Consider the following 72,089-nt stretch of genomic DNA (forward strand, 5'->3'; position numbering starts at 1 on the left):
ATTCTTTCATGATGAGGCGCCTGGGTGGCTTGGTCGGTTAAGCGTCCAACTTCGGCTGAGGTCATGATCTAATGGTTCATGGGTTGGAGCCGTGCACTGGGCTCTGTGCTGACAGCTCAGAGCCTGGAGCCGGCTTTGGATTCTGTGTCTCCCCCTCTCTCTGCTCTTCCCCCACTCGCGCTCTCTCTATGTCTCTCAAATATAAAAAATTGCTAAAAATTTTTTTAATTATTTCGTGTCTAGCTATCTCATTTACTAATCTAAAATAGGAATTAAAATATGTAGAATGTGATGCATATAAAGCACTTAAACTCAATCTGACTGTTCTAAGATCTCAATAACATATTAGTTATATTAATTATTTTTAACACAATAATTGTTTATCATTAGTGATTCATATCTTTTAGACCATGTAACATAATTCATTAGACAGGAGTGTCTTTCAGTATTAAATATCTTTCTTGGCCAAGTTTTGTTCAATTTTATAAAAAGTCTTTGGATTGTTTACAGTTAAGTTTAAGTTAGCATTTTTACAGAAGGTACCTCATTTTGCATATTATAAAAAATCAAACTGCTTTCATTTATTGAAGTAAGTGTATGAGGAATTACATTTGACCTATATGATATAATGGATTCATTTTAAGAATCTATTTTTAAAGGCTGAGTAAATATCAAATAATATGTAATATATCATTGATGACAATTGATGACAAATCCAAATTAAGTGTCCTTCGTCATGATGCTTATTTGATCTCACCCGAAATTATATTGCTTTACAAACCCAATTATGCATATGAATATGCTCTTAATGACTTCTACACAGGCAAGAATTTGAATATTTTAAGATCTCCAACATATTTCATGCTCATTCTTGTTTGTTACCCTGAATTGTTGGAATGCAGATACCAATGTTCTCTGTGATTTCATTGTATATTAGCTGTGTCTCAGATGCATCCCACCAGCATTTATAATCTCCCACTCACTGAGGTGACTACTAGAAAGGCAGGACCGTGGTGACACATACCTTCTGTTGGCCAGTCACGCATCGTCCAGAGGGAACCAGGTTCCTCTTGTAAACAGAAAATATCTGTGGTCCTCACAGCCTGCCAGCCCTGTGAGAGCTCAGAGTGAGGCAATAATGGAAAAAGTAGATTTCTTATCAATGAGTCACTTCAAATTTGAACAGGAAATTCTTACTCTTGGGCTATTTTGAAGACACTTTATCTCTTCACACACCTCCAGAATGTAGACGCTTTGAGCTGGCAGTGTGTCATTTAGTTTGTCCCTCAGCAAATACCTCTGACAAATTTTATGTTCCACGAGCTACTGGGGTCAGAGACTTAACCACCCAGGCTGTTCACTTGCTTCCCTCTGAATGACAAACACTGAGGATTTAGGCCTTGTGTAAAATATCTTAGATGTTTAAGTTTTACTTTTAGACAATTTTGCTACATCTTGATATTATGTACTTTTTCTTCTGTCCTTATTGTGTCATTTCCACTATACCAAAAATATTCTAAAATCATCATCCTATCGACAGATATTTAATTATATTTGACACTAATAGAGAAGATTGACTACATTTTCCATTTATTGTAACTGTCATAAAGACATCAATTTCTGAATTTATCTCATCAATTTTCTACCTTAGTTTTTAATCTAGCTACATTCTATTTTTATTATTTGTAAACAAGTTTAAGTTACTGCTAAAAAAAAACAAATCATGTGGGAAAGATAAAATATTAGACAATATTGAATAATAGCACTGTATGAGATATTTGAATATTAAATAATTATTCATTTTATTTATTCATTCCTCCTCCAATGATAACTAGGTGTCTGTATTTTAATGGGAATATTTGTTGGAAATGAAAAAAAGCCTAAGTCTAACTATGTAGAGGATAATTAACAAATGTTTAAAAATTTCACTTAACTCAAAATATTGGAGTAGGACAGAGAAAGTACTTCTTTATTTTTTTAATGTTTATTTTTGAAAAGGCAGGGGTAGGGGTGGAGAGAGAGGGAGCCACAGAATCCGAAGCAGGCTCCAGGCTCTGAGCTGTCAGCAGAGCCCAATGCAGGGCTTGAACCCACCAACCAGGAGACCATGACCTGAAGTTGGCTGCATAACCAACTGAATCACCGAGGTGCACCTCTCGTTGTGGTTTTGATTTGCATTTTCTAGATCATTAGTAATGTTAAGCATCTTTTTATGTGTCTATTGCCTATCTGTTTATCTTCTTTCAAAGAATATCTATTCAGGTCCTCAGTCCATTTTTAATCACTTGTATAGGTTCCTTTGGTGTTGAGCTGTAGAAATTCTTCATATATTTTAGACTTTAACCTCTTGTCAGATATATCGTCTGCAAATATCATCTCTGATTCACTAGACTGCCTTTTTGTTTTGTAGGTAGTTTCCTTGGCTGGGCAAAATCTTTGTAGTTTGATGTATTATTTTTCATTTTGTCGCCATTTCTGTGAAGACAGACCCAAAAGAATAAAGATGACACCTACCTCCAACAGTTTATTACCTACACTTTCTTTAGGAGTTTTATGGTTTCAGGTCTTACATCTATGTCTTTAATTCATTTTACATTTATTTTTGTGTATGTTGTAAAGAAACAGTCCAGTTTTGTTCTTTAACACATAGTTTTCCAGGTTTTTTTAATTACCATTTACTGAAGACTCTCTTTCCCCCTTTGTCTCTTCTTGCTTTCTTTGTCATATATTAATTGACCATATGGACAAAGGCTTATTTCTGGGCTTTCTGTTCCATTCCTTTGTTCTATGTGTCCATTGTTGTGCTATACTGAATTGATTGCTAGAGCTTTGTAGTATAGTTTGAAATGTAAGGCCATGTTTCTTCCAGTTTTGTTCGTCTTTCTAATGATTGTTTTGAATATTCACAGTTTCTTGTAGTTCTATACAAACTTTTAGATAATTTATTCTAGTTCTGTGAAAATGTTATTGGTGTTTTCATAAAGGATTACATTGAATCTATAGGTCATTTTGCATAATATGGACATTTTCACAATATTGAATCTTCCACTCCATAAGCATAGTATATATTTTCCCATTTATTTATTTGTATGAATTCAAATTTCTTCTATCTATGGCCTATAGGTTTGGAGTATAGGAATTTTACCTCCTTGGTTAAATTTATTCTTAAATAATGTATTCTTATAAATGCAATGATAAATGCAATTGTTTTCTTAATTTCTCTTTCTCACAGTTTTTTTTTACTAGTGCATAGAAATCTAATGATTTCTGTATATTAATTTTGTACCCTACAACTTATCTGATTTACTTAATTAGTTCTAACAGGGTTTTTTTGGTGGAGTCTCAGTTTTTTATCTAGAGAATCATGTCATTTGCAAATAGTGGCTATTTTGCATTTTCCTTATCAATTTGGGTGTCTTTTATTTCTTTTTCTTTTCAGATTTCTGTGCCTAGGACCTCCAGTACTATGTTGAATAAAAGGGATATGAGTGGACTTCCTTGTCTTGATCCTGATCTGACAGGAAAAGCTTTTCGCTTTCCATTATTGAAAATGTTGTTAGTTGTGGGCTTGTAATATATGGCCTTTATTCTGTGGAGGTGTAGTCCCTCTCTACACTCTTTGTTGGGGTTTTTATCATAAATCAATGTTGAATTTAGTTGAATGCTTTCTCTGCATCTGTTGAGATTACCACATGATTTTGATCTTTCAGTCAGTTAATATGGTGTGTCAAGTTGTTTGATTTGCAGATACTGAACCATTCTTGCATATATGGAATAAACCCCACTTGATCATGCCGTATGATGTATGGTGGAATTCTGTTTGCTAATATTTTGGTGAGAATTTTTGAATGCGCATCAGCAATATTGGCCTAAAATATTCTTTGTGTGTGTGTGTTGTGTCCTTGCTTTGTTTAGATATCAAGGTAATGTTGTCCATGCAGAGGTAATTTGGAATTTTTCATTTGTCTTAAATTTTGGGACTAATTTGACAAGTGGTTTAAGTCTTGTTTAAAAGTTTGGTAGAAAAGGCCATATTTCATTCTTTCTCATTGCCAAGTAGTATTCCATTGTGTATATAAACCACAGTTGCTTTATCCATTCATCAGTTGGTGGACATTTAGGCTCTTTCCATTGGCTATTGTTGAAAGTGCTGCTATAAACATTGGGTACAAGTGCCCCTATGCATCAGCACTCCCGTATCCCTTGGGTAAATTCCTAGCAGTGCTATTGCTAGGTCATAGGGTAGATCTATTTTTAATTTTTTGAGGAACCTCCACACTGGTTTCCAGAGTGGCTACACCAGTTTGCATTCCCACCAACAGTGCAAAGGGGTTCCCGTTTCTCCACATCCTCTCCAGCATCTATAGTCTCCTGAGTTGTTCATTTTAGCCACTCTGACTGGCGTGAGGTGATATCTGAGTGTGGTTTTGATTTGTATTTCCCTGATGAGGAGCGATGTTGAGCATCTTTTCATGTGCCTGTTGGCCATCTGGATGTCTTCTTTAGAGAAGTGTCTATTCATGTTTTCTGCCCATTTCTTCACTGGATTATTTGTTTTTTTGGGTGTGGAGTTTGGCGAGTTCTTTATAGATTTTGGATACTAGCCCTTTATCTGATATGTCATTTGCAAATACCTTTTTCACATTCCGTTGGTTTCCTTTGCAGTGCGGAAGTTTTTATCTTCATGAGGTCCCAATAGTTCATTTTTGCTTTTAATTCCCTTGCCTTTGGGGATGTGGATAGAACTGAAGAGTGTTATGCTAAGTGGAATAAGTCATACAGAGAAAGGCAGATACCATATGTTTTCACTTTTATGTGGATCCTGAGAAACTTAACAGAAGACCATGGGGAGGGAAAGGAAAAAAAAAAGTTGGAGAGGGAGGGAGCCAAACCATAAGAGACTCTGAAAAACTGAGAATGAACTGAGGTTTGATGGAGGGTGGGAGGGAGGGAAAGTGGGTGATAGGCATTGAGGAGGGCACCTGTTGGGATGAGCACTGGGTGTTGTATGGAAACCAATTTGACAATAACTTTCATATTAAAAAAAATAAAATATTAAAAATAGACCTACCCTATGACCCAGCAATAGCACTGCTAGGAATTTATCCAAGGGATACAGGAGTACTGATGCATAGGGCCACTTGTACCCCAATGTTCATAGCAGCACTCTCAACAATAGCCAAATTATGGAAAGAGCCTAAATGTCCATCAACTGATGAATGGATAAAGAAACTGTGGTTTATATACACAATGGAATATTACGTGGCAATGAGAAAAAATGAAATATGGCCTTTTGTAGCAACGTGGATGGAACTGGAGAGTGTGATGCTAAGTGAAATAAGCCATACAGAGAAAGACAGATACCATATGGTTTCACTCTTATGTGGATCCTGAGAAACTTACCAGGAACCCATGGGGGAGGGTAGGAAAAAAAAAAAAAAAAAGAGGTTAGAGTGGGAGAGAGCCAAAGCATAAGAGACTGTTAAAAACCGAGAACTGAGGGTTGATGGAGGGTGGGAGGGAGGGGAGGGTGGGAGGGAGGGGAGGGTGGGTGATGGGTACTGAGGAGGGCACCTTTTGGGATGAGCACTGGGTGTTGTATGGAAACCAAGTTGTCAATAAATTTCATAAAAAAATAAAAAATAAAAAATAAATAAAAAAATAAATAAATAAATAAATAAATAATAAATAAATAAATAAATAAAAATAAATTTAAAAAAAAAAGGAAAAAAATAAAATAAAGAATAAAAGTTTGGTAGAATTCACCAATAAATCTTCATGTATGTGCCAAGCAGTTTTCTTTTTTTTTTCTTTTTTTTTTAACATTTATTTACTTTTGAGAGAGGGAGAGCACGAGCAGGGGAGATTCAGAGAGAGAGGGAGACACAGAATCTGGAGCAGGTTCCAGGCTCTGAGCTGTCAGCACAGAGCCTGACGTGGGATTCGAACTCACTGCGAGATCATGACCTGAGCTGAAGTCGGATGCTTAACTGACTGAGCCACCCAGGCACCCCTGTGCCAAGCCGTTTTCAAACTACTGCCTGTGAGCTGGGACTCAATGCAAGTGAATTTTTCATGGACCCTTTGAGAGCAAAGTTTTGCTTTCCTGTAATATTTTAGGGTAAACCCAGCTAAATTTCAAAGCCAGATGTGATGGGGGCTCACCATACCATCATTTACTAATGATGTTACATGTAAAACTATGGGCTCACATTTTTGGCATGTAACTTTAATAAAATCTATGCCAGGTAAACATTACTTCAAATAATAAAGGTAATTAGAATTTACTTTTTATCACATAAATGTATATAAACATTTAACCTATGATTTCTAATAATGGCAATTACCTAGTGACCTAAAAGGAATGGATAAATGGAAATCAATAAAATGTGAAAGTATCTTTATTATACCATAGCAAAGTGAATTCATTTCAAAGATTGTTTTCAAAAGGAAATATTTAATTGCTAACTCACTCTAACTAAAGAAAATATTTAGGGATATTCTAATGATAAAACATTTATTCTAAGTGAAACTTGCATACACCAAAAGGAAAGACAAGTTGAAGAAAATAAGTTATGTGGATATATCTAAATGGTTCTTGCGTGGATAAAATAAAGATGATAATGTTTGTAATTATAAATATATATCCATATTAGTATTCACTGAGCAAATACAGCATTTCAAGTAAATACAAGTGACGGTATATAGGTCTTTTCACTGTTTGAGAATGGATAAAGGTACTAATTTCTTAGACTCTACTGAATAAAAAAATGTATGCTGTAAAGTGTAGAGCAATGTAAAAGGATATTTAAAAGCATATTAAATTACCAAGTTCTTACAGAAGAAAGTTAAAATAAATTATTTATTGTGAAAGATAAGAAAATAAAGAAAAAGTAGAGTTCAAAGCAGCGGTAGTGTTTATCTCAAATTAAATGATAATCATCTAATACTTAACAATTACTTATGTCGATACAACTTACACAGAGATGAAATATATAAGTAAAACTTATGTAATTTCAATGTTAATATAAATAGAGTAATTTTAACTTCAATTCCAAGAGTGTTTGTATTTAAATAACTGTTTGTTGTTTTAATGAATTCTTCCTCAACAGAAGTAAACAGAACCATGAAAATATAAACATGTAAAAAAATCATGCCACATAAGCCAGCAGAAAACTACTCTCGCTAATGTACTGTCACAATACAAGACAAGAACCACTGTTACAAATACTGGGCATATTTCATAAGGATAGATCGAGTATCCAAAGCATTAGCAATGTTTCCTAAAACCTGTATATACTTAATAATACAAGTCTGGGACACCTGGATGATTCAGTTGGTTCAGTAGTGGAATCTTGATTTTGGCTCAGGTTATCATATCATCGTTCGTGAAACTGAGCCCCTTATTGGGCTGTGCTCTGACAGTGGGGAGCCTGCTTGGGATTCTCTCTACCCCTGGCTCTCTGCCCCTCCCTCATTTGGGCTTTCAAAGTGAATAAATAAACTTAAAAAAAAATACAAGTTCAACATATATTTGAAAAAAGGGAAGATAAACAATCATAAATAGAGATTTAGACAATTCTATCTCCCTGCTTATCAAACAAGCAGATATATCAGTAAGGCTATTGCAAGACATAAACTAGACAAGTAATACTTATGTGCACACATACAGAAATGCTATTTAGTAGTATAGAATACTCGTATTTTTAAAATCACATGGAACCTTTCCAAAAATTTTCCAAAATACAAAATAAACTCACATTTCCAAGTATATTAATGTAGAATATATTCATATATTAACTTGTGATGTTACCGCATTCGACACTAGACAATCTTGGCAACTAGGCACATGTGCCTGAATATTTACATTTAGTTTTTAATAATTAAAAATAAATAAAACTTTAATATTGGTTCCACAGTCACACTAGCCATGTCTAACACAAATATAGACCATTTCCAGTTTCATAGAGAATTCTCTAACTATGGTTCACCTAAAATAGAAGTCAATAACCAACAATTTGCTTTTTGCTTGTTTGTTGATTTGTTTAACTTTTTAATGTCTATTTATTATTTTTGAGAGGCAGAGAGACAAAGCGTGAGCAGGGAAGGGGCAGAGAGAGAGAGGGAGACCCAGAATCCGAAGCAGGCTCCAGGCTCCGAGCTGTTAGCACAGAGTCTGATGAAGGGCTTGAACTCACAAACCATGCGATCATGACCTGAGCCGAGGTCGGATGCCCAACCAACTGAGCCACCCAGGTGCCCCAAACAATTTGAAAATCCTTGTGTGGTTTAACTCATTAATATATTTCTAATTAACATATGAGCAAATATATGATCACAATAAATGTTTAAACTTTTTATATGAATTACAAGAGAAATATAACAGCAAAATTTTGTCTTATGAAATATTATCTCTAGTATGTATATTACAAAAAGAGACAGAGCAGAAATCTGAGCATATATCATAAGAAACTAAATCCATGAAAGCAAAAATTAGGTGAAATTAAATCCAAATGAAATAGATGAAAGAAAACAATAAAGAGTAGAAAATTATGAAAAAGAACAAAACTGCAGTAGTGAGCATCAGAAAAAGATATCCTCATGAAAAGATAAAACAGATAAGACCATCAAAGAAAAAATAAAGATCAAATATTTATGTCTTGATTAACCTTGGGAGTACATTATTGTTTTTACTGGTAGATTTTATCATTTATGTGAAATAGAAAATTCCTAGAAAAGGCAAATTGGCAAACTGAAATACAAATAAAGGAACCAGGGCAAACCCACCAGATATGAAAGAAATTGAGTGCATTATATAAAGCTTCATATAGGAAAATTATACTCAGAAGCTCAGATACCATCAATGACACTTAAAAATATATTGATCACCTCCCCGACCCATTGTAAACACTGGGAGACACTGTTGCAAACTTTGCTTTGAATAGGCAAGCTGCAGAGAAATTAACAGAAGATTGTCTTTCATATTTACTTAGATATTTACAACTTTTCATGCCTTTCTTACCTTTCCAAATACCCAGTTTTCCATCTGGTACTATAATCTTTAAGCCTGAAGAATTTCCCTCCTTTATCACTTCTTGCAATGCAGGCCTGCTGGTGGTGGATGTTCCGAGTTGTTTTTTAAGAATGTCTTAGGGGCGCCTGGGTGGCGCAGTCGGTTAAGCGTCCGACTTCAGCCGGGTCACGATCTCGCGGTCCGGGTGTTCGAGCCCCGCGTCAGGCTATGGGCTGATGGCTCGGAGCCTGGAGCCTGTTTCCGATTCTGTGTCTCCCTCTCTCTCTGCCCCTCCCCCGTTCATGCTCTGTCTCTCTCTGTCCCAAAAATAAATAAAAACGTTGAAAAAAAAAAAAAAGAATGTCTTAATCCATTTTCATTCTGGAAGATGATTAATGACATCGAGTTCTGGGTCAGCAGGTTTTCTTCTGGAGATGAATATTCTCTTATCTTATAAATGTCATTATTTCTAATGTCATACAAAGTGTTGTTATTACCTCATTTCTGTCAAGATTTTTTTCTTATCTCTTTCAGAAATGTGACTACAATGTACTCACTTGTGATTTCGTTTTTGTTTACCTTATTTCAATTTTGTTGGGCTTCCTGAATTTAACTTGGTGTTTTTCAACAAATTTGAAATCATTTCAGCCATTATTTCTTCACATGTTTGTCTGCCAAATGTTTCCCTCCCTTGTAAGATCCTAGTAGGCTGGGTCATAACTTTTGATATTATCACATTCATCTCTTTTAAAAATTAATTTAGTTCCCCTGTCAGATCAGATTATTGTTATTATCCAACCAGAGCACTTGGGGGAGCACAAGCTAGTTTTTTTAAACATTTTTCTTCAATGTTTACTTATTTCTGAGAGACAGAGACATGGTGTGAACAGAGGAGGAACAGAGAGAGGGGGAGATACAGAATCCGGAGCAGGCTCCAGGCTCTGAGCTGTCAGCACAGAGCCCAACGCCGGGCTCAAACTCACCAACCATGAGATCATGACCTGAGCCGAAGTCGGTCGCTTAGCGGACTGAGCCACCCAGATGCCTCCACAAGTTAAAGTTTTAAACGTTTCATTAGTAAGAGGCACAAAAAACAAACAAAAACAAAAACAAACAGTGCTTGTAATTATGGGAAGACCATCATGAAATGGAGGTCAGAGCAACAGTTTTTAGAGCCAATGTCTGTTATCTCCAACTTTACATTCTTTATTTACTAGAAGACAAAATTTTCATTACTAAATTTGATACATGAGATTTGGCAAACACAACTCAGTCCTTCCTGCCTTCTCCTTGGAACTGAGTGCCTGCAACAAAAACATTTTCTGCTCAGTACATTTTAAAAGGGTGCCATCTTCCTCTGAATTTAGTACTGCAATGAGTACTGTTTAACTCTGGGATCCAGAAAACAAGCTCACTGTGTTCATAACCTAATGTATATTCTCAGAAGGTTAGGCAGAGAAAACTGTCATTTGGATCTTTATATCCCTGACTTCTCTGTGACTCTGTCTTGAATTCACTTCTTATTAGCAGACCTGCATTATTATTTTATATAATGGAAAGATGTAAATATATATAAATAGATATCTCACCTCCCCAACCCATTGTAAATGCTGGAAGACACTTTTTCTAAAGCTACAAACATTTATAGTTTTGTTTTTATTGAAATAAATTAAGTTTGAATAATTGATTTACTTGAAGGTTTCCTATATATTTATAACAGCAATATAATTCTGAATCCCATGGTCTCATATCTGAAGGAGTTTACTATTGCTAGTTGTCAAATTTTAAATAAATTATTTAGATGAATACACTGAAATAATTTAGTTTGTTCCAAAATTGCTTTTTTTCCCATTATTTTTTTAATTTACATCCAAATTAGTTAGCATATAGTGCAACAATGATTTCAAGAGTAGATTCCTTAATGCGCCTTACCCATTTAGCCCGTCTCCCCTCCCACACCCCCTCCAGTAACCCTCTGTTTGTTCTCCATATTTAAGTCTCTTGTATTTTGTCCCTCTCTATGTTTTTATATTATTTTTGCTTCCCTTCCCTTATGTTCATCTGTTTTGTCTCCTAAAGTCCTCACAAGAGTGAAGTCATATGATACTTGTTTTTCTCTGACTAATTTCACTTAGCATAACGCCCTCCAGTTCCATCCACATAGTTGCAAATGGCAAGATTTCATTCCTTTTGATTGCCAGGTAATACTCCATTGTATATATATACCGCATCTTCTTTATCCATTCATCCATCAATGGACATTTGGGCTCTTTCCATACTTTGGCTATTGTTGATAGTGCTGCTATAAACATGGGGGTGCATGTGTCCCTTCGAAACAGCATACCTGTATGCCTTGGATAAATACCTAGTAACACAGTTGCTGGGTCATAGGGTAATTCTATTTTTCATTTTTGAAGAACCTCCACACTATTTTTCAGAGTGGCTACACCAGCTTGCATTCCCACCAACAATGCAAAAGAGATCCTCTTTCTCTGCATCCTCGCCAACATCTGTTGTTGACTGAGTTGTTAATGTTAGCCACTCTGACAGGTGTGAGGTGATATCTCATTGTGGTTTTGATCTGTATTTCCCTGATGATGAGTGATGTTGAGCATTTTTTCATGTGTCAGTTGGCCATCTGGATGTCTTCTTTGGAGAAGTGTCTATTCATGTCTTTTGCCCATTTCTTCACTGGATTATTTGGTTTTTTGGTTGTTGAGTTTGATACATTCTCTATAGATTTTGGATACTAACCCTTTATCTGATATGTTGTTTACAAATATCTTCTCCCATTCCATCAGTTGCCTTATAGTTTTGCTGATTGTTTCCTTCGCTAAAAAAAGTTTTAAAAAAAAAGAAAAAGGAAAGGACCCATATAAATAAAATCAAGAATGAAAGAGGAGAGGTCACAACCAACACAGCAGAAATAAAAACAATAATAAGAGAATATTGTGAGCAATTATAAGCCAATAAAATGGGCAATCTGGAAGAAATGGACAAATTCCTAGAAACATATACATTACCAAAACTGAAACAGGAAGAAATAGAAAATTTGAACAGACCCATAACCAACAAAGAAATTTAATTAGTAATCAAAAATATCCCAAAAAACAAGAGTCCAGGGCCAGATGGCTTTCCAGGGGAGTTCTACCAAACATTTAAGGAAGAGTTAACACCTATTCTCTTGAATCTGTTACAAAAAAATAGACATGGGAGGAAATTTTCCAAACTCTTTCTATGAAGCCAGCATTAGGTTGATTCCAAAACCAGACAGAGACCCCACTAAAAAGGAGAACTATACACCAATTTCCCTGATGAACATGGATGCAAAAAACCTCCACAAGATATTAGCCAACTGGATCCAACAATACGTTAAAAAAAATTATTCACCACGACCAAGTGGGATTTATACCTGGGGATGTAGAGCTGGTTTAATATCTGCAAAACAATTAATGTGATTCATCACATCAATAAAAAAAAGGACAAGAACCACATGATCCTCTCAATAGATGCAGAGAAAGCATTTGACAAAATACAGCATCCTTTCTTGATCAAAAACCCTCAAGAAAGTAGGGATAGAAGGATCATACCTTGAGATCATAAAAGCTATATATGAACGACCCAACGCTAATATCATCCTCAATGGGGAAAAACTGAGAGCATTCCCCCTAAGGTCAGGAACAAGACAGGGATGTCCACTCTCACCACTGTTATTCACCATAGTATTGGAAGTCTTAGCCTCTGCAATCAGACAACACAAAGAAATAAAAGGCATCCAAATCAGCCAGGAGGAAGTCAAGCTTTCACTCTTCTCAGATGACATGATACTATATATGGAAAACCCAAAAGATTCCACCAAAAAATTTGTATAACTGATTCATGAATTCAGCAAAGTTGCAGGATATGAAATCAAAGCACAGAAATCGGTTCCATGGAGGGTATTATGCTAAGCGAAATTAGTCAGAGTAAGACAAATATCATATGACTTCCCTCATGTGAGGACTTTAAGAGACAAAACAGATGAACATAAGGGAAGGTAAACAAAAATGTAAAAACAGAGAGGGGGACAAAACATAAGAGACTCTTAAATATGGAGAACAAACAGGGTTACTGGAGGGGTTGTGGGAGGCAGGATGGTCTAAACGGGTAAGGGGCATTAAGGAATCTACTCTTAAAATCATCATTGCACTATATGCTAACTAATTTGGATCTAAATTTTAAAAACTAAAATTCAAAAAAGAAGAAGAAATGAAGAGTTTCCCAGATAAACAAAAACTAAAGGATTTTGTGACCACTAAATCAGCCCAAGAAATATTAAAGGGGACTCTTTGAGCGGGAAAGAAAGACCAAAAGTGACAAAACTAGAAAGAAACAGAAAAAATGTCCAGACACAATGACTTAGCAGGTAATAAAATGGCATTAAATTCATATCTATCAATAATCACTCTGAATGTAAATGGACTAAATTCTCCAATCACAAGACACAGGGTAGAAGAATGGATACAAAAACCAAGACCCATCTCCATGCTGCCTACAAGAGAATTTTACTTTAGTTTTTATTTTATTTTATTTTATTTTATTTTATTTTATTTTATTTTATGTTTATTTATTTTGAGAGAGAGAGAGAGAGAAATGGCAGAGAGAGAGAGGGAATCCCAAGAAGGCTTCATGCTGTCAGTGCAGAGCCTGACATGAGGCTCAATCTAATGAACTGTGAGATTGCAACCTGAGCTGAAACCACGAATTGGATGCTGAACTGACTGAGCCACCTTGGAGCCTCCAAGAGACTCATTTTAGAGCTAAAGACATCTGCAGATGAAAAGTGCAGGGATGGAGAACCAATTACTATACCAATGGATGTCAAAAGACAGCTGAAGTAGCCATACTTGTACCAGATATATTAGATTTTAAACCAAAGACAAGAGAGAAGAGCACCATATCATAATAAACAGGTCTATCCAAAAAAGAAGATCTAACAATTGTAAATATTGATGCCCCACATAAACATGGAAGCACTCAAATATATAAAATAACTAGTAACAAACATGAAGGAACTCATTGCTAATGATACAAAAATAGTAGGGGACTTTAACACCTCATACAACAATGGACAGATCTAAGCAGTAAATCAACAAGGAAACAATGGCTTCGATGACACACTGGACCAGATTAACTTCATGGATATATTCTGAACATTTTATCCTAAAGTAACAGAATATGCATTCTATTCAAATGCACATGGAACATTCTCTAGAAGAGGTCACATACTGGATTACAGTATGGTTGTATTGTAATACGAGTACTGACTCAACCACTACAAAAAGATCAAGACCACACCATGCATATTTTCAGATCACAACCCTATGAAACTTGAAGCTAATCACAAGAAAAATTTAGAAAGATCACAAATATATGGAGGTGAAAAAATATCCTACTAAAGAATGAATGGGTCAACCCAGATATTAAAGAATAAATAAAAATATACATGGAAACGAATGACAATGAAAACATGGCAGTCCAAAGCCTTTGAGACACAACGAAAACAGGCATAATAGGGAAGTATAGAGCAATACAAGTCTACTTCAGGGGCAAGAAACATCGGGTCAAGAAAAATCTCAAATAACCTAACCTTAATCTAAATGAGCTAGAAAAAGAACAACAAATGAAGCCTAAAGCCAGCAGGAGAAGGGAAATAATAAAGATTAGAACAGAAACAAAGGATATAGAAAAAAACAAGCAAGCAAGCAAGCAAACAAACAAACAAACAAACTGTAGAACAGAACAATGAAACCAGGAGCTGGTTATAAGAAAGGATTAATAAAATTGATAAACCCCTAACCAGACTTATTAAAAAGAAAAGAGAAAGGGCCAAAGTAAACAAAATCATAAATGAGAGAGGAAAGATCGCAACCTGCTGGAGACAAGTTCCAGCAACCAGGGGTTCCCGAAGGAAGAACGGCGTCGGTGAAAAGAAAACAAAACTAAAATAAAATACTAGAAAATAAAAAACTAAAACTAAAATAAAAATGGACACAGACAACAGCAGCGTGTTGAACTGGCCAATTTATTGCAGCAAATGTGGCATTACATATGCTAGTGATTCCCTTGTAACATATGTCATCTATGTTTTTCTAACATTACCTAATTTTGAAAATGTTTCTATGTGTAAACAACCTTCAAGAAATAACATGGCGATTTTCCTCTAATGTTCCCGCATATCTTTGGATTATTGATTAATTTCTTACATTATCCCATGATGCATCTGCATGTATCTATAATCTACAAAGCATTTGCTTTGCTGTTCTCATGAAAGGCCCTCCATGTCTCAACACCTCAAGTGGAACAGTTACAGGGACATGACCTCCTAACCACATGAGGCCAAAAGAACAATGTGTTTGCCTCAGTCCGAGGTGCCAGGAAGGGGCCGAAAAAGCCTTAGAAACCCATGCCTCACACATTCTCAGAGGGACAATGCACCTAGGAACCAATGAACCATTCTGTACCTTAACCAACTAAGTTCAGTCATCATCTGGAATGCCTCTGGGGGGCCCGGTGGGCCTAGGGGTTGAAGTCACCTGTGTCCAGAGATACACTCCTTAGTCGCCGGAGTGAGGCTTTCAAATCCATGTGTCTCCTTACAGGCCATCTTTGCTGGCAAAGGTATGAGGCTATCCTTCCTGTAAGTAGAGGAGTCTCCATAGGGGATGGCGAGGGCTAAACGTAAGGCCGCACAATTTCTTGCGGAACCTTATTTTCTTCCCTAATGGTTCTTTTCCCAGGGGGCCTGTCGAGGGCAATTCCCCAACAGACAATACCCCAAGTACTTAAGGCCAAATTACCTAAAAATGGGAGTACAAGAAGCTTCACTGTTGGTGGCCAGCACTGCAGTCACCAATCCGTCCACAGCCGGGGCCCTGCCACTCAGGTTGGGATAGCTCGGCTTCCAGCAGCAACCATCACCACAGAAATACAAATAATTATAAAAGAATATTATGAAAAGCTATATGCCAACAAATTGGGCAATCTTAAAGAAATGGACACATTCCTAGAAATATAAACTACCAAAACTGAAACAGGAGGAAATAGAAAATTTGAACACATCCATAACCAGCAAAGATATTAAATTAGTATTTAAAAAAATGTCACAATAAACAGAAGTTCAGGGACAGATGGCTTCCCAAGGAAATTCCGCCAAACATTTAAAGAGTTAATACCTACCTAATCTTCTCAAGCTGTTCCAAAGAATATACATGGAAGGAGAGCTTCCAAAGTCATTCTACAAGGCCAAGATTACCATGATTCCAAAACCCGACAAAGACCGCGCTAAAAAAGCGAATTACAGGTAAATATCCCTGACGAACATGAATGCAAAAAATTCTCATCAAAATACTGGAAAATTGAATCCAACAGTACATTAAAAGAATCATTCACCACAATCAACATTTATTCCTGGGCTGTAAGGGTGGTTTCAAATCCATCACGTGATACACCACGTTAATAAAAGTAAGGATGAGAACCTTAGGATTCTCTCAATAGATGCAGAAAAAGCATTCGACAAAATATACTAGCCATTCTCAATAAAAGACCTCACAAAGAGCTGTAGAGGGAGCATACCTCAACATCATTAAGGCCGTATATGAAAGAACTGTAGCTAATATCATCCTCAATGGGAAAAACTGACAGCTTTTACTTTGTGACCAGGTGCAAGACAGGTATGTTCACTCTCACGATTGTCATTGAAAAGTCTTAACTCAGAATTCGGACAACAAAAAGAAATAGAAGACATCCAAGTCAGCAAGGGAGAAGTCAAACCTTCACTATTGGCCGACATCATGACACTATAGGTAGAAACTCAGAAGGACCGCCCCAAAAAACTGCTAGAACTGATACATGTATTCAGCAAAGTAGCAGGAGACAGAATCACCCTACAGAAATCTGTTGCATTTTTATACACCAGTAATGAAGCAGCAGAAAGAAAACTGAAGAAATAGATCCCATTTACAATTGCACCCAAAACAATAAAATAAGTAGGAATAAACCTAATCAAAAAGGTAAAAGGTCTCTACTCTGAAAACTATAGAACACATATGAAAGAAATTGAAGATGACACCCCCCAAAAAATGGATAAACATTCCATGCTTATGAATTGGAAAAAGAAATATTATTAAAATCTCTATAGTACCCAAACCAAAGCACTCTACAGATTTAATGTAATTCCTATCAAAATACCATCAGAATTTTTCACAGAAATAGAACAAACAATCCTAAAATTTGTGGGGGACCACAAAGACTACTAATCATAAAAACAATCTTGAAAAAGCAAAGCAAAGCTAGAGACATAACAATTTTGGACTTGAAGTTATATTATAAAGGCTTCTTCTGTACAGTGAAGGGAGCAATCAACAAAATTAATAGGCAGCCTTTGTAATGGGAGAGATAGTTGAAAATGACATCTCTGATAAAGGGTTAGTATTCAAAATCTATAAAGAACTCATCAAACTCAACACCCAAAAAACAAATAATCTAGTGAAGAAACAAGCAGAAGACATGAATAGACATTTTTCCAAAGGAGACACACAAATGACTAACAGACGTATTAAATGGTGCACAATGGAACTTATAATTAGGAAAATACAAATCAAAATTCCAATGAGATATGATCTCACATCTGTCAGAATGGCTAAAATTAACAATACAGAAATCAGTAGATGTTGGCGAGGATGCAGAGAAAGGGGAGCCGTCTTAAACCGTTGGTGGGAATGCAAACTGGTGCATCCACTCTGGACAACAGCAGAAAGTTAAAAATAGAACTACCTCACAACCCAGCAATTACACTAGTAGCTATTTATCCAAATAATTTAAAAAATACTGATTTGAAGGGGTACATGCACTTCAATGTTTATAGCGGCACTATCAACAATGGCCTAATTATGGAAAGAGTTCAAATATCCATCAACTGACAAATAGGTAAAGAAGATGTGGTATGTATATAAAATGGAATATTACTCAACAACCAACATGAATGAAATCTTGCCATTTACAATGACATGGATGGAACGAGAGTGTACTATGCTAAGCAAAATATGTCAATCGGAAATATAAATACCACATGATTTCATTCATATGTGGAATTTAAGTAACAAAACAGATGAACATTGCGGGGCGGGGGGGAGAAGACCATCAAACAGACTCTTAACTTTAGAGAACAGACTAAGGATTGCTGGAGGGGTGGTGGGCAGGGGGATGGGTTAAATGGGTGATGGGTATTAAGAAGGGCACTTGTGATGACCACTGGATGTTGTATGTAAGTGATGAATCACAAAATTCTTCTACTGAAACTAATATTATACTGTATGTTGATTAACTGGAAATAAATACAAACATACATACAAACATACATGTATACAGTATCCAAAATATATAAGGAATCCTGTAAGCCAGTAACAACAACAAAAACCAAATAACCCAATGGAAAAATGGGCAAAAGTATAGAATACTTTTTCCAAAGAAAATATATAAATGGCGATAAAGCATATGAAAACGTACTCAACATCACTAACTACCAGAGAAACACAAAGCAAAACCACAATGCGATATTACTTCATACTCATGAGGATGGAGACTAAAAAAAAAAAAAAAAGTGTCGGTGAGGAGGTGGAAAAAGAAGATCCTTGCACGCCATCGTTGGGAATGTAAATTGATCAGCCATATGAAAAACTGTATGAAGCTTCTTCAAAAAATTAAAAATTGAATTACCACGTGAATCACTAGTTCCACCTATAGGAAAATATATAAAAAACATTAAAAGCAAGATTTCAAAGAGATATCGGCACACCCATGCTCAGGGAAGCATTATTCACAAGAGCCAAGTGATAGAAGCAGCCTACTGCCTGCTAATGGATGGATGGAGAAAGAAAGCATAGTACACGCATAACAACATATTATTCAGGCTTAAAAAGGAAGGAAATCCTATCACCTGCTACAACGTGTATGGAATGCCAGGGCATTGTTCTAAGTGAAATAAGGCAGGCACACACATGCAATCAATCAATCAATCAATAAAATAGAAGTGTATGATTCCACTGTTGAAAGTAGCCAAACTTACAGATACAGAAAGTAGAATGGTGATCGCTCAGGGCTGAGGGGAAAGTGGCGAAGGGTAATAAGGGTTCAGTGAGGATGAATTTCTAATTTTATAAGGTGAAAAAGTTCTAGAGATCTGTTAGGCAACGACTGAATATAGTTAGCTCTCTAAACTGTGCGCTGAAAGTCAGTTAAGACACATGATATAGTAAGCGTTCTGTAAGACATGAGATAAGTTTATGATTCCCACTACAACAGTCTGGAAAAAAACACAACTATGGAGACAGGAAATAGGATCAGTGGTTGACAAGGTTTAGGGAGAAGGAAGGATGGCTAGATGGAGCACAGAGGATTTTCAAGACAGCGAAAGTATGCTATATAACTCCATAGTGGTTAATACATGTCATTACATATTTCTGCAAACTCATCAAATTCGCAATATTAATAGTAAACCTTAATGTAAACTATGGTCTTTGGATGATAGAGATTTGTCAACATACGGTTATCAGTTGTAGCAAATGAATCACTACACTGAGAGATAATGACAGTGAGAGACTCCATCCACAACTCATGCATAGACACTTAGAGAGTAGGGGAACGCAGGAAATCCCTGTGCTTTGTCTGAGTTCTGCTGTGAACCTAAAACTGCTCTAAGAAAGTAGTCTATTTTTTTTTCACATGGGTAATGTGGTAAATTTTATGTTATGTGGGTTTTTTTTTTTTGCCACAACTTAAAAAATAAAATAAAAGGGAAACAAAAAGAGGTGATCTTGACAAAAGCAAGAGAAAACTACACATTACGTTTAGAAAAATAAGAATATGATTAACAGAGGAGTTTTCACCAGACACCATGAAAAATAAAAGACAGTGAAGGTCAAAATCAGAGCTGAAAGTACTGTACTTGTTGTGATGAGCACTGGGTGTTGTATGTTAAGTGATGAATCACTGAATTCTATTCCTGAAACCAATATCACACCATAAGTTATTTTAAACAAAAACTTGAAACAAGCAAAAAAAAAAAAAAAAAAGAAGAAAGGAAAAAGTATTTAGCCACAGAGCTGAAAGTACTGAAAAAACAAAAACAAAAACAAACAAATCAGCTCCCCCAAACAAACACACACAAAACCCAGAACAAAACAAACAAACAAAAAAACCCAAAAAGACATGTCAAACCAGAATTATAAATTCAGCAAAACAGTCTTTCAAACAAGAAGGTGCATAAAGACCCCACATCAAACACAACACCTAACAGAACTTCTTCTTAGTAGACCCACCGTCCAAAAATGTTCTTCAAGCTAAAAGTAAACGATGCCAGAGTTACTCATTTCCACAAGAACTAATAACGATCACCAGAATGATAAATATGTCAGTAAATTTTTAAATCTGTGTATTGGGGCGCCTGGGTGGCTCAGTCGGTTAAGCAGCCAACTTCAGCTCAGGTCATGATCTCGAGGTCCGTGGGTTCGAGCCCCGCATCGGGCTCTGTGCTGACAGCTCAGAGCCTGGAGCCTGTTTCGGATTCTGTGTCTCCCTCTCTCTGACCCTCCCCCGTTCGTGCTCTGTCTCTCTCTGTCTCAAAAGTAAATAAACGTTAAAAAAAAATTTAAAATCCGTGTATGTATTTTCCTCTTGTAAGTGATCTATGAAATGATATTATTTAAAATCATCATTATAACACCATATGGTTGGATTGTACTATACAATCTTATGCTGGTATATGAGCACACAGGGAAAAGAAAACTTTTTTTTTTGTATTTGTCAACTTTTGTGGTGCAAAATCATCATGAATGTTTCCTTTCAAGTCTCCAATGTGAAATCGTGAATGTAGAGAACGTAAAGATGTGCATAATTGGTGTTCAGAAACCAGGGTTCGGTACAACATTGTTAGAAGGACAGGTTTCCTGCTCTGAGTGTTTCTATGAAATCTTTCCTAAGCTGCAATGATGTAAATTAAAGAAACAATTACCATTAACTTCTATGGAAGAGTTGTTGAGCATTCCCTGACCCAAAAAACAACCTCTCATGTTTTTTTTTTGGATACCTTAAGAAATATCTTGCTAATGGATGCACAAAATAAATTGAGATGAAGTACAGACGCTGAAAACCACAGTTTAAAGCTACCCTTGACAGTGAGATGCTGAGTAGCTGGTCTGACAGGACCAGACTCACTGCTTGGGGTGTGGGCTGCCTCTATAACAGCAAAGCCAGCACTGAACACATTTTTCACTTTTCATCTCTTTTTTCAGAAAAGCAAAACTCCCCTTCCCATTTCTGTTGTTCACCAAAAAAAAAATGGTACTAATCCAGGTCTTTCATAAAAGCAAAGTGACATAATGCAAACGGTTGGAAAGCTGTAATGGGGGGAGGACAAATTGCAATGTTTGTGCTTAATGTATTTTTACATGTTTATTTATTTATTTATTTAGAGAGCAAGTGTGGGCGGGGGAGGGGGCAGAGAGAGATGGGAACAAAGGATCTGAAGCAGGCTCTGCGGTGACGGCAGAGACCCAGATGCCGGGCTCCAGTTCACAAACTGTGAGATCATGACCTGAGCCCAAGGCAGATGTTTAACCGACTGAACTGCCCAGGTACCCCTCATTTAATGTACTTTGTCCGAATTAATTTGAAGTAGATGGCAACCACTTCATGATATATGAGTAAAGAGTCCCATCCACAAGGTGAAAGGCTAGGAGGTACCAACGCTCATCTGCCCTACAGAAAACAGTAAGAACAGTAACGAAACCACTTCAAATGGTTCAGGGAAAGCTCTGTACAGCAAAGAGCAGCAAAAACTGGGCAGAACTCGAAAATTCAGGGTGGCTCCTCAGAATGTAAAGCAAGCATTTTGCCGGCACCACACAGCCAGCTAGTTGGGAGCCGCTTGGCACCAGGAGGAATCCCCTCAGGGGAAGTCACCTCATGGAGAGAAGGGGGGCAAGAGAACCCAGCAAGGTTTAGCTTTGTGGCCATCTGCAGGTTTTGCAACAGAGGTGCCCCACTGATACTGATCCCAACTTGATGGAGCAGCCCAGAGAGCCCCCTCTGCAGCTACTCCCAGAGGCTGGAGCTGTTGCCCTGGTGAGACTTGCCTTCAGGGGCTCCAATGGAAGCATTTGGGGACTGGGTGCCATAGCACCTCGCCAGGTAGAAGACTAGAGCTGCGTCTGAGTTCTTCCACCCCCGGTCCCTGGTTGGGGCTCCGTCTCAACATTACTGGGAAAGCCTGTGCTGTCTTGAGCCCCGTCCCCAGGTTCCAAGAATGCTTTGGCTCCCAGTATGGGTACCTGCGGCTACTTCCGTAAGCCCCACCCACTGGGTTCCATGTCATGACGCTGGGTCTTCGTTGTAAAGGGCGCTCCTGCTGCTCTGAACCCCACCCCTACTTGAAGCCTAGACTCTGAACTGCCATGGCTCGCACCAGGTTGCTGCTGCCTGGACCCTTCACTCCATCTATGGCAGCTCAAGGCTCTGACCCATCATCTCTATGACCAACCTACCACTGCCTACAGCCCCATCGCTTAGGTCCCATATCAGGGTTCTGAAACCTCATTGCTGGTGCTGTACTGCTCCATCCCAAGACACACTTTCAGCTCCCAGGTCCCAGCCTGAACTGTCACTGGGGGCTGGGCTGCTAAAGCTCCGCGCCCAGGTCCCTGGGTCATGAGACGTGGTTATAAGAAACTACCACTAGATCGCGGTGCTGCTATCTTGTGACTGCTGCTTGGGACAGAGTTGAAACTTTGCCTCACCCTCCCCAGCATATGCCACTTCTACACTCTGCTTCTCCTGCCTAAGCCCCTGCTGAAACTTGTCATTCTAGGGTCTGTGTCTCTGTTATATTCCCTTCACCAACCAGAGCCACAGTTGTGTGCCCCTGAGACCCTGGTACAGTTTGCATAGAGTATCTGCCCATGTCTCTATCCTAGACCCCAGTGCCCCAGCCACAGCAAACGAACTTGTGCGCCATGACCCAGGCACAATGGTAGGTCCATCGGTGCCTAATCTTGGACGACAGCTCCAACACTGCTTTGAGGCCTCTGAGGTCAACGTGTCACATCAGACACCAAAAAGGATCCTTTCAGCAAGATCTTCTTCCCGCGATTAAGACAAGAGAGAATGGGATGCTATTTTTTTTCAATTTTTTAATATTGATCTATTATTGAGAGAGAGAGACAGAAAGACAGAGTGAGAGTGGGAGAGGGGCCGAGAGAGAAGGAGACAGAATCTGAAGCAGGCTCCAGTCTCTGAGCTGTCAGCACAGAGCCTGATGCAGGGCTCCAACTCACGAACCGTGAGATCATGACCTGAGCTGAGGTCAGACGCCTAACCAACTTAGCCACCCAGGTGCCCCTGGGATGATATTTTTAAAGTGAGCAAAGAGGGGCGCCTGGGTGGCTCAGTCGGTTAAGTGGCCGACAGTCGGTTAAGTGGCCGACTTCAGCCCAGGTCACGATCTCGCGGTCTGTGAGTTCGAGCCCTGCGTCGGGCTCTGGGGTGATGGCTCAGAGCCCGGGGCCTGCTTCCGATTCTGTGTCTCCCTCTCTCTCTGCCCCTCCCCCGTTCATGCTCTGTCTCTCTCTGTCTCAAAAATAAATAAAGGTTAAAAAATTTAAAAAAAAAATAAAGTGAGCAAAGGGAAAGAAAAAACCCCAAAAACCTGTCAACCAGAAATACCTTACTCAGGCAGCATGATCTCCAATAGCCAAATTATAGAAAGAGCCCAAATGCCCATCATCCCATGAATGGATAAAGATATGGTATTTTTCAGAGTTAAAAATACCATAGTAGTAGGGGGGACCTTGGGCTTGTCTCATGCCTCAAGCACAGCTAGATCAACATCAAATCACTCTGAAGGCCTCGGAAATTGATCACAAGGCAATCGATAAGACAACAAGCTGCACAATTCAAGGTAGAGAATGTGGCAGGTACGCGGAGCAGGGGAACTGGGGGGAGAGAAAATCAGCGTTGCTGCAGAGGGTCAGAGCCCTTTACACAGAGAAGAGTAAGAGAGAAGGAGGGAGAGAGCAATGCATTGGGTTCATGTAAGAAAAGCACTCTCCCCAAACCACTGGTAGGAGAATGACGAGGAACTGACTCTTCCAAATTTTTGCGAAGAGTTAAGCTGAAATTTTGAGTTTTTGGAAGTCTGTGCCATTTGCCGGAGTAGAGTCGGGGCCGGGGGGTGGCATTGCTCCTGGGTAGAAGAAAAGGAGGCCCGGAATGTACCGTGGACAGGGTGGGGTGGCCATCCCTTGGGTTGCACGGGGAGACTTATCCTCTCCAAGGATAAAAGACCCAGCTGGCGCCTCTGAGTGGGCATTCAACAGCAGGGCACAGAGGTACAGGAAAAGGACGGGTGAAGTGATCGCAGCTTTTTTCCTGTGCCTCACCATAAACTCCAGGCGCCTGCCCAGCCATGCAACTGCTTTTCGGGAACAGACCGGCGCCAGGGGCAGTGCTGTGAGGTTCTCCTCTGGAGGAGGGGAATGGGTTCTATGCCCTGCCGCATCCTTTAAGATCTGGAGTTTTGAACCCCAGTCATACACCAAAGATAAAACACGGGAGAACTGTGGCACCACAGTGTGTGGAAGGACTGGGCACAGAAGGGTCGAGGGCAGGGATCTGACAGAAGCCTGGGACACGGGAAAGGGAGATGGTTTGCTTGCCCGTGAGGGCTGTCTGAACAGTGGCTCCGCTAGCCGGGGATGACAGAGCTGGGTGATGCCTTTTTCCCCCACCCACCAGCATGGCCAAACTTCAAACAGCAATCCAGCATCTCCAGTAGAGGCTAGCACCCTTACACCAAACCCACCCCCTGCACCCTACAGGGACATCTTTAGGAGGACAGGTCTGACTGTAAGCCAGCGCAGTTGACCTCTTCCCCAGGGGTTTCTGTGGACCCCCTAACCCAAGCGCACTTTACCGAGTAATTCTCCTGGCTTATTATGGGTACGTATAAAACTTTGGGCATCTTATTATGCATGTATTTAGATATGTATTTGGGGAGAAAATTGGGAGGGGTTCTACATCAGATATACATTAAGCAGCTCCTCTCTTACTTTTCTCCATTCTCCATGGTCAGAGATGCGTAGGTGTGGATGGGATATGCCCACATTGAAAGGAAAAGGGCACTTGAGCCTCTTCTTTCCCTGGGCCCCTGTAGGTTCCCCAAATCTAGCAGCTGAACAGGCTTGCTCGCCAAGCCTTGACAATGCTTTTCAAAATTTCTTCAATTCCCAACGAGACAGTGTGAGGTGTTGGTAGTGGGTGAGGAGACTGGGCTTTTGGCCAACGAGACAGAACAGGAAATGCAACCTGATTTCAAAAATGAAAACACATGTCCCCCAAAATTACTCATTTAGTGTCCATAGATGATGTGTATGAAATTTCTCAAAAACCATTTCTTGGATGTTGTATTATTTCCTTTTGAGAGAAAGAGAGACAGAGCACAAGCAGGGAAGGGGCAGAGAAAGAGGGAGACACAGAATCCAAAGCAGGCTCCGGGCTCTGAGCTGTCAGCACAGAGCCTGACGCGGGCCTCGAAATCACGAACCATGAGATCATGACCTGTGCCGAAGCCGGACGCCCAACCGGCTGACACACCCAGGTGCCCTTCTCAAAAACCATTTTCAAACTGAAAATGTCTTTGATAATATATGATCAAACTCCTAAGTCAGATTATATTTCCCATACCCAGCTAAACAAATATATTGTAACAATAGAGCTTTGGATGAGTGGAAGGAAGAAGACAGTTTTAGAGCTTGGGTTTTCTTAGAAATCGGCCTTTATGAAATATTTGAAAAAGTAAAATATAAAGAGATCACATATAGGAAGAACCTCTTGTGGCTTGGCTATATTTTAAGGATATTTAGGCATTATGTAATTTATTCCTCAGCCCTTGGCGTTGGCTACATATACAGTTACCATATCACAGGTGATGGAACTGAAGCATCAAGTTTTTAAGTAAAAATGACCAAGATTTAGTGAATACTTAGGTGTCAAAAGGTGCTTTTCAAATCATCTTCAAGCAACTCTATGAATAAGATACTATTTGCGTCATATTTTATGGGAGAGGCAAGCGAGACAGATCAGTTTTCTGACTCACACAACTAAGAGTGTGCATTCAGAATTACATTGAAATGACCTGGTTTCATTGCTGATGTTTTTAAACTTTATACCTTACTGTTTATTCCACATTTGTAAGTTGATCAAGGCCCCTGGTGAAAACATCTGCATGCTGATGTTTCCCGTTATACAAAAGCACCTTACAAGAATTTTTGGTACAGAGGAAAGAAAAATCTAGATGGAAGTTAGGAACGTTCTATTTTTTTTTTATTTCTCATGTTTATTTTTTACAAACAAAGATATCTATCTCATGAAACACAATGAGAAAAATATTCCTATGGTTATTATGGTAAATTGGGTTATTTTTCAGTGAACTTATGTTTCCTCTAACTGACCACTTTGAAAACAGTATACTTTGCAGACAATTAATGACAGGTTTGACCATAGGACTTGTTTTCACAATATAGTTTGAGCGGGAAAGTGATACCTTCTGAGCTCAGAGTGCAGGCATTAAGAAGCACATTTCTGCTGGCCCCTCTGACAGCTGCTAATCTCTGCTTTAAAAGGTCATATACCACATAGCCCACTGTTCTAAGAATAAACAATACAAAAGGATCTGAGCTGCATCTGTGGTTTGCAGTCAAGTCCATGCAACCCAAGCTCATCAACTAAAACGCAGCCAAACCACAAATGGGTGAACGAGACATAAAGGCTTATTTTTAGATGCCAATGAAATTTGGGTTGTTTGTAACACAAGTTTAGCAATTAGTACATCTGCCACTTACCTACTATATGAAATTAACTTTGAATATCCATCTATTTCCTCTGTATGAACATGGGAAATAAATATAAAGAATATGTCTATATTCAAGAGATCAAAGCATATGAAATGCGAATTTATTTTGTGACTTTGAGTTTTATCTCTCTTCCTCTTGTCACTGAATTACAGTAGAAAAATCTCTGAATCACTATCAAATTACTAAAGTTTGTCCTGTGATCTGGCAATAATTAGCTGTTTTACCCACACAAATATCTGTACATGTTTAATTCTTGTTTTCTTCATCATTTACTATTTTATTTTTCATGCCAAAGTATGTATGTATGTATTTATTTATTTATTTACTGGGAGAGTGGAAACAAAGCAAGGGCAGAGAGAGGGGGACAGAGGATCCAAAGCGGGCTCTGTGCTGACAGCACAGAGCCCGACGCAGGGCTCAAACTCACGAACTGTGAGATCATGACCTGAGCCGAAGTTGGACGTTCAACTGACTGAGCCACCCAGGTGCCCCTGCCAAAGTATATTTTTAAATTTGCTGGCACAGAACGACAGAGTGAGGACACAGATAATTTAATAAAACAAGATACCTTCCAAAATATCTGAAATCCTGGTGAGGAAAACAGTAGACAAGAAGAAGTACCAAAGGACGCTGGTTGTTATTCATTGAAAAAGCAACCTCTCCCCAAAAATGAATCTAATCTTTGATTAGTGCTGCACTAAAACGGGTTCAGAAGGTACAGCTTGGTTCCATTCTCTGAGGAGGTGGGCAGATCTGAATGGCTCTTAGACGGCAACCCTGGGATTGTCGCATGATACCCTGAGTGCCTGGTTATCAATTTAGTACTCTCAGCTCCAAATCTATCCCTCAGTGCTCTCTTCTCAGATAACGGTGCAAGATCCTATCAATTTTCTCTCTTGTCATCTCACAGGAGGTTGACTTCTGTTGGTAAAAGGCCATCGAGAGACACTGCAGCAGAAAGGGCTCTTCTTCCTGGTTCCTTGGTGTTTTCTCTCCTTTGGCCACTATGGCTTGGTTGCCAGCTGCCTGTTTGCAGGAAGTCCTGTGTATTCAGCCTCCACGAGTGTCTGTGGCCCGTGCCAGTTAAAGTTTCCTCTTCCAGCCTCTACCTGCTAACACTCTGGCAGGGGGTTCTTCCTGCCTGCCAGTCTCAGACCGAGATCCTTCCTCGCCAAGTTCAGCCAGGGGACCGTGGAGCTGCTCTGCCCCAGGTCAATCCAGTGAGCATGTCGGCCATGAAGCTGTGTGCACCCACATTGTCCTCGATGACATCTAAATCCCATCTTCAGAGAGCGGACCTGGCTTCTCAGTGATCCCTCCTTTCGGTACTTTCCTTTAAGCCTAAGGTATTCTTATAACTTTGTTTCATCCCCTCATGCTAGGCTTTCCCATATAGTTAATAATTCTTTATATCAAACTTCTCCTGGTTTCTGTCTCCTACCTCAACACTGACTGATAACCTTGCCACTCTGGGTCGTTCAATCTTCACATGCAGCCCCTTTAGGGCTAGAACAAATCAATTATTTTGGAAATATGAGTGGGCTTTTTCACCCTACCAAGGACTTTATCATAATAATGCTTTATATTATCATTTATAATGTATATGTAATTTATTTTAATAAATAACAAAAGTTTAAGAAATGGGTGATATATTCCTGAGTATATATATTTTTTATGTTAATATAAATAAAGATTTTAAAATAATTCTACAACCCTAAGGGTAAAACCTCAGGTACTCTTTGGACCTTGGGGGATTATGATATATCAATGAAGATTAATCCTGGGTAACAAGTAAAGCATTCTAATGAGTGATGTTGATGATGGGAGACGGCATGCATATGTGCATACTGGAGGGTTATGGGAAATCTCTGTACCATTCTCTTAATCTTGCTGTGAACCCAAAACTGTTGTAAAAAATAAAATCTTAAAAAAATAACTCTAAGAAAATAATCATATGGTTTGAAGAAATGAGAAATATGTTCTTTATAGATGGTGAAGCAGCATTATATCAGATTTAGGTAGGTTGAAGTGCCTGGTGCTTACAAATATATGTTTTTATTTCTAAGCAGGATTCAATTAAAATTTTTTTGGCCTGAACGTATAAAAATGTACAATTGTGGTCCCACTCTGAAGATACTGACAACCTGAAATATAGAAAATAATATCTAATTAATCTTGGTAATACATAATTTTAAATCTTAATGAACATGCAATCCATTTAGACTAAGAGTCATGTATCTAAATCTGAATATTTTCCATATTATTTTTCTATGGAAACACTTCAACAATGGTGTTTCTAAAGTTGTTCCATTAAGGGGCGCCTGGGTGGCTCAGTCGGTTAAGCATCTGACTTCAGCTCAGGTCATGATCTCACACTCCGTGAGTTCGAGCCTCCCGTCGGGCTCTGTGCTGACAGCTCAGAGCCTGGAGCCTGTTTCAGATTCTGTGTCTCCCTCTCTCTGACCCTCCCCTGTTCACGCTCTGTCTTTCTCTGTGTCAAAAATAAACATTAAAAAATAAATAAATAAATAAATAAATAAATAAAGTTGTTCCATTAAAGCCGTTTTCTTTTTCCTATGACAAATTCTTTGAGGCATAAAATAAAGGAGTTGTGAAGAAACTTACGGTTTGGAAAGGAAAGCTAAGCCTTTGGGCCACAGCCATGAACTATTATTTCTTGTCTGGGAGACTCTACACCATGAAGAATGAATGAAGAAGTCCAACATATACTATGAGAAAACAAATTTTATTAGAAGTCACATCAAAGCTCTTATACTCATGTGAACTTTGTAGTAACAAGTCAAGCTCATTCTTTGTGACTTTATGGAATCTTTCAAATTGTAATACAGTGCTATGCACTGAACCCATTGTAAAGATATCTTAGTAGGACTAAGTGAAGAAGACACACTGCCATAGATAATAATTTGGGGTTCTGACAATTGCCCTGAGGTTAATAGTAATAACTTGTGAAATATTTATTATTTTAAAAACTCCCAGAGATTCAAGTAAGAAGTACCTTTATAATCTTCTTGCCTAGGACTGCTCCCATGCCTCTCCACCTACCCACCCTAGTGCAGTGATCAAAAAGAATTGTACTATTTGGGGCGCCTGGGTGGCGCAGTCGGTTAAGCGTCCGACTTCAGCCAGGTCACGATCTCGCGGTCCGTGAGTTCGAGCCCCGCGTCAGGCTCTGGGCTGACACCTCGGAGCCTGGAGCCTGCTTCTTGTTCTGTGTCTCCCTCTCTCTGCCCCTCCCCTGTTCATGCTCTGTCTCTCTCTGTCCCAAAAATAAAATAAAAACGTTTAAAAAAAAAAAAAAAAGAATTGTACTATTGGGGCGCCTGGGTGATTCAGTCAGTTGAGCATCCGGCTTCAGCTCAGGTCATGTTCTCCCGGTCCATGAGTTCGAGCCCCGCGTCAGGCTCTGTGCTGACACCTCGGAGCCTGGAGCCTGCTTCTTGTTCTGTGTCTCCCTCTCTCTGCCCCTCCCCTGTTCATGCTCTGCCTCTCTCTCGCCCTCTCAAAAATAAATAAGCATTAAAAAAATTTTAATTAAAAAAAAAGAATTGTACTATTTATGGGGAACTGGGTGACTCAGTGGGTTGAGCGTCTGACTTCACCTCAGGTCACGATCTCACGGTTCATGAGCTCGAGCCCCGCGTTGAGCTCTGTGCTGACAGCTCAGAGCCTGGAGCCTGCTTCAGATTCTGTATCTCCCTCTCATCCTTCCCCACTCGAGCTCTCTTAAAAATAAACATTTAAAAAAAATTTTTTTAAAAAAGAATTGTACTATTTACAATTTGGGAAGACTGAAAAAATCATGATGCAGTTGCCTCAAGGGCAGACATGAGTAAGAGTGGGGAAGGGGATGAAATAACCATTGCTTTTTCAGCTCAAAGTGGTGAGTTTGCTTGATAATGAATGAGGGATACTCACACTTTCCTTTATCTGAGCTCAAGTCCCCCAGTAAGTAAAATGGGAAGATATTGAAGGGAAAAGTACAACAGAAGAGATGATATTAGCTCTCTACACACTTTTAGCTGATGGGGAAAATGCGCCCACATGTAGAGGAGACCCAGATAAAAGCGAAAGCTGAGACTTGAGAATTGACAGTAAAGTTATGAGCACTCCCCTCCCACACACACCCCCCACCTCTCCCCACACACATACACATACACCTGCACATCCAACACATGGCAGAGGGTGGAAGCCTTACTGATTTGCAGTATTTGAACACAACCTTTAAAAAATTAGTGGTTGACATCTAAGCTGCAAAATCACAAGGGCAATCCCTAGGAAAATAGGCTGTAAGTAAATAAATAAATAAACAAAAAAACAAACGATAAGAATTAGGAAAAACTGTTTTTGCAGTAAAAGCTATGCAAGCTCCAAAAATAAGAAATCTAAGAAAAATGAAATACAATGCATGTTTACTAAACTACATTATCAGAAATGTGTACCTAAAAAACTTTTAAAACACGCAAAGAAACCGGAAAATGTCATCCATACTAAAGTCAATAGAAACTTTTCCTGGGAAAGATGTTAGAATTACTGAAAAAAAAAGTATTTTAAAGTAACATTTATGAATATTTGTAAGTTATAAAGGAAACTATGTTCAAATAATTAAATGAAAATATGGCAGCAACATAACAACTAGGAAATATCAGTAGAAAAATGAAACTATGTGAAAAAAAACACAGAGAAATTCTGAGTTTATAAATACCTGAAATGAAAAATTCACTCAATTGGCTCTATAGAAAATTGGAGATGCAAAAGAAAAACTTGATGAAACTGAAGAAGGGGTAACAGAATTTATTCATCCCATAGAATGAGAGAGAAAAAATAACAGAGTTCAGAGATCTTCAATAATCAGAAAACCACCATGGGTCTGAATAAAATCAAAGGAGGATAAAAGAAGCAGAAGAAAAAAAAACAAACAAACAGAAAAGCAATATTAACACACAGTGAAAGAATAACTTCTTAAATAGCATTTTAAAAATATTTGTGGAACCCAGTGGCTCAGCAAACTACTAACAGAATGAGCACAAGAAACCCACATCTCACGACATGATAATGGAATGACCATTAAGTGACCATTAAGTGTCACTTGCGAACACAGACAAAAAAATAAGCCTGAGGGAACAGGGTGGATTATGAGGTGACTTAAGTCAGTATGAAAATCAGGGAATGGGTGGCATATCTCCCACCTCCAGCAGACTTAAACCACATTATCTACCACAAAATCCACAGATTAGATCCAGATCTGATCTGTGTTCAGATTAGAGGGGGAATGACATCAGCAACAGAAAACAAGAGGAAGCCCCAGGCCCTTAATCCCCCATGGAAACAATAACTTAAAAATACATCCAGACACAAACCCATGTGTAGTCAGGCTAATCATTTTTGATCAGGGTGAGAAGACCATTCAGTATGGAAAGGGTAGTATCGTTCACACATGGTGCCAGAAAACTGACTACCCACACACAAAAGAATGAAGGTGGATGCTTAGGTTTATGCCCCATAATAAAGTTCATTCAACATGGACTAAATATCATCGGGACACCTGGGTGGCTCAGTCAGTGTAAGCATCTGACCCCAGCTCTGGTCATGATCTCGTGGTTCATGAGTTCGAACCCACATTGGGCTCCACACTGACAGTGCAAGAGCCTGCTTGGGATTCTCTCTCCCTCTCTGTCTGCCCCTCCCCCAATTTTGTGTGCACTCTCTCTCCCACACACACAAAATAAATAAATAAACTTTTTTTAAAAATCGGGCTAAACACAAGGCACCTGCTTGGCTCAATCGGTTAAGCATCTGACTTCAGCTCAGGTCATGATCTCACAGTTCGTGAATTTGAGCCCCATGTGGGGCTCTGTGCTGACAGCTCAGAGCCTGGAGCTCGCTTCAGATTCTGTGTCTCCTTCTCTTTTTGCCCCTCCCCTGCTCACACTCTGTCTCTCTCAAAAATAAATAACCATTAAAAAAATTTTAATAATTTTTTTAAAAATGGACTAAACACACAAACATAAGATGTAAAACTATCAAATTCCTTGGAGAAAACATGGAGGGAAGTACATAAAATTTTATTTGTCAATGACTTCTTGGATATGACACCAAAAGCACAGACTACAAAGGAAAAGACCATTGTAGACAAATGGGCTACATCAAATTAAAACATTTCTTTGCATCAAAGGACATGATCCACAGAATGAAAGATAGAGTGGAAAAATGCTTGCAAATCATATATCAAAACAAAGATTTATATCCAAAATATATAAGGAATACAATGTCACTAATAAAAACAAAAACCCAATAACCCAAATAAGAAATGGGTAGGGGCGCCTGGGTGGCTCAGTCGGTTGGGCATCCGACTTCGGGTCAGGTAACGATCTCACGGTCCGTGAGTTTGAGCCCCGCGTCGGCTCTGGGCTGATGGCCCAGAGCCTGGAGCCTGCTTCCGATTCTGTGTCTCCCTCTCTCTCTGACCCTCCCCCGTTCATGCTCTGTCTCTCTCTGTCTCAAAAATAAATAAAACGTTAAAAAAATTTTTTTAAAAGAAATGGGTAAAGGAATTGAATAGACATTAGAAAATACACAAATGGTCAAAAAGCATATGTAAAGGTGTTCAATATCACTGATTGTCAGAAAAATTCAAATCAAAACCATAATGAGATATCACCTCATACTTACTAGGATGGATACTATTTAGGAAAAAAGGAGGTGGAAAAAGAGGACCCTGGCACATTGTCATTGGGAAAGCAAATTGGTCAGCTATTATGTAAAACAGTATAAAGCTCCCTCCAAAAATTAAAAATAGAATTGCCCTATGAATCAGCAATCCCACGTGTAGGAAATTTTCTAAAAGAATTGAAAACAAGATCTCGAAGAGATACCTGCACACCCATCTCACTGCAGCATTATTCACAAAAGTCAACCAGTAGAAGCAGCCCAAATGTCCACTGATGGAAGAAAGGAGAAAAAAAAAAAAAAAAACAGTATACACAGAACAGTGTAATATTATTATTCAGCCTTAAAAAGGAAGGAAATCCTATCACATGCTACAACATGGTTGAAATTCCAGGACATCATGCTGAGTGAAATAAGCCAGTCACACACACACAAGAATACGATTCCACTTCTAGGAAGTATCTAATGCAGTCAAACTGATGGAAACAGCAAATAGAATGGTGATTGCTAAGGGTTCGGGGGAAAGTAGAGAAGTTCATCCTGTCCATTGAGTATGGAGTTCCAGTTTTGCAAGGTGAAAGTTCTAGAGATCTGTTGGACAACGATGTGAATACAGTTAGCACTCATGAACTGTCTGCTTAGAGTTGGGTAAGATGAATGAAACTGTTAAAGTGTAGTGGATAAGATGTGAGACATTGTGTGATTCCGACTATATGATGTCCTGGAAAAAAAAAAATAAAACTATGGAAACAGTAAAAAGATCAGTGGTTGCCAGAGCTGAGCAAGAAGGGAAGGATTGATAACAGGTGAAGGACAGAGGATTTTTAGGGCAGTGAGCCTATATTATATAAATATGTAATGGACGATAAAAGTCTTTACACATCTCTCCAGTCTCATAAAATGTACATAATCAAGAGTAAACCTTAATTTAAACTATGGTCTTTTGGTGATAAAGATGTGTCAATGTACTTTCATCAGTTGTAGCAAGTGTAACCCTAAGGTGGGAGATATTAACAATGGGAGAGTCTATGCATGTGTAGACAGTAGGCGTATATAGGAAACCTGTGTGCCTTCTCTCAGCTTTGATATGACCCTAAAATTTCTCTCAGAAATAAAGTTTATTTTTTAGATAAATGGGTAATATGGTAAATTTTCTATTATTTTTTTTACCACAATTAAAAATAAAATAAAAAGCAAACAAACAGAAAGAGGGGATCTTGAAAGCAGCAAGGAAAAAACTACTAATTACATTTAATTACAACTAATAATATGATTAATAGAGAAGTTCTCGCCAGAAACCATGAAGAATAAAAACAGGGAAGTTCAAAACCAAAGAGCTGAATGTGCTGAAGAAAACAAAAAAACAAGACACAAACCAAAACCCCTCAAAAAAAAAAAAAAACCCACAACAAAGCAAAAGATGACAAAGAAAGCTTGTCACACAAACGTTCCAAATTCAGCAAAACAGTCTTTCAAAACAGAAGGTGCATGACGACCTAACAGTTTCTTAGCAGACCTGTTCTCCGTAAATGTTTTTCAAGCTAAAAGTAGATGACAAGGGATGGTGTCCACAAGAAGGAAAAAAGATCAATAGAAATGGTAAATATGTGGGTAAATTTAAAAGTCTCTCTGTGTGTTTGCTTCTCTCAATTTTTTAAGAGGTAAGATTATTTAAAGCCACAATTATAACACTGTATGGTTGGGTCTATACCATATATGGATACAACCTTGTGCTGGTAATTGAGCACATCAGAGAGGAAAGAAAACTTTATTTTGTTAGCACTTGTTGATTTCTGTGGTGCACAGTCACTGCGAAAGGTTCAAGTCACCAATGTGAAATCATGAGCACGGTGTTGAAAAAGATATGCATAATTAGTGGTCAGAAACCAGTATTAGCTGGCTTCAGCACTGTTTCAGAAGTACATACAGGTTTCCGTCCCTATCTGAAAGTAGAGCGCTTTTATGAAATCATCCATAAGCTGAAATGGCGTAAATTGAATAAGCTATTATCATTAATGCATATGCAAAATTTTCAAGCATTCCCAGACTGCCACCTTGTCCCTGGACTACTCCACCCTGCCTCTGTGCCCAAGCATCCCTGAACCTCATAATCCCAGAATCTGTGTCACTGAGGCATTTGCTTCCCCAGCCAGAGTCACAATGACTATCTATCCCCTGAGATGTAATTACAGCATCCCTTGGATATGGGCACATGCCTCCACCGTAGCCATCAGTTCCAGAGTGACAGCAAGTGAAACTGCCCAGGACCCTACACCGTGGAAGTTCCATTTGCACTTGTTCCTAGCACTATGGCTCCAATACTGCTTGGAGGGGTTTGAGTGCCAGCATGCCAAGAAGGGTCACCTCAGCCAAACCTTCTCCCATGTACAAGCCCAGAGAGGGTAGAATGTTTTCTTTTTCTTCTTTCTTCTTTTTACGTGCAGTACAGCTAACATACTATAGTGTTTTATTAGTTTCAGGTATGTAATAAAGTGATTAAGCATCTCTATACGTTTCTCATTGCTCATCATAAGTATAGTTTTAGTCCCCTTTACTTATTTCACCCATCCTCCTATCCACTTCCCTTCTGGTAACCATCAGTTTGTTCTCCATAGTGAGAGTCTGGTTTTGGTTTGTCTCTTTTTTTCCTGGTTCACATGTTTTGCTTCTTAAATTCCACATATATGTGAAATCATACGGTCTTTGTCTTTCTCTGACTGTCTTATTTCACTTTGCATTATGCTCTTTAGATCCTTCCAAGTTTTTTCAAATAACAAGATTCATTACTTTTTATGCCTGAGAAATATTCCATTGCAATAAATACAAAGGTATACCTTTTCAAATTAATGTTTTTATATTCTGTGGATAAATATTCAGTAGTGGAATTACAGATCATAGGAGAGTTCTATTTTTAAATTTTTTAAGGAATATCAATACTGTTTCCACAGTAGGCTGCATCAGTTTTCATTCACAGTCATGCACAAGCGTTCCTTTTTCTCCACATCCTTGCCCACACTTGCTGTTTCTTGTGTTTTTTTTTATTTTAGCCATTTTGACAGATGTGACATGATATCTCATAGTAGTTATGATTTGCATCCCCTTGATGATCAGTGCTGTCGAGCATCTTTTCATGTATCTGTTGGCCATCTGTATTTCTTCTTCGGAGAAATGTCTGTTCATGTCTTCTACCCATACTTTAATTGGAGTATTTGGAGGGTTTTATTGGTTTTTTGCCTTTTTTTTTTTTTTTTTTGGTGTTGAGTTGTATATGTTCTTCATGTATTTTGGATACTAACCAACTCTTTGTTGGATATGTCATTTGCAAATATCTTCTCCCATATAATATGCTGTGTTTTAATTTGGTTATTTCCTTTGTTATGCAGAAGCTTTTTTATTTTGATTTAATCCAAATAGTTTACTTTGCTTCGGAAAGCATATCTACAAAAATGATGCTGTGGACAATATCAGTGAAATTACTGCCTCTGCTCTCTTCTAGGATTTTTATGGTTTCAGCTCTCACATGTAGGTCCTCAATCCATTTTGAGTTTATTTTTCTGTATGGTGCAAGAAAGTGATCCAATTTCATTGTTTTTTTTTTGAATTTTAATTTTGTTTTTTATTTTTTAAAATTTACATCCACATTAGTTAGCATTGTTTTGCATGTAGCTGTCCAGTTTTCCCAGCACTATTTGTTTAGGAGACTTTTTCCCATTGCATATTCTTGCCTCTTTTGTCAAAGATGAATTGACCATATACTTCTGGGTTTATTTCTGGGCTCTCTATTCTGTTCCATTGATCTCTGCATCTATTTTTGTGCCAGTATCACACTATTTTGATTACGACAGCTTTGTAGTGCATCTTGAAATTTGGAATTTTGATACCTCCAGTGATGCTCTTCTTTTTCAAGATTGCTTTGGTTATTGGGCATCTTTTGTGGTTCCATACAAATTTTAGGATCCTTTGTTCTGGTTCTGTGAAAAAATGCTGTTGGTATTTTTATATGGATTACATTAAATCTGTAGATTTCTCTGGATAGCATGCACATTTTAACAATATTTGTTCTTCCAATTCATGAGCATAGAATGACTTTCCATTTGCGTTGTCTTTCATTTCCTTCATCAATGATTTACAGTTTCAGAGTACATGTCTTTTACCTTCTTGGTTTAACTTATTCCTAGGTAATTTTTTGTGCACTTTCAAATGAGATTGTTTCCTTTTTTTTTAAATTTTTTTCTATGTTTATTTATTATGGAGAGACAGAGTGAGACAGAGCATGACCATGGGAAGGGCAGAGAGAGGAGACACAGAATTTGAAGGAGGCTTGAGGCTCTGAGCTCAGAGCCCAACGTGGGGCTCGAACCCACCCACTGCAAGATCATGACCTGAGCCGAAGTTGGATGCCCAACTGACTGAGATTGTTTTCTTAATTTTTCTTTCTGCTACTTCATTGTTGGTGTATAGAAATGCAACAGATTTCTGTATATTGATTTTTGTGTCCTGCCATTTTACTGAATCCACATATCAGGTCTAACAATTTTTTGGTGGAGTCTCATGGGTTTTCTAAATAGAGGTATGATGTCATCTGCAAATAGTTAAAATTTTACTTCTTCCTTACCAGTTGGGTATCTTTTATTTCTTTGTGTTGTCTGATTGCCGTGGCTAGGATTTCCAGTACTATTTTGAATAAGATTGTGAGAGTGGGCAACCTTTTCTCATTCCTGACCTTAGGGGAAAAGCTTTTAGTTTTTCACCACTGAGGATGATGCCCGCTGTGGATTTTCATATATGGCCTTTATTATATTGAGGTATGTTCCCTGTAAACCTACTTTGTTAAGGATTTTTAACAAAAATGGATGTCGTACTTGTCAAATGGTTTTTCTCCAGCTATTAAAGTGATGATATGGGTTTTATTTTTTCTCTTGTTGATGTAATGCATCACACTGATTGATTTACAAATACTGAATATTTGCATTCCAGCAATAAATTCCACTTGATTAGTGTGAATAATTTTTTAGTGTATTGTTGGATCTAGTTTGCTAATATTTTATTGAGGACTTTTGCATCTGGGTTCATCAGAGATAATAGGCTGTAGTTCTGGGTTTTGTTTTTGTTGTTGTTGTTGTTTTTCTAGTGTCTTTATCTGGTTTTGGTGTCAGGGTAATGCTAGCCTCATAGAATGAATCTGGAAGCTCTCCTTCCACTTCTATTTTTTAGAATGGTTAGAGAAGAATAAGCATTAACTCTTCTTTAAGTGTTTGCTAAATTCACCTGTGAAGCCATCTGGTCCTGGAAGTCTTTTGTTACTGTCCAATTTCATTGTTGGTAATCCGTCTGTTCAATTTTCTATTTCTTCATGTTCAGTTTTGGGAGGTTATATGTTTCTAGGAATTCATCCATTATTTTTAGCTTGTCCAGTTTGTTGGCATATAATGCTCTTTTACAATCCTTTGTATTTCTGTGGTGTCAGTTGTTATTTCTCCTCTTTCAGTTGTAATTTTATTTGATTCCTCTCTCTCTCTCTCTCTTTCTCTCTCTCAGTGAATCTGGTTAGAAGATTATCAGTTTTTTTTTTAATCTTTTCAAAGAACCAGCTCTGTATTTCATTGATCTGTTCTATTCTTTGTTTACTTTCTATATCATTTATTTCTGCTCTAATCTTTATTATTTACATTCCTCTTCTGGTTTTTCCTTTGTTTGTGTTTCTTTTTCTAGCTCCTTAAGTGTAAGTTTTCGATGTTTATTTGTGGTTTTTCTTCTTCTTGATGTAGGCCTGTATTGCAATAAACTTTCTTGTTAAAGAGCTTTTGCTGTATCCCAAACACTTTACACTGTTGTGTTTTCAGTTTCATTTGCCTCTATTTATTTTTTTATTTCCTCTTTGATTTCTTAGTTGTCCCATTTACTGTTTAGTAGCATGAAATTTAACTTTCATGTATTTGTGTTCATTCCATATTTTTTTCTTGTGGCCGATTTCTAATTTTATAGCATTGTGGTCAGAAAAGATGCATGGTATGACTTCAGTGTTTTTCAGTTTGCTAAGTCTTGCTTTGTGGCCTATTCTGGAGAATGGTCCATCTGCACCTGAAAAGAATGTGTGTTCTGCTCTTTTAGGGTGGAATGTTCTGAATATATCTGTTAAATCCATCTGTTCCAGTGTGTCATTCAAAGCCACTGTTTCCTTGTTGATATTCTGTTTGGATGATGTATGCATTGGTATAAGTGGGGTGTTAAAGTCCCTTACTATTATGGTATTTCTATCAGTTACTTCCTTGTAGTTTGCTACTAATTTCTTTATGTATTTGGGTGCTCCCATGTTGGTTGCATAAATATTTATAATTGTTTTATCTTTTTGTTGGATGATTATAGAGTGTGATTCTTTGTCTCTTGTTACAATCTGTTTTAAAGTCTATCTTGTCTGAAATGAGTATTGCTACCCTGGCTTTCTTTTAGCTTCCATTTGCATGATAAATGCTTTTCCATCCTTTCACTTTCATTTTCATGTGTTTTTAGCTCTGAAGTGAGTGTCTTGAAGGCACATATACATGGGTCTTGCTTTTTTATCCATTCCATCACCCTGTGTCTTTTGATGGAGCATTTAGTTCATTTACATTCAACGTACTTATTGACAGGTATGTAATTATTGCCATTTTGTTACCTATGTTATGGTTGTTTTTGCCATTCTATTCCGTTCCTTTCTTCTCTTGCTCTTTTCTCTCATGGTTTCCTAGCTTTCTTTAATGACATATTTGGATTCCTTTATCTTTATTCTTACATATCTATTACTGGTTTTTGATTTCTGGTTACCATTAGGTTTATGTTAACATCTTCTGCATATTATAGCAGTCTATGTTATGTTGATAGTCTCTTTTGAACCCATTCTTACTGCTCTCCCACCACACATTTTAGGTGTATGGTGTCATACTTTATATCCTTTTATTTTGTGAATCCCTTGCCAGATTTTTATAGATATACTTAATTTGAGTGCTTTTGTGCTTCCTGTTTTTCTTAGTCCTCCTTGTGGTCTTACCTTTCCACTCAAAAAGTCTTGTTAACATTTCTTGAAGGGATGGTTTAGTGGTCATAAATTCCTTTAACTTTTGTTTATCTGGGAAACTCTATCTCTCCTTCTGTTCTGAATGATAGCCTTGTTGGAAAAAGTATTCCTCATTGCAGATTTTTTCTTTCATTCAGCACTCTACATGTATCATGCAGTTCCCTTCTGGCAAGCAAAGTTTCTGGTGAAAAAGCAGCCAATAGCCTTATGGTGTCTCTGTTGTATGTAACTGTTTTCCTTTCTCGTGATGCTTTCAAGATTCTCTCTTGATCCCTACTTTTTGTCACTTTAATTGCTATGTGTCTTGGTGTAGATCTCCTTAAGGTAACTTACTTCACCTATTATTTCTTCAAATAAATATTCTACCACCTTTTCTCTCTCTTCTCCTTCTAGGATCTCTATAAAGCAAATGTTATTACATTTGATGGTGTCTCCAAACTTCCTTGTTCTATTTTCATTTATTGTTATTTTCTTTCTCAGGGTCAGTTGGATTGCTTTCCACTACTCTGTACTCCAGGTTGCTGATGTGTTCTACTTCCTTTAGTGAACTATTTACTCCTTCTGGTTTACTTTTAATTTCAGTTATTGTGTATTTTTTCTTTCTCCATTGAGGGTCTCACCGAGGTCTTCCACTTTTTTCTCAAAGTCAGTGAGTATCTTTATGGCCATTGCTTTAAATTCTCTATCAAACATACTACTTATCAATGTTTCGTTTACATATTTTGCTGTGATTTTGTCCTATTCTTTCACTGAAACATTCCTCTCTCTCCACATTTTGCCTAACTGTGTCCATTTCTGTGTGTTAGGAAAGGCAGCTACATCCCTGTTCTTGAAAGTAGCAGCTTTATGAACAAGAGTTCCTGTAGAGCCCTGCTATGCAATGTCATTTGTTCAGAAGAACCTGGCATTACAGGGGTGTCTCCTGTGTGTTGTGCGAGCCCCACTGTTGTGCCTGAGCTGCTATTGCTTTCACTCCAGTCATCTGCAATGATGCTCTGAGTCTGTTGGGAGCAGAGTTTGGTTCTAGTGTTATTAGTGGGACATCCTGGAGCTTCCTTGAGCTTGAGTTGAGTCAGACCAGGCATTTGCCAAAGATTCGGTAGCACAGAATGGCAGGGCATCATCCCTATGTTCTTCCATGAGAAGTTTTGTGAGCAGTGCATGCAGTCAGACTAGATATCAGACCCCAGCCCTCTACTGGGCCACATTTGGACCTGGATGTGTGGTACGTTCCCTTGTCTCCCAGGGCAGGAAACCTCTGGAGTGGTGCTGGCCCCTGTTGTGGCTGCTTGCCTACTACCAGGCTTGTGGCGCCACTTTGGATAGGCTCTGGCCAAGGGCATATTGAAAGGGGCAGATTCAAAGGAGAATGTGAGGCAAGGAACATGGTATTAACAAGGCTTACTCAGGTCTGCTGTGGGAAGAGACCTGGGGAGGCGCTTGGCAGAATAGGTGGGTTTGCAGGGTAGCACAGAAGTAACATACAGTGTTATCAAGTTGGGTGGAGATCATCGGCAAAGCACTGATTCTCACAGGTGTCTTGGTCACTATGCTAGAGAGCAAGAGAGAGAGAGATGGCACCAGACAGCTCCTCTGTTCTTGGAAAAGAATCCTAAAGATCCCTGCCCTCCAGCACATGCTCTGAGATTAGTAAATATATCTCTTTCTTGTATATCCCAGGTGTTTTTCAATTCATGTTTTTGTTGTGCTGTCTCTTTAAGGGTGAAGAATAAGTGTTCTATGCTCTCTGGGCTCTCCCAGAGCTGCAACTACTCGGTTTTAAAGATGCAGGTGTTCACATTAATCAAAGAAAGATTCAGAACAACACAGTCCTCTCAATAGGAGCAGAAAAGCATGAGACAAAAGGCAGCACTCTTCCTCGAGGAAAACTCTCAAGGGAGTAAGAATAAAAAGGACATACCTCAAGGCCATAAACGTCATATATGAAAGACCCACAGCTAATATCATTCTCGGTGTGGGAAAAACCGAGAGCCTTCCCCCTAAAATCAGGAATACGACAGGGATGTCTACTATCGCCACCACTGTTCGATGTAGTGTTGGAAGTCCTAACCTCAGTGACCAGACAACAAGAAGAAATAAAAACCATCCAAATCAGCAAGGAAGAAGTCAAACCTTCACTCTTTATAGACAACAGGATACTCTGTGTGGAAAACCCAAAGACTCAACCCAAAACCTGCTAGAACAGATTCAGGAATGCAGCAAAGTCGCAGGTTGTAAAAATCAATGCACAGAAATCAGTTGCACTTCTATACACCCTTAATGAAGCAGCAGAGAGAGAAATCAAGGAATTGATCCCATTTATAATTGCCCCTAAAACCATAAAATATCTAGGGATAAACCTAACGAAAGAGGTAAAAGATCTGTATGCTGAAGACTATAGAAAGTTTATGAAAGAAATTGAAGAAGACACAAAGAAATGGAAAAATATTCCATGCAAATGGATTAGGAAAACAAATATTGTTAAAATGTCAATAATACCCAAAGCAATCTGCACATTCAATGCAATCCCTATCAAAATAACACCAGCATTCTTCACAGAGCTAGAACAAACAGTTCTAAAATTTGTATGGAACCACAAAAGACCCCAAGTAGCCAAAGTAATCCTGAAAAAGAAAACCAAAGCTGGAGGCACCATAATTCCACACTTCAAGCTGTATTACAAAGCTGTAATTATCAAGATGGTATGGTACTGGCACAAGAACAGACACTGAGATCAATGAAACAGAATAGAGAACCCAGAAATGGACCCACAAATGCATGGCTGACTAATCTTTGACAAAGAAGGAAAGAATATCCAATGGAAAAAAGTCTCTTCAGCAAATGGTTTTGGGAAAACTGGATAGTGACATGCAGAAGAATGAATCTGGACCACTTTCTTACACCATACATAAAAATAAACACAAAATAAATGAAAGAACTAAATGTAAGACAAGAAACCATCAAAACCCTAGAGGAGAAAACAGACAGCAACCTCTTTGACCTCACCCACAGCAATTTCCTACTATACATGTCCCCAGAGGCAAGGGAACCAAGAGCAAAAATGAACTATTGGGACCTCATCAAAATAAAAACTTCTGCACAGCAAAGGAAACCATCAACAAAACTAAAAGGAAACTGATAGAATGGGAGACAATATTTGCAAATGACATATCAGATAAAGGGCTAGTATCCAAAATTTATAAAGAACTTACCAAATTCAACACCTCCCAAAAACAAGTAATCCAGTGAAGAAATGGGCAAAAGACATGAACAGACACTTTTCCAAAGAAGACATCCAGATGGCAAACAGACACATGAAAAGATACTCAACATCACTCATCATCAGGGAAATACAAATCAAAACCACAATGAGATACCACTTCACGCTTGTCAGAATGGCTAGAATTAACAACTCAGGAAACAACAGCTCTTGGTGAGTATGCAAAGAAAGGGGACTCCTTCAGCACTGCTGGTGGCAGGCACTCTGGAAAACAGTATGGAGTTGCCTCAAAAAACAAAAACAAAAACAAAAACAAAAACAAAAACAAAAACAAAAAATAGAGCTACCCTACGACCCCGCAATTTCACTAGTAGGTATCTATCCAAAGGATACAAAAATGCTGATATTATATATATATTTTTTTTTCACTTTTAGTAAAATATATATATATATATTATATATAATATAAATATAAATATAAATAATATAAATATATATATAAATATATATATAAACAAATATATATATATATTTCACTAAAAGTTAACTAACATGGATTTAAATAAAGTCTTAAAAAGTCTTAAATAAAGTCTTAAATAAAGTCTTAAAAAATAAATAAATTTCCAGGTGTTAAGCCAGGTTGATTATAAGAACTCACAAAATAAGACCCCTCTGGTTTTTGAAGCCAAATGTAATGGAAATTCATCTTCTCTGAGTGTGTTCCCCATGTCTGGGATGCTTTGTGTGAGGGCCTTTTCTTCTCCTCTCTCCACACTCATGGCATCCCTTCTTCTCATGCACGGTGCTGAGGGTCTGCCTAACTTGTGACTGGATCTTTGGACTTTCTATGCTCTTGGATGTGTCCTATTTTCTAAATTCAGCTGTTCAGAGTCTGTTCTGTAAGTCTTTGGGTCATTTTCTAGGTTATTTACAGTTATGTGGGTGTTATCTAGTTTTGTCCATGAGATGAGGTGAGTTTAGGACCTTCTTACTCTGCCTCTTTCCCAGAATTTAGGATACTATTTTCAAAGTGATCAAAGGCAAGAAATAACTCTCAACCAAGAATACCTTACTCAGCAAAGCTATCATTCCAAAATACAGGAGAGATAAAGAACTTCCCACCATCCCAGGGGATGGTGGATTGGATCAGTTTCTACTCTGGCCGTAGGTGGCAGTCACAGGATTACAGCAACATGACTCCCCTGGTGACCTGTTAAAGCCATGCGTCATAAGTACTAGACCTCTATCCCATAGAAATGCTAAAGGGAATTCTTCAAACTGAAACAGCAACCAAAAAAATCATAACATAAAAATGTATGAAAGTATGCAATCACTGGTACAGACAAAAGGAAAATGATCCTTGACAGTGGTCCAGGCAATAATGTCTAGAATATGTCACCACAAGCACAGGCACCAAAAAATAAAATAAAAAGTGAGGCTACATTGAAATAAAGAGCTTTTGCACGGCAAAGGGAACAATCAATAAGCTGAAAATACAATGTATTGAATGAGAGAATGTAATTGCAAACCATACATCTGACAAGGAGCTAATTTCCAACATATAAAAAGAAACTTTCCAACGGTATAACAAAAAAGAAACTAATCCAATTTTTAAAATGGGGAATGGATCTGAGTAGACATTTTTCTGTAGACATATAAATGGCCAGTAGGCACATGAAAAGGTGCCCAACAAATGACTCATCGGGGAAATACAAATCAGTGAGCATAAAGTAATGAGACAATCACCTCACATCTGTTCAGATGACTTTTTTCACAAAGAGAAAAGATATTGGTAGAATGTGAAGAATGGGAAAAATTCAGGTGGGAGTGTAAATTGGTGCAGCCACAATGGAAAATAGTATAGTGGTTTTTCAAAAAATTAAAAATAGAACTATCAAATGATCTAGTAATCTCACTCTTGGTATATATTAAAAGGAACTGAAATAAGCATTTCAAAGGGATCTCTGTACAGCCATGCTCAATACAACATTACTTACAGTAGCCAAGATATGAAAACAAACTGTCTTCCAACAGATAAATGGTTATGAAGATATGATATGTATAATGACATGATATAGATATAGATTAGATATAGATATAGATTAGATATAGATATAGATGGATATGGAAGTTAATTAAAGTCATAGAAGGGAGGAAGAAATGATAAACATATATTTAGTTGAAAGTTGATGCTAAAATATGAATAGTAGAAGAACTCATGGTAGCCTCAAATGGAACAATACCCCAAATTCCAAGGGCATCATCAATAGAATGGATAAATACGTTGTAGCAGAATCAGACAATAGAACAGCAAGGAAGTGTCGAGAAATTACAAATTCATGCAATTATAGGGATGGGTCTCACGAGTTTAGCTTTACCTAAAAAAGCCAAATATAAAGTATACACATAGTATGATTTCATTTATATAATGTGCTCTTTAATGAAGAAAAGGACATGAAATGGGTATTTTGCAGTGCTGGTAAAATTCATTTCCTCATTCCATGTGACAGTGACACTTGAAAATTCTGCCATCTGTTGGCATGGATGACATGTGTTTTCATCTGTATGTATATAATACTTCAGTAAAATTATAAGAGAATATTATGAAAATATGGAAATACGTTTAAAAATTCTATCAAACATTTAAAGAAGGGTTGATGCTTATTTTTCTCAAATTATTCCAAAAAATATAAATGGAAAGAATACTTCCAAACTCATTCTATGAGGCCAGCATTACCCTGATTCTAAAACCGGACAAACACCCCACCAATAAATAGAACTATGGACTGATATCCTAGATGAACATGAATGCAAAAATTCTCAACAAACTACTAGCCTATTGAATCCAATGGTACATTAGAATAATCATTTACTATGATCAGGTGAGATGTATTCCTGGACTACAATGGTGGTACATTATTTGTAAATCAATCAATGTGATACAGCACATTAATAAAAGAAAGACTTAGAACCTTATGATCCTTCCAATAGATGCAGAAAAAGTATTTGACAAAATACAACATCCAGCCATGATGACTCAACATAATAACCATCAACAAAGCAGGGATAGGGGGAATATGCCTCAACATAATAAAGGCCATCTACAAAAAACCCACAGCTGATATTATCGTCAGTGGAGAAAAACTGGGAGCTCTTCCTCTACAGTCAGGAATAAGACAAGGATGTCCACTCTCACCATTGTTATTTAACACAGTACTGGAAGTCCTAGCCTCGGCAATCAGACAACAAAAAGAAATAAGAAGGATCCAAATCAGCAAGAGAGAAGTCAAATTTTCACTACTTCTAGATGACGTGATACCCTATACAGAAAACCCAAAAGACCCCACCAAAAAGTTGCTGGAACTAATACATGAATTCAGTAACTTGCAGGATACAAAATCAGTGTACAGAATTCTGTTGCATTTCTATACACCAAAACTAAAGCATCAGAAAGAGATATTAAAGAATCAATCCCATATAAAATTGCACCCCAAACCATAAGATACTTAGGAATAAACGTAACCAACCAGGTGAAAGCTCTGTACTTAAAAACTCTGAAACAGTAATGAAAGAAATTAGAAGGTGACACAAATAAATGAAAAAAAACATTCCATGATCATGGATTGGGAGAACAAATATTGTTAAAATGTCTATACTGTCCAAAGCAATATACACATTTAATACAATTCTTATCAAAATACCAATAGCAGTTTTCAAAGAGGTAGACCAATCTTAAAATTTGTATGGAACCACAAAAGACCCCGAATAGCCAAATCAATCTTGAAAAAGAAAGGCAAAGCTGGAGGCATCACAATTTTGGTCTTTAAGATGTATTACAAAGCCATAGTGATCAAGACAGTATGGCATTGGCACAAAAATAGACAGATCAATAGAACAGAATAGAAAACTCAGAAATGACCACAACTATATGGTCAACTAATCTTTGATAAAGCAGGAAAAAATATCCAATGGAAAGAGGATGGTCTCTTCAACAAATGGTGTTGAGAAAACTGGACAGAAACATGCAAAAAAAAAAAAAAAAACCAAAACAGGATGAGTTTCTTACACCATACAAAAAAAATAAATTCAAAATGGATAGAAGGTCTAAATGTGAGACAGGAAACTATCAAAATCCTAGAGGAGAACACAGTCAATAACCTCTTTCACATCAGTCATAGCAACTTCTTATTAGATATATCTCCTGAGGCATAGGAAACAAAATCAAAAATGGACTATTGGGAATTCATCAAGATAAAAAGAGCTTCTGCATAGAGAAGGAAGCAATCAACCAAACTAAAAGTCAATCTTTGGAATAATAGAAGATATTTGCAAATTACACCTGATAAAGCCTGAGTATCCAAAATCTATAGAGAACTTATAAAACTGAACACCCAAAAAACAAATAATCAAGTGAAAAAATGGGCAGAAAACATGAATAGACGTTTTTTCACAGAAGACATACAGATGGCTAGCTAATAGACACATGAAAAAATGCTCAACATCACTCACCATCGGGGAATATTACAATGAGATATCACCTCACACCAGGTAGAACAACTAAAATGAACCACACAGGAAACAACAAATGTTAGTGTGGATGCGTAGAAAGGGGAACGCTCTAGCACTGTTGGTGGGAATGCAAACTGGTGCAGACACTCTGGAAACCAATATGGAGGTTCCTGAAAAAGTTAAAAAGAGAACTACCCTACGATCCAGCAATTGCATCTCTAAGTATTTACCCAAAGGTTAAAAAATACAGATATGAAGGAATACATGCAACCCAATGTTTATAGCAGCATTATCAACAATAGCCAAATTATGGAAAGTGCCCAAATGTCTATCGACTGATGAATGGATAAAGAAGAGGTGTTACATATATATATAATGGAATACTACTCAGCCAAAACATAAAAAATGAATGAAATTTTGCCATTTGTAATGATGTGGATGGAACTAGAGAGTATTATGCTGGGATAAGTCATACAGAGAAAGACACCATATACTGTATGCTTTTACTCATGTGGAATTTAAGAAACAAAACAGATGAATTTAGGGGAGAAAGAGGAAAGACAAACTAGAAAACAGACTCTTAAATAGAACAGAGTGATGATTACTGGAGGGGCATGGGGGAGGAGATAGGTTAAATGGGTGATGGGTATTAAGGAGGGTACTTGTGATAAGCACTGCATATTGTAAGTGATGAATCACTAAATTCTACATCTGAATCGAATATTACACTGTATGTTAACTAACAAATTTAATAAATTGCAAAAAAATATGACTTCTCTGTTGCAGAAGGCATTTGATAAAACTAATATTCTTATTTGAAAAAAACTTTTAAAAACATAAAAATAAGAGAAAATACCACTCAAATATCTAGAATAGTCAAGACAACAAAGCAAAATTAATATATATGTATTCTTTTAAAAATATCTTTTTAAACAGGAAATTGAAATAAAAGGGGCGCCTGGGTGGCTCAGTCGGTTAAGCGTCCGACTTCGGCTGGGGTCATGATCTCACAGTTTGTGGGTTCGAGCCCCGCATCAGGCTCTGTGCTAACAGCTCAGAGCCTGGATCCTGTTTCAGATTCTGTGTCTCCTCCTCTCTTGGCCCGCCCCCCCCCCCCCAACCACCTATGCTCATGCTCTGCCTCTCTCTGTCTCTCAATAATAAATAAACGTTAAAAAAATTAAAAATAATACATAACTAGATTAATGAAACAGATTAGAAGGTGAAAATTTATACCCACACATATAGGGAATGCAGATTTCAACAAAGATGTATAGTCATTCACTGGAGAAAGTATAATCTTGTCAACAAACGCTGTGGAAATAACTGACTATCAAATAATATTAATAATTACATGCCCTAAACTCCATACAAAAATGCTCCAAACTGATTGTAAACCTAAGTGTAAACTATACACTTCTTTTAGTTTTTAGATAGACTTTTTAGAGAGAACTCCAGAAACATGATCCAAAGAAGAACAAATTGGTGAAGTATACTTCATCAAAATAAATGACTTCTGCTTTTTGAAGACAAAGAAAAATCACAGACTTGAAGGACATAACTGCAAATCATACATCTAATAAAAGACTTGCCGCCAGGTTACATAAAGAATTCTCAAAATGCAAATAACAAAAATTAAATATAATCAAATATTTCATGAACTACATCACCAAGAAACATAGAAGATTGGCAAATGAGTACAGGAAAAGATGCTCAAAACTGTTTGTCTTAGGAACATTCAAATTAAAACCACCACAGACCAGTTTGGAAAAATATAGAGGATAGACTTTTCTTTATTCATCCCACTAAATATAGCTAGAACCCCTGGACATTATACATAATAAGACAACATAAGAAGATTTATAAAGGTAATGAGAAAGCTGGCAGATCCCAGCCCTGGAAAACCCAGGAATGACAGGGAGGTCAGCTCCCTGGAATTTCTCTTCACCTCACATATCCCAGACTGGTGCCTGAGAGGCCAGCAAACCACAGACACAAAAGGTACACACAAAAATCCCCCCAATATTTTTTCTCTCCAGTCAAAATAACGGGGAAAAGGCATGCTGGAAAGACAGAAAAGTTTTTGATACTAACTGCATTATTCCAATCCAAAACCATTGACTATCCAATAAAAATATAACTCAGGCTTGCAGGGGAAATCAAGAGATTCTCCAATAAAGGAAAACTAAGAAAATGTACCACCACCAGATCCGCTCTGAAAGAACTGCTAAAGGGAATTATCTTAACAGAAGTTAAATGATAAAAGGAGTCCTGGATCATCAGGAAGAAAGAGGGAACAAAAGAAAGAATAAAACTACCATTAGGCTTAATGGACGGACTTTCCTTCATCTCTTGTATTTTCTAAATTGCTTGATATTTGAAGCAAACTCATCAGTTGAAGCAAAATTATAACATCCATGTGATTCTCAACATAAATAGAGAAATATTTAAGACAATTCTATTGTAAATGGGACACAGCAGAGGGACATAAAGAAAAGTAAGGCTCTACATTTTACTTAAGCTGCTGTGGGTTGTGATAGACTGTGTAGTTGTGATATATGTATATATAATTTTATAAAGATATATAATAGATTACTATCTTATAAAGCATATTAGAGCTTATATACTTACATATATAACTCTTTATATAAAATTAAATGTAAAGAAAAGAATCTACTTTGCTATAAATTTTGTTCCATCAATTACGTAGTGATGTAGAAAAGTATAACCTTCACTTTTATCTCGCAGCATCACAAATACAGCATCACAAATGGATCATAAACCTTAGTTAAAAGTTAACAAATCAATAAATCCTAGAAAGTCGTATAGGAAATTATATTCATGAACTCTAACTAATTTCTGAAATGGGTCCCAAACAAGCACCAATGCCCAAAATGATAAATTGAATTATAGTGACATTAATAAATTTTGGTCATTAAAAGAGTAAACATGCAAGTCACAAGAGTCAAAGATCCATTTGCATCTTAAAACTCAAAAAAGAGCTCTTGTTTAAAATATGACAAGGACTTCTAAAAAGGGAAAAGAAGACACCGTCTAGGAGAAATGGACAAGAGTCACACTTGAGCACTTCTCACTAACACAAAAGAAACGATCCTAATGAGTTACAGCCCAGAAAATGGTACTGTTATGAAACATTCAGAGCTTATTATATTAATTTTGTCAGACTACTGCGTTTTGGATCAAGAACCCATTTGGTACAACATGTATTCACGCAATAAGCTAGAAAAATGTTGGAATAATCTAATAAATTGAAATACACACATACCTGTGAAGGTGAAATTTCATTCTAATGCTTAGAGGAAAATGTGTTATGATTACTCATAAATACCATGATAGTGTCATATTTCTACATTATTATTTTATTGTGATAAATATAATATTGACATGCCTAAATATATTATATACTATATAGTTATGCCTCATATATATTATTATAATTACAAAGTAATATGTAAAAAAGATACAGTAAAGGCTTTTCTTTTTTTAAGGTTTTATTTTTATGTAATCCCTATACACAGTGTAGGTCTTGGACTTAAAACCCCAAAATCAAGAGTCGCATGCTCTACTGACTGAGTCAACTAGGTGCCCCAAAAAGGCTTTCCATAAAATAATTCTTCATAGTGCCCTCACCACATATTAAAAGTAAACTAAAGTTGTATCTGAGAATAGATTTTAAAATATATTCTGTCGCGACCGGCGCGACAAACACTGAGGTCAGGGTCCTGAGGGTAGGGGAATGCAAGAAAAAAGAGAGAAGAGAAAGTTTGGGAACAGGAGGGTCCCCTGGGCTGATGGCCCAAGTGACGGCTTTATTGTTGCTGTACACAATCTTTTATAATATAAGACTCTTATGGATCAGGTCATTCTAAGAATAATCAGGTTTCACATAATCGCTGCCAACCAAACATTTAGTTCTGTGTTTCTTGTGCATTTTCTAGACGGGTCACAAGACCTTGTTGATACGATTGCTAGCAAAACACAGTTCCCATGTTTGTTTCTATCTGACTCGGGGTAGAAGAAGGGAGGTAGCATTACTGCCAACACCCGCAGACCACAGGCTTCAGGAATTAACTTTCTCAGCCTTGACAAGGCTATCGTATGCCCTTGAAAGTGGGGGAATGGGAGGGGGAACCACAGGGTTGGCTAAGTCAACAGGGAACGTTGCTCGACCCGGTCTCAGCCTGGCACCGGGGCCCGGCCCCCCACAATATTCATATAAGACAGCAGTGAAAATTCACAAACTATAGACAAATGCGATAGCATAGATGGATTACACATACATGAGGGCGAAGGGAAACACACATAAAAATTCATACCGCATGATTGCATTGACATAAAGTCCAAAAATAAGCGAAGATATTTCATAATATTGAAATTGGCAGGGCTGACAAAGGCCTGATGTGTGGTAAAATTAAATAGCAAAGTTTATTTCTGCCAAAAGAGCATTTATAGAAGCACAATTTTCTATGAAAAGCAACAAGTGGAAATTATCAAGTGTACCTTAAAATATAAAAATATAAATAAAATATCATAGGGTCAAACTAGGTAATATTAACAGACTTTAAAATAAACTATAAATATGTACAAAGCTATGAATGAACTCTACAAATATTATATTAACTGACAAGCTATTAATAAAATCTGGAATATTTAAAATCTTACCATTTCTTCTTCATCATCTATGTACAGCAGGTTAGAATTCTTAGAAGCACAGGACATAAAACTCTCATTCCATGATTTTCTCTCAGTGCTAATGTAATAGCAATTGTTGGAATACACAAACCACTCTTTTGGACAACCACAGTGATGTGCTGGAGAAAGATTATGAGATATTACCCAAAAGCATTTTGAACACTAACAAATTCTAGTAAATTTACATACTTGTATATGGATACACATGCGTACATATTTATGCACCCTCACAGACCCATATAAATAAAACAGAATATGCTCACGTACACACAGAGAGAATGGTCAGCTTCTCATTCCCTAACTTATGTGTCCATATGAAGGAAACACACAAAAATATCCATCTCAGCATGCCCTGAGATCACTGAACAAAGCCACTTTTTTAGAATAGTAAAATGATTTATCTCTCATCATGTTATACCAGAAGAAAATTTGAGGAAATTGGTAACAATGGGTATGGCGATTTTAAATGAGTATCTCTTCATATTGTTGCCTAAGAAGTAATACTCTCGTATAATCATCATTTCTGAACGATTATTACCCAGTTTTGTAATTAATTTTCCTCCAAAAACTCCAGTACCATTGTTGCCCAGCCAAAGGTAGAGATAAAATAGAAACTATGTTAGTATTAGAATTTTGAAAATCACTTTGTACCTTTCTGGATCTTTGTTGTCAGGGACAAATTTTTCTGCTCTGGTATTTCAGTAGCTGAAAAAATTAAATGAAGCCTTATAAAAATTTAATATTAAACCAAATACATCATAATGATTTGAGTTTCTCAATTTAAAACTTTCTGTATTGTTTAGAATTAGAAAACTGTAATAAAATTTATATTACTAAGCAATATTAATAAAGTAATGATTAGGGAGAAAATATTTCAAAAGCCTACAAAACCAAACCTCACCATCTCTTACAGTATTTGGCATAATCGATCTCAAGAATTAATTTGTATTTCTCAACAACATTTCTCCTAGATCATCTCTTTGAGTAATGACATCTGAACACATGTGTAATGCTGTCTGCAATTATTCTTTTGTATTTTTGGCAAATTCAGAATAACCATTGCACATTTAGAGCACATATGCATTAAAATGAAAATTCTATTCCATAATAGTAGGAGACATTTTGAGGCACTGACAGTCATTAAAATGAAAAGTTCCCAAATAGTCATTCAAACACTTACGGGTAACAACTACTATTGTTACCACAGTGGACATCAAGACAAGGCAGATGATTCCCAGGATCCTAGCAATGAGCTTCCCTGGAAATAATAGTAAATATTTAGAAGAGAAATGAAAACACTGAGAAAGGATGGAAGGAAATAATTATTTAGGAAAGTTACATATAAGAGAACTTACAGATGCACAGGGAGTCACAAATAAACACTTGGACCCCAAGCCCATATCTATCATCGTAATCTTTTCCCAGAATATACGATTGCATTTTAAGTAAAGGTAATACTCCATGAGCTTTTGGTCAAAGACTACAAATTACAATAGCTGAGTAAAGTTAGTCTTTAGATTTCAATTAGAATACCATTATCCAACTCCAAGCTCTGATATTCACAAATGAAAACTGTGAGATCATTCCCGGCTCATTCTCTACACCCCTGCACCTTAACTGCACATCCTAGAACAGTTATACTGTGTGCATATTAAATGTTTTACCTTTGCAGTGATAATTCTTGTCATTCCCTTGAAGATCCTGAGAAGCATGTTGAAGATTTAATTCTGCATAGAGCAGTTCCTGCTCAGTTACTGAAATGGAACTTTTAGTGCCCTTGGGTTTCATTTGCTGTCTCTTTGAGTCTTTCATCAGATTAAGTTCTGCATAAGTGACTTCTTGGCTATTCATGTCTGCAGCTGAGTCGTGACAGGCACAGTGCTGTATGAAACTGTACTGAAGGTCTTGATAAATAGTGTATGTAATGTAAGGACAAGATTGCTCACACGGGGTGGAGTGCGGGGTAAGTGATAACTACTCTTTTGCAGTTGAACAATGTGAAATCTGGTACTAATTTCCTAAGAGCTTTAAAGGAGTGTGTCATGATAGAATGAATGGGTTTTACTCTGATATTCTATGTTTGACACAGTAGTATTGGTTGGAAAAACGTAAAGCAATAGATTAGTGAAGAAGAAAGGAATTCATGAATAACACTGTCCTCATTAATATAAGGCCAGATTCCACAGAAACATTTCAACACTATTAGAATAACTGGGTTAAAACTAAAATGCTGCATTAGAAAGAAAATGTTGCACCAATGTTTTTGACAAGTTTTAAATCCATTATTGGTTAAAAGTGGAGTATTCTGATTGGGGAATTGAGTTTTAACACATATAGAACTATCCTGTAATAAATTACTTTTATTTGGTGACATACTTATTTATTAAAAGGTGATGTGTTATTATCAAATGATCTTTTATTTTGGGTTATTGTGGCGTTCTGAGAAATTATTAAATTTTAAATTTTTTTTTTTTTTCAGCGTTTATTTATTTTTGGGACAGAGAGAGACAGAGCATGAACGGGGGAGGGGCAGAGAGAGAGGGAGACACAGAATCGGAAACAGGCTCCAGGCTCTGAGCCATCAGCCCAGAGCCCGACGCGGGGCTCGAACTCACGGACCGCGAGATCGTGACCTGGCTGAAGTCGGACGCTCAACCGACTGCGCCACCCAGGCGCCCCGAAATTATTAAATTTTAAAAGAAAAAAACGTATATGTTCAAAACTGTTAATGTGACACACTAAACTTATCCAAAACTTGAACCACACTGAAAACAAAATTTTAAAAAATGACTTCCTTAAAGAACTTTTTTAACACCAGAAACTGCCATTAATTGTAATATGTGTAACCATAAAATGATAAAATTACAAAAGTATAGATCATTTGTGGAAGAACTGTTTTGGTACAAACTTCCAGAAAGATTTGTGAATGTTAAAAGTTGTGAGGGTAGTCTTAGTTGTGTAAGCAAGTGTAACAAATAGAAATTAAATGTAAATTAATAGTTCAGCCAATGAGCTCTGTAGTCAGTGAGATCTGGACCTACTTCTGTCTCTCAAATTTACAAAGTATGACCTTTAAAAAGTTACTTTGTGTCTAACTACCTAGTTTACTAATGTAAACTTGGAGCAAAATATGTAAAAATATAACACATATAAAGCATTCACTATTCAATCTGGCTTTTATAAACTCTCAATATTAATTATTTTAAGTATTTTTAACACCATAGTCACATTATAACTACTGATTTGTTAGAGCAAAGAACATTATTCATTACACAGTAGTGTCTTTCAGTATGGATTCTTTTTTTTTTTTTGAGTTTTGGTTAATTTTTAAAAGGTCTTTTGATTGTTTACAGTTAAGTTTAAATTAGCATTTTATGGAAGGTAGCTCATCCTGCTTTTTATGAAAACCAAACTGCTTTCATTTACCTAAGTAAGTGTGTAATGTTGGACTCTCACGATGCGATGAATTCACTTTAAGAATCTATTTTTAAAGGCTGGGCTAAATATCAAATAATACATGTAATTATATCTATACTGATGACAAATTCAAAATTAAGTGTTTCTTGCCATGATGCTTATGGAATTTCACTCGACATTATATTAACTTACAAACCCAAGTATATGCGTCTGTGCGTGTACATGATTACTTCTCCACAGGCAAGATTAAATATTTTAAAAAACTCTCCAATGTATTTCATATTCATTCTTGTTTGTTACCCTGAATTGTTGGAATACAGATACCAATGTTCTCTGTGATTCCATTGTATATTAGCTGTGCCTCAGATGCATCCCACCAGCATTTATAATCTCCCACTCACTGGGATGACAGAGTAAAGAGACAGGACAGTAGTGACACATGCCTTCTGTGGCCCAGACACTCATGCATCTTCCAGAGGGAACCAGGTTACTCTTGTAAACAGATGATATCTGTGGTTTTCACAGCCTGTTGGCCCTGTGTGACCTCAGAAGGGGGCAATAATGGAAAAAGTAGATTTCTCATCAATGTGTCACTTCAAATTTGAACAGGAAATTCTTACCCTTGGGCTATTTTGAAGCCCATTTATATTATCACACGCCTCCAGAATGCAGAGACTTGCAGCTTGTAGTGTGTCGTTTAATTTGTCCATTGGCAAATGCCCTTGAGAAATGTTTAGGTTCCACAAGATATTGGGATCAGAAACTTGACCACCCAGGCTGTTCACTTGCTTCCATCTGAATCACAAACACTGAGGACTTAGGCCTTGTGAGAAATACCTTAGATGTTTACGTTTTAGACAAAGTTGCTAAATATTACATACTTCTTTCTCTTATGCCCTTGCTATGTCATTTCTATTATACTGAAAATATTCTAAAACCATCATCCCCATAACAAGTATTTAATGTTATTTGGCACTAATTCTGAAGACTTGCTATATTTTCGGCTTTCTTGTCACGGTCACAAAGTCATTAATTTCCAAACTTTTCTTCTCAATTTTTCTGCCCTAAGTTTTAAGATACCTTCATTCAATTTTGTCATGCATAAATGAGTTTTTAGGTTTCTGCGGAAAACGAGAAATTTCTGGAAAGGAAAAAATATCAAACAATATTGAACAATAACACCATGGCAGAAATTGAAACATTAAATAATTATTCATATTATTCATTGATTCATCCTCTCATGATAACTACTTGTCTGTATTTTAATCAGTATATTTGTTCTCATTGACAAAAGCCTGAGTCTAAGTCCATAGGGGAAAAAATGAAGGTAATTTTTAAAAATTTAGTGAGGGCAGAAAAATTACTTTTTTTTTTTAATTTTTTTTCAACGTTTTTATTTATTTTTGGGACAGAGGGAGACAGAGCATGAACGGGGGAGGGGCAGAGAGAGAGGGAGACACAGAATCGGAAACTGGCTCCAGGCTCTGAGCCATCAGCCCAGAGCCTGATGCGGGGCTCGAACTCCCGGACCATGAGATCGTGACCTGGCTGAAGTCGGTCGCTTAACCGACTGCGCCACCCAGGCGCCCCAAAAAATACTTTTTAAAAAATGTTCATTTATTTATTTTTGAGAGAGCGACAGAGACAGCACAAGCAGGTAGAGACAGAGAGGTAGAGAGAGAAGACCAAGCAGGCTCTGTGCTGTCTGCACCAAGCCTGACACGGGGCTTGAACTCATGAAACGTCACATCATGGGGGCACCTGGGTGGCTCAGTCGGTTGAGTGTCCGACTTCCGCTCAGGTCACGATCTCACAGTTCGTGATTTCAAGCCCCACATTGGGCTCTGTGCTGACAACCCAGAGCCTGGAACTTGCTTCAGATTCGGTGTCTTCCTCTCCCTCTTCCTCTTCCCTGCACACACTCTGTCTCTCAACAATAAATAAATGTTAAAAAAAAATGTGACATCATGACCCGAGCTGAAATCAAGAGTTGGCCGCTTAACCAACTGAGCCACCCGGCTGCCCCCAAAAAGTACTTGTAAAATGCAATTTCAAGGATTTTTACATGTAGGTTTCTACTGGTCTGTAGTTTTTCCTTTGCAACAGTGGGGGATAATTTTATCTGTTAATGATGCATAGTTGACATACAATATTATATTAGTTCCAGTGTATAACACAGTGAGTCAAACTCTACACGGAATGAAATGTTCACCCTTATAAATCTTATGACCATTTGTCAGCACACTAAGTTATAAAAATATTACTGACTATATTCCCTATGCTGTAATTAATACCCCGGTGACTTACTTATTTTTTAAGTGTTTATTTAAATTCCAGTTAGTTAACAAACAGTGTAACATTAGTTTTAGGTGTACAATTCAACACTTCCGTGCAACACCCGGTGCTCATCACAAGTGCACTCCTTAATCCCCATCATCTATTTAACCCATCCTCCCACACGTCTCCCCTCCGGCAACCATCAGTTTGTTCTCCATAGTTGAGAGCCTGTTTCTTGCTTTGCCCCCCTCTCCACCCTCTTCCCTTTACTATTTGTTTTATTTAATTTCCACCTATGAGTGAAATCATATGGTATTTGTCTTTCTCTGGCTGACTTATTTTGCTTAGCATAATACACTGTAGCTCCGTCTACATTGTTGCAAATGGCAAGATTTCATTCTTTTTGATTGAATGACATTCCATCGTGTGTGCGTGTGTGTGCGTACGTGTGTGTGTGTGTGTGTGTGTGTGTGTGTACTCAACCGTCTGAGCCACCCAGGAACTTATCATAAAGAAAAGATAAAGGACTCAAATAAATAAAATCACAAATGAGAAAGGAGAAATAACAACCGACAGCACAGAAATACAATTATAAGAGATTATGAAAAACTATGAACCAACAAATCGGACAACCTGGAAGAAATGGATAAATTCCTAGAAACATATAAACTCCTAGAACTGAATCAGGAAGAAATAGAAAACTTGAACAGATGGGTAACCAGCAACAAAAATCATCAGTAATCAAAAAACTCCCAACAAACAAAATTCTAGGGCCAGATGGATTCACAGGTGAACTCTATCAAATATTTAAAGAGGAGTTAATACCTATTATTCTCAAAGTATAAGACATTTCTTCCCTCCTTCCTCCCTCCCTGCCTCCTTTCTCTCTCCCTCTCTCTCTCCTCCCTCCCTCCTTCCTCCCTCCCTCCCTCCTCCCTTCTTTCCTTCCTTCCTTCCCTTCCTTCCTTCCTTCCTTCCTTCCTTCCTTCCTTCCTCTCTCTCTCTGTCTCTCTCTCTCTCTTTCTTTCAACACAAACTCCACCAGAATTGAGACCCTGAAGAACTCTCTGGTCAGAGGTGTGGGCAGGGGTTTGTGCTGGTCTTTAGGGGAGGGGTCCACCACTCTGGGACTGACATAAACTTGACTGAAAAGGCCAGTCCTGCCAGGACACAGGGGTGATGGGCTTGGTGTAAACAAGTTAGGCAGCCAGTGTTTCACTGTAACGCTTCCTGCAGGTGGGTGGGTGCTTATGCTAGATACAGGAGAGGGAAATGGCATAGGCCCCCTCCTTTTTGCCAGGAGAGGCATTTCAGTCAACACTGCCTCTCAGGGGTGTGCTCCGATAAGAGTGAATAATCACCCCCGCGTGTGCCCCGGGTGTTCTTCAGATTGCTATTTCCATGCCATCTGCCCCCATGCTGTTTGCTTGCCTTCTCTCCAGGAGCAGGGTGGTGCCTTCAGGGCTCTATCCTAGTCAAGCTCATGGACCCTTAAAACTCCAGACATTAAGCCCTATAGTTGCAAAAACTCATGAAATTCAGCCTCTTGTTTTCCAAGCCATGGCTTTGGGGAAAGGTTCTCTTTGTGTTCCTGTGTGCACCTCTTTCTCACCCTTATCCATGACCATGGCCCCCTTCCCTCCACAGCACTCATGATCCCTTTCTTCCCTAAACCACATCTCTGCACTTCCTTCTTTCTTTGATGTGGCCTCTTCTGTCCCTTTAGTTGTTGAGTTTGTTCTGTCAGTTTTTAGGTCACTTGCTGGGATATTTAGGATGATCTGATAGTTATCTAGTTGTGTTTTTGGAACAAGACAAGCCTAAGTTCCTTTTATTCTGCCACCAACTTCCTCCTTCCTCCTGTGACTTATTTATTTTTAACTGAGTGCTTGTGCCACTTAATTCCTTTCACTGATATCACCCATCACTCCTCTCCCCTCCCTTGTGGCAGTTAGCACTTTGGTCTCTATATGTATGAGTTGGTTTCTCATTTCTGTTTTTGTTTTGTTTTGTTCTGCTTTGCTTTCCTTTTTCTATTCCATATATATGTAAAATCACACAGTGTTTGTCTTTCTTGGTCTGACATATCCTGGGTATTTTAAATAATGCCACAGTAAAAATAGGGTGCCTACAACTCCTCAATTAATGGTTTCATTTTATTCAGAAAAACACCTGGATGTGGAATTTTTGTATCTTAAAGGGTTTTTACTTTTAATTTTTTGAGTAACCTCCATATTCTTTTCTCTTCTGGCTACAGTAATTTACATTTCCACCAGCAACACATGAGGGGTCTTTGTCTACATCCTCACCCGCACTTGTTATTTGTTGTCATTTTGATTCTATCTATTTTAACAAGTATGAGGTGATATCTCATTGTCGTTCTGAATTGCATTTCCCTGATGATTAGAGATGTGGAGTATCTTTTAATGTGTCTGTTGACCACTATACATCTTCTTTGAAAGAATGTTTATTCAGTTTCTCTGCCCATCTTTTAATTGTTTGGGGGTTTTGGGGGGGGGGTTGAGTTGTAAGAAATCTTTGTGTATTTTGAATATTAATCCCTTGTGGATATATCATTTGCAAGTATCATGTGCCACCAGTAGGTTGTGCTTTTTTGTTTATGATTTCCTTTGCTGTGTGAAAGATTTTAATTTGATATATATATATATATATATATATATATATATATATCCCCACTTGTTTATTTTTGTTTTTGTTGCCTTTGCCTGAGAAGACAGATCCAAAAAATAGTTTAAGACCTATGTCCAAGAATTTACTGGGTTTTCCTTTTTTGTGTTTTATGGCTTCAGGTCTTTAAGCTTTGAGTTTATTTTTATATACAATGTAAAAAAGTTGTCCAGATTCTTTTTGTTTGTTTGTTTGCATGTGGTTGTCCAATTTTTCAACACCATTTATTGAAGATGGTCTTTAACCCGTTGTATATGTTTGCATCCTTTGTCATATTAATTTACCATATAAGTACATGTTTCTTTCTGGGCTTTCCATTGTGTTCCATTGATTTATATAAGTCTATCGTTGTGCCAGTACCATATTATTTTGATTACTATAGCTTTTTAGTATAGTTTGAAATGTAAGAAAATAATATCTTCCGTTTTGTTCTTGTTTCTAAAGATGGCTTTGGATATTGAGTCTTTTGTAGTTCCAAACAATTTTAGGATAATTTATTCTAGTTCTTGGAAAAATTCTATTGGCATTTTGATAAAGATTGCATTGAATCTGTAGGTCGTTTTGGGAGCATGGATATAGTCACAATATTAATTCATCCTGCCATAAATACAGTATATCTTCCCATTTATTTATGTCATCTTCTAATTTCTTTTATCAATGTCTTATTTCAGATATAAGGCTTTATTGTGCTTACTTAAATTTATTCCTAGGTAGTTTATTCTTGTAGATGCAATTACAAATGACATTGTTTTCTTAATTTCACTTTTTGATAGTTTGTTATTAGTGTGTAGAAATGCAACAGATTTCTACATTTAAATTTTGTATCTTGCAACTTAACTGATTTCATTTATTAGTCCTAGTAGTTATTTAGTAGAGTCCTTAGATTTTTCTATCTACAGTATCATGCCATCTGCAAATGGTGACAGTTTTACTTTTTCCTTATAAATTTTATTTATTTTGTTTTGTTTTGTTTTTTCAGATTATTGTGGCTAGGACCTATAGTACTGTGTTGAATAAAAAATGATAAGAATAGGTATCTTGTCTTTATCTTGGTCTTAAAGCAAAAGTTTCTGGCGTTTCACTGTTGAGAATGATGTTAGTTGTGGGCTTGTAATATATGGCCTTTATTATGTGGATGTACATTCCCTCTCAATACACTTTCTTTGTAGTTTTTATCATAAACAGATGTTGAATTTTGTCAAGTGCTTTATCTTAATCATATGATCATATGATTTTAATCTTTCATGTAGTTAACGTGATGTATCAAGTTGATTGATTTGCAGTTATTGAACCATCCTTGCATACATGTAATAAATCCCACCTGATCATGGTGTGTGATCCTTTTAATGTGTTGTTTAATTCAGTTTGCTAATATGTTGGTGAGGATTTTTGCATGTTCACTGGGAATATGAGCATATTATATTTTTGAATTTTGTGTCTTTATCTAGTTTTGATATCGGGGAAATGTTGGCCACACAGAATGAATTTGGAAGCTTTCCTTTGTTTTCAATTTTAGAACTAATTTGAGAAGAATAGGTATTAATTCTTCATTAAAAGTTTGGTAGAATTCACCTGTGAAACCATCTGGTCCTGGATATGTGTTTGTTGGGAGTCGTTTGATTAGTAATTCAATTTCTTTACTATTAATTGTTTTTCAGATTTTATTTTTCTTCCTGATTCTGTTCTGAAAGATTGTATATTTCTGGAAAGTTATCTTCTTCTTCTAGGTTATCCAGTTTGTTGGCATATAATTGTTCACCCTAAGTCTCTCATGATATTCTGTATTTGTCAGGTGTCTGTTGTAATTTATCCCTTTCATTTTTGTGAATGTATTTATTTAGGCCCTCACTCTTTTTTTCTTGATGATTCTAGCTAAAGATTTTCCAATTTTCTATATTTTTCCAAAGAAGTAGCTCTTGGTATCCTTGATCATCTCTGTGGTGTTTATAGTCTATGTTTCAATTATTTCCATTCTCATCTTCTTCATATATTACTTTTTCATATATTTCCTTCTAGTATATTTAATAGATATGTGTGTATGTACATATATAAATAGATAGATATCTTTTTCTAATTCCCTTAGATATAAAGATAGACTGTTTATTTTAGATTTTTTTCTTATTTATTGAGATAGGCCTGCATCATTGTTAACTTTTCTCTTTAAACTGATTTAGATGTGTCTCAGAGATTTTGAGACATTATTATTTAATTTTCATTTTTCTCCAGGAATTTTTTATTTTCTCATTGATTTCTTCGTCGAACCATTTTTTGGTTAGTAACATGTTATTTAGCCTCCACATGTTTGAGTTTTAGCAATTTTTTTTCTTGTAATTGATTTCTCAATTCATACCTTGATGCTCAGAAAAGATGCATGATATGATTTCAGTCTTCTTTAATTTAATGAGACTTGTTCTGTGACCTGACATGAAATCTATTCTGCAAAATGTTCCAAGTGCACTTAAAAAGAATGTGCACTCTGCTGATTTGGGATGTAATGTTCTGTACATATGTATTAAGTTCATCTAGTCTAATGTGCCTCTCTTTCCTTATTGATTTTCTGTTTTGATAGTCTACCTACTGATTCAAGAGAGGTGTTAAAGTCTCCTACTATTACTTCATTACTGTCAATTTCTCTCCTGTGTCTCTTAATATTTGCTTTATTTGTTTAGGTACTCCTATGTTGACTGCATATATATTTACAATTGTTCTATCCTCCGGTTGGATTTTTCCCTTTATCATTATGTAATGCCCTTCTTCCTTTCTTGTTACAGTTTTGTTTAAAATCTATTTTGTCTGATATAAGTACTGCTACCCTACCTTTCTTTTTATTTCCATGTGAAATGGGATATTTTTTTCCATCTTTTCTCTGTTAGTCAGTATGAGTCTTTAGGTCTGAAATGAGTTTCTTGTAGAGGGCATATAGATGGGTTTTGTTTCTTATCCAGTCAGTCACTATTCAGTCCTTTGATTGAAGCATTTAGTTCATTTACATTTAAAGTAATTATTGATAGGTATGAACTTACTGCCATTTTGTTAATTGTTTCCTGGTTGTTTTGTACTTTTTTCTGTTTTTTTTGTTTGTTTGTTTGCTTGTTTATTTTTTGGTTTGAGGGTGTGTTGTGTTTTGCTTTCTTCTCTTGTGTTTTGATGACTTTCTTTAGTGTTATGTTCTGACTCCTTTCTGTATTTTGTGTGTGTGACTATAGTAAGATTTTGGTTTGTGGTTCCAGTAAGGTTCATAGATATAACACATGTACATAACAGTCTATTTTAAGTTAATAGTTGCTTAGGTTCAAACACATTCTGTAAGCATTACATTTTTACTACCCTCCCCCAACATATTTTGTGCTTTTGACACAATGTATTACTTCTTTTTACATTGTGTATCATTTAACCAATTATGTTTAGTTGATATTTCCACTTTGGTCTTTTAATCTTCATATTAGCTTTATAAGTGGTTGATCCATGACCTTTAATATATGCTTGGTTTTTGCCAGTGAGATTTCTTCTTTTATAACTTTCACACTTCTATTTATGACTTTTTCTTTTTCCTTAAAAAGTTTTTTTAACATTCTTGTAAGTCCAGTTTAGATGTCATGAACTCTTTTAACTTTTGTTGGTCTGTGAAACCTTTTATTTCTCAAATCTGAATAATCTTGTCAGTGGAGAATTCTTGGTTTAGGCTTTTCCTTTTCAGCAGTTTGAGTATACAATGCCAATTCTTTCTGACCTATAAAGTTTCTGCTGAAAATTCAGCTGACAGTTTTATGGGACTTCTCCTGTATATAACTAGTTAATTTTCTCTTTCAGCTTTTAAGATTCTCTGTATTTAATTTTTGCCATTTTAGTTAGTATGTGTCTTATTGTGGACCACTTTGCATTCATCTTGTTTGGAGTTTTCTGTGCTTCTTAGACCCAGATGTCTGTTTGCCTCCCCAAGTCAGTATAGTTTTCTGCTATTATTTATTCAAGTAAGTGCTTTTGCTTTATCTATTTTCTTCTTCTGGGATTCTTGCAATGCAAATATTAGTAAACTTGATGTTGTCCAGAATTTTCTTATTTTTAAAAATTCTTCTGCTTCTATGATTTCCACTACCCCATCTTCCAGATCACTGATCCCTTCTTCTACATCACCTAATTTTCTGTTGATTCCTTCTAGTGTATTTTTAATTTTTAGTTATCATACACTTCAGATCTGATTGATTTTTTTATATGTTCTTTGGCTGACGTGTTAATTAGGAATATATTAGTAAATTTAAAACCATATAAGGATCTTCAGATTTTTGGTTACTGACTTCTATTTTAAGTAAACTATAGTTAGAGAATTTTCTGTGAAGCTGGAAATGGCACATTTCTGTGTAAATGTGACTAGTTTAGTATAATATATGCACTGATTTTTTTTTTTAATTTTTTTTTTTCAACGTTTATTTATTTTTGGGACAGAGAGAGACAGAGCATGAACGGGGGAGGGGCAGAGAGAGGGAGACACAGAATGGGAAACAGGCTCCAGGCTCCGAGCCATCAACCCAGAGCCTGACGCGGGGCTCGAACTCACGGGCCGCGAGATCGTGACCTGGCTGAAGTCGGACGCTTAACCGACTGCGCCACCCAGGCGCCCCATATGCACTGATTTTTTAAAAAAGAACAATACAGAATTATCCTTGTGGTTTTATTTCAGAAGTGTAAGATGACTTTAATATTTTTTTTTCTAAGAAATTTTATTTTATTTTATTTTATTTTTAATATATGAAATTTATTGTCAAATTGGTTTCCATACAACACCCAGTGCTCATCCCAAAAGATGCCCTCCTCAATACCCATCACCCACCCTCCCCTCCCTCCCACCCCCCATCAACCCTCAGTTTGTTCTCAGTTTTTAACAGTCTCTTATGCTTTGGCTCTCTCCCACTATAACCTTTCTTTTTTTTTTTTTTTCCCTTCCCCTCCCCCATGGGTTTCTGTTAAGTTTCTCAGGATCCACATAAGAGTGAAACCATATGGTATCTGTCTTTCTCTGTATGGCTTGTTTCACTTGGCATCACACTCTCCAGGTCCATCCACGTTGCTACAAAAGGCCATATTTCATTTTTTCTCATTGCCACGTAATATTCCATTGTGTATATAAACCACAATTTCTTTATCCATTCATCAGTTGATGGACATTTAGGCTCTTTCCATAATTTGGCTATTGTTGAGAGTGCTGCTATGAACATTGAGGTACAAGTGGCCCTATGCATCAGCACTCCTGTATCCCTTGGATAAATTCCTAGCAGTGCTATTGCTGGGTCATAGGGTAGGTCTATTTTTAATTTTCTCAAGTAACTCCACACTGCTTTCCAGAGCGGCTGCACCAATTTGCATTCCCACCAACAGTGCAAGAGGGTTCCCATTTCTCCACATCCTCGCCAGCATCTATAGTCTCCTGATTTGTTCATTTTGGCCACTCTGACTGGCGTGAGGTGATACCTGAGTGTGGTTTTCATTTGTATTTCCCTGATAAGGAGCAACGTTGAACATCTTTTCATGTGCCTGTTGGCCATCCGGATGTCTTCTTTAGAGAAGTGTCTATTCATGTTTTCTGTCCGTTTCTTCACTGGGTTATTTGTTTTTCGGGTGTGGAGTTTGGTGAGCTCTTTATAGATTTTGGATACTAGCCCTTTGTCCGATATGTCATTTGCAAATATCTTTTCCCATTCCGTTGGTTGCCTTTTAGTTTTGTTGGTTGTTTCCTTTGCTGTGCAGAAGCTTTTTATCTTCATAAGGTCCCAGTAATTCATTTTTGCTTTTAATTCCCTTGCCTTTGGGGATGTGTCGAGTAAGATTGCTACGGTTGAGGTCAGAGAGGTCTTTTCCTGCTTTCTCCTCTAAGGTTTTGATGATTTCCTGTCTCACATTCAGGTCCTTTATCCATTTTGAGTTTATTTTTGTGAATGGTGTAAGAAAGTGGTCTAGTTTCAACCTTCTGCATGTTGCTGTCCAGTTCTCCAAGCACCATTTGTTAAAGAGGCTGTCTTTTTTCCATTGGATGTTCTTTCCTGCTTTGTCAAAGATGAGTTGGCCATACGTTTGTAGGTCTAGTTCTGGGGTTTCTATTCATTCCATTGGTCTATGTGTCTGTTTTGGTGCCAATACCATGCTGTCTTGATGATGACAGCTTTGTAGTAGAGGCTAAAGTCTGGGATTGTGATGCCTCCTGCTTTGGTCTTCTTCTTCAAAATTCCTTTGGCTATTCGGGGCCTTTTGTGGTTCCATATGAATTTTAGGATTGCTTGTTCTAGTTTCAAGAAGAATGCTGGTGCAATTTTGATTGGGATTGCATTGAATGTGTAGATAGCTTTGGGTAGTATTGACATTTTCACAATATTTATTTTTCCAATCCATGAGCAGGGAATGTCTTTCCATTTCTTTAAATCTTCTTCAATTTCCTTCATAAGCTTTCTATAATTTTCAGCATACAGATCCTTTACATCTTTGGTTAGATTTATTCCTAGGTATTTTATGCTTCTTGGTGCAATTGTGAATGGGATCAGTTTCTTTATTTTTCTTTCTGTTGCTTCATTGTTAGTGGATAAGAATGCAACTGATTTCTGTACATTGATTTTGTATCCTGCAACTTTGCTGAATTCCTGTATCAGTTCTAGCAGACTTTTGGTGGAGTCTATCGGATTTTCCATGTATAATATCATGTCATCTGCAAAAAGCGAAAGCTTGACTTCATCTTTGCCAATTTTGATGCCTTTGATTTCCTTTTGTTGTCTGATTGCTGATGCTAGAACTTCCAGCACTATGTTAAACAACAGCGGTGAGAGTGGGCATTCCTGTCGTGTTCCTGATCTCAGGGAAAAAGCTCTCAGTTTTTCCTCGTTGACGATGATGTTAGCTGTGGGATTTTCATAAATGGTTTTTATGATCTTTAAGTATGTTCCTTCTATCACGACTTTCTCAAGGGTTTTTATTAAGTAAGGGTGCTGGATTTTGTCAAAGGCTTTTTCTGCATCGATTGACAGGATCATATGGTTCTTCTCTTTTTTTTGTTAATGTGATGTATCACGTTGAATAATTTGTGAATGTTGAACCAGCCCTGCATCCCAGGAATGAATCCCACTTGATCATGGGGAATAATTCTTTTTATATGCTGTTGAATTCAATTTGCTAGTATCTTATTGAGAATTTTTGCATCCATATTCATCAGGGATATTGGCCTGTAGTTCTCTTTTTTTACTGGGTCTCTGTCTGGTTTAGGAATCAAAGTAATACTGGCTTCATAGAATGAGTCTGGAAGTTTTCCTTCCCCTTCTATTTCTTGGAATAGCTTGAGAAGGATAGGTATTATCTCTGCTTTAAACGTCTGGTAGAACTCCCCTGGGAAGCCATCTGGTCCTGGACTCTTATTTGTTGGGAGATTTTTGATAACCGATTCAATTTCTTCGCTGGTTATGGGTCTGTTCAAGCTTTCTATTTCCTCCTGATTGAGTTTTGGAAGAGTGTGGGTGTTCAGGAATTTGTCCATTTCTTCCAGGTTGTCCAATTTGTTGGCATATAAGTTTTCATAGTATCCCCTGATAATTGTTTGTATCTCTGAGGGATTGGTTGTAATAATTCCATTTTCATTCATGATTTTATCTATTTGGGTCATCTCCCTTTTCTTTTTGAGAAGCCTGGCTAGAGGTTTGTCAATTTTGTTTATTTTTTCAAAAAACCAACTCTTGGTTTCGTTGATCTGCTCTACAGTTTTTTTAGATTCTATATTGTTTATTTCTGCTCTGATCTTTATTATTTCTCTTCTTCTGCTGGGCTTAGGCTGCCTTTGCTGTTCTGCTTCTAGTTCCTTTAGGTGTGCTGTTAGATTTTGTATTTGGGATTTTTCTTGTTTCTTGAGATAGGCCTGGATTGCAATGGATTTTCCTCTCAGGACTGCCTTTGCTGCGTCCCAAAGCGTTTGGATTGTTGTATTTTCATTTTCGTTTGTTTCCATATATTTTTTAATTTCTTCTCTAATTGCCTGGTTGACCCACTCATTCGTTACTAGGGTGTTCTTTAACCTCCATGCTTTTGGAAGTTTTCTAGACTTTTTCCTGTGGTTGATTTCAAGCTTCATAGCATTGTGGTCTGAAAGTATGCATGGCATAATTTCAATTCTTGTAAACTTATGAAAGGCTGTTTTGTGACCCAGTATATGATCTATCTTGGAGAATGTTCCATGTGCACTCGAGAAGAAAGTATATTCTGTTGCTTTGGGATGCAGAGTTCTAAATATATCTGTCAAGTCCATCTGACCCAATGTATCATTCAGAGCCCTTGTTTCTTTATTGACCGTGTGTCTAGATGATCTATCCATTTCTGTAAGTGGGATGTTAAAGTCCCCTGCAATTACCACATTCTTATCAATAAGGTTGCTCATGTTTATCAGTAATTGTTTTATATATTTGGGGGCTCCGGTATTCGGCATATAGACATTTATAATTGTTAGCTCTTCCTGATGGATAGACCCTGTAATTATTATATAATGCCCTTCTTCATCTCTTGTTACAGCCTTTAATTTAAAGTCTAGTTTGTCTGATATAAGTATGGCTACTCCAGCTTTCTTTTGGCTTCCAGTAGCATGATAAATAGTTCTCCATCCCCTCACTCTCAATCTAAAGGTGTCCTCAGGTCTAAAATGAGTCTCTTGTAGACAGCAAATAGATGGGTCTTGTTTTTTTATCCATTCTGATACCCTATGTCTTTTGGTTGGCACATTTAATCCATTTACATTCAGTGTTATTATAGAAAGATATGGGTTTAGAGTCATTGTGATGTCTGTATGTTTTATGCTTGTAGTGATGTCTCTGGGACTTTGTCTCACAGGGTCCCCCTTAGGATCTCTTGTAGGGCTGGTTTAGTGGTGACAAATTCCTTCAGTTTTTGTTTGTTTGGGAAGACCTTTATCTCTCCTTCTATTCTAAATGACAGACTTGATGGATAAAGGATTCTCAGCTGCATATTTTTTCTGTTTAGCACACTGAAGATCTCGTGCTAATTCTTTCTGGCCTGCCAAGTTTCAAAAGAGAGATCAGTCACGATTCTTATAGGTCTCCCTTTATATGTGAGGGCACGTTTATCCCTTGCTGCTTTCAGAATTTTCTCTTTATCTTTGTATTTTGTCAGTTTCACTATGATATGTCATGCCTAAGATCGATTCAAGTTACCTCTGAAGGGAGTTCTCTGTGCCTCTTGGATTTCAATGCCTTTTTCCTTCCCCAGTTCAGGGAAGTTCTCAGCTATAATTTCTTCAAGTACCTCTTCAGCACCTTTCCCTCTCTCTTCCTCCTCTGGGATACCAATTATGCGTATATTATTTCTTTTTAGTGTATCACTTAGTTCTCTAATTTTCCCCTCATACTCCTGGATTTTTTAATCTCTCTTTCTCTCAGCTTCCTCTTTTTCCATAACTTTATCTTCTAGTTCACCTATTCTCTCCTCTGCCTCTTCAATCTGAGCTGTCGTCGTTTCCATTTTGTTTGCATTTCGTTTAAAGCGCTTTTCAGCTCCTCGTGACTGTTCCTTAGTCCCTTGATCTCTGTAGCAAGAGATTCTCTGCTGTCCTGTATACTGTTTTCAAGCCCAGTGATTAATTTTGTGACTATTAGTCTAAATTCACTTTCTGTTATATTATTTAAATCCTTTTTGATCAGCTCATTAGCTGTTGTTATTTCCTGGAGATTCTTCTGAGGGGAATTCTTCCGCTTGGTCATTTTGGATAGTCCCTGGTGTGGTGAGGACCTGCAGGGCACTTCCCCTCTGCTGTGGTGTATAACTGGAGTTGGTGGGTGGAGCCACAGTCAGACCCGATGTCTGCCCCCAGCCCACCGCTGGGGCCACAGTCAGACTGGTGTGTGCCTTCTCTTCCCCTCTCCTAGGGGCGGGATTCACTGTGGGGTGGCGTGGCCCATCTGGGCTACTTGCACCCTGCCAGGCTTGTGATGCTGGGGATCTGGCGTATTAGCTGGGGTGGGTAGGCAAGGTGCTCAGGGGCAGGAGGGGCAGGCTTAGATCGCTTCTCCTTAGGTGATCCACTTCAGGAGGGGCCCTGTGGCAGCGGGAGGGAGTCAGATCCGCTGCCGGAGGTTTGGCTCCGCAGAAGCGCAGAGTTGGGTGTTTGCGCGGAGCGAGCAAGTTCCCTGGCAGGAACTGGTTCTCTTTGGGATTTTGGCTGGGGGATGGGCGGGGGAGATGGCGCTGGCGAGCGCCTTTGTTCCCCACCAAACTGAGCTCTGTCGTCCGGGGGCTCAGCAGCTCTCCCTCCCATTGTCCTCCAGCCCTCCCGCTCTCTGAGCAGAGCTGTTAGTTTATAACCTTCCAGATGTCAAGTCCCTCTTGCTGTTGGAACACACTCTGTCCGGCCCCTCCGCTTTTGCCAGCCAGACTCGGGGGCTCTGCTTGGCCGGTGAGCCGCCCCTCTGCCCCGGCTCCCTCCCGCCAGTCCGTGGAGCGTGAACCGCCTCGCCGTCCTTCCTACCCTCTTCCGTGGGCCTCTCATCTGTGCTTGGCTCCGGAGACACCGTTCTGCTAATCCTCTGGCGGTTT

The 72,089-nt window shown here is 37.6% G+C and overlaps 1 protein-coding gene across 1 annotated transcript; it reads right to left on the reverse strand.

Annotated features, from left to right (window-relative positions):
* Positions 1-28,972: 28,972 nt before the first annotated feature.
* On the reverse strand, positions 28,973-54,992 carry LOC125170414 (NKG2-F type II integral membrane protein-like). The gene is made up of 6 exons (XM_047867025.1): positions 54,806-54,992; positions 54,322-54,399; positions 53,793-53,846; positions 53,112-53,260; positions 29,584-29,687; positions 28,973-29,102 (listed from the first exon to the last, which is right to left on the reverse strand). The coding sequence occupies exons 1-6, from the start codon at positions 54,990-54,992 to the stop codon at positions 28,973-28,975; spliced, it is 702 nt and encodes a 233-aa protein (XP_047722981.1).
* Between the last annotated feature and the right edge of the window lie 17,097 nt (positions 54,993-72,089).

This window comes from Prionailurus viverrinus, chromosome B4 (assembly GCF_022837055.1).
Source record: "Prionailurus viverrinus isolate Anna chromosome B4, UM_Priviv_1.0, whole genome shotgun sequence".
Classification (NCBI taxonomy): Eukaryota; Metazoa; Chordata; class Mammalia; order Carnivora; family Felidae; genus Prionailurus; species Prionailurus viverrinus.

Excerpts from the sequence above, each read along its gene's own strand:
- LOC125170414 (XM_047867025.1), bottom strand. The coding sequence starts at position 54,992 with ATGAATAGCCAAGAAGTCACTTATGCAGAACTTAATCTGATGAAAGAC. Across the intron at positions 54,400-54,805 it reads CAAGAATTATCACTGCAAAG|GGAAGCTCATTGCTAGGATC; the intron begins GTAAAACATTTA and ends TATTATTTCCAG. Across the intron at positions 53,847-54,321 it reads AACAATAGTAGTTGTTACCC|CTACTGAAATACCAGAGCAG; the intron begins GTAAGTGTTTGA and ends TAATTTTTTCAG.